The sequence below is a fragment of the Euphorbia lathyris genome, chromosome 4, assembly GCF_963576675.1.
Source record: "Euphorbia lathyris chromosome 4, ddEupLath1.1, whole genome shotgun sequence".
Classification (NCBI taxonomy): domain Eukaryota; kingdom Viridiplantae; phylum Streptophyta; class Magnoliopsida; order Malpighiales; family Euphorbiaceae; genus Euphorbia; species Euphorbia lathyris.
The window spans coordinates 67612795-67676893 of NC_088913.1; the positions used below are offsets into that span (position 1 = coordinate 67612795).

At 35.3% G+C, this 64099-nt stretch overlaps 4 protein-coding genes across 5 annotated transcripts; 1 reads left to right on the forward strand and 3 right to left on the reverse strand.

The window, feature by feature from the left end:
• Window positions 1-28910: 28910 nt before the first annotated feature.
• LOC136225511 (enoyl-CoA delta isomerase 1, peroxisomal-like) lies at window positions 28911-30207 on the reverse strand. Its single transcript, XM_066013563.1, has one exon. It carries the CDS (start codon window positions 30114-30116, stop codon window positions 29376-29378), a length of 741 nt encoding a protein of 246 aa, XP_065869635.1. The 5' UTR covers window positions 30117-30207; the 3' UTR covers window positions 28911-29375.
• A 7181-nt stretch (window positions 30208-37388) lies between these two features.
• LOC136226574 (enoyl-CoA delta isomerase 1, peroxisomal-like) lies at window positions 37389-38403 on the forward strand. Its single transcript, XM_066015141.1, has one exon. It carries the CDS (start codon window positions 37497-37499, stop codon window positions 38232-38234), a length of 738 nt encoding a protein of 245 aa, XP_065871213.1. The 5' UTR covers window positions 37389-37496; the 3' UTR covers window positions 38235-38403.
• Window positions 38404-39990: 1587 nt separating this feature from the next.
• LOC136227776 (uncharacterized) lies at window positions 39991-44447 on the reverse strand. Of its 2 annotated transcripts, XM_066016526.1 has the most exons (8): window positions 44161-44447; window positions 43957-44085; window positions 43246-43361; window positions 42675-42756; window positions 41816-41875; window positions 41624-41731; window positions 40905-40950; window positions 39991-40422 (listed from the first exon to the last, which is right to left on the reverse strand). In XM_066016526.1, the coding sequence occupies exons 1-8, from the start codon at window positions 44224-44226 to the stop codon at window positions 40190-40192; spliced, it is 840 nt and encodes a 279-aa protein (XP_065872598.1). In that variant the 5' UTR covers window positions 44227-44447; the 3' UTR covers window positions 39991-40189. The 2 variants fall into 2 exon arrangements, with proteins under 2 accessions (XP_065872598.1, XP_065872599.1); XM_066016527.1 differs by lacking the exon at window positions 44161-44447 and having other exon boundaries at window positions 43926-44065.
• Window positions 44448-49434: 4987 nt separating this feature from the next.
• Window positions 49435-52907, reverse strand: LOC136227560 (ACT domain-containing protein ACR9). Its single transcript, XM_066016261.1, has 6 exons — window positions 52595-52907; window positions 52199-52417; window positions 51991-52096; window positions 50507-50852; window positions 50077-50361; window positions 49435-49996 (listed from the first exon to the last, which is right to left on the reverse strand). Exons 1-6 carry the CDS (start codon window positions 52743-52745, stop codon window positions 49850-49852), a joined length of 1254 nt encoding a protein of 417 aa, XP_065872333.1. The 5' UTR covers window positions 52746-52907; the 3' UTR covers window positions 49435-49849.
• Between the last annotated feature and the right edge of the window lie 11192 nt (window positions 52908-64099).

Genomic DNA, 64099 nt, shown 5'->3' on the forward strand with positions numbered 1-64099 from the left:
AGTTATCAAATGGTCAATGTCCTAAAACGGACAGTGACAAGAATCGCATGGCTGTAATTCCTTACTCCAGCGCGGTTGGTTCAATCATGTATGCTATGCTTTGCACTAGACCTGATGTGGCGTTCGCATTGAGTATGACGAGCCAATATCAAGGGAATCTGGGATTTGATCACTGGATTGCTGTCAAGAACATTCTTAAGTATCTTAGAATAACTAAAGACATGTTCCTCGTATATGGACAAGGAGAATTGAAAATTGAAGGATATTCAGATGCTAGTCATCTGACTGATGAAAATGATTATAGATCCCAATCAGGATACCAGTTTATCCTGAATGGAGGTTCAGTTAGTTGGAAGAGTTCCAAGCAAGGAAGTGTTGCTTTCTCGTCAACTGAATCAGAGTACATCGCACCTGCAGAAGCGGTAAATGAGGCTGTTTGGATTAGGAAGTTCATAACAGAACTAGGAGTGGTACCTGACATTGTGAATCCTATTACTATGTACTGTGATAACAATAGAGCCATTGCACAAGCAAAGGAACCACGGTCTCATAATGCATCCAAACATTATCGCAAGCGATATCATCTCATTAGGGAGATCATAACCAGGGGAGATGTGAGAATAGAAAAAGGTACCCACTGAGGACAACGTTGCAGATCCGTTGACCAAGCCATTACCACAAAGAGCTCATGATAGACATCTTAGTTCTTCTGGTATTAGTTTCAGGAACAATTGACTTTAGTCCAAGTGGGAGAATGTTGGAGTTTAGTGTCCTAAAGACAATTGTTTTAGGATATTAATATTAATGAATAAATTGTTTATTTGATCATTTGATTAATCAGATATATATCATTAAAATGAAACTATATATAAAGGCAAGAATCTTTCATAAAGAAAGTAACCCTAAGTTTATTTAAGTAGTTATAAAGTGTTCATACAAGCATGAAGTGAGACTGTACTTTATAATAGACCAATAGACTTAAAGTAAACCCAAGTCAAGTGATATGTTATAGGGGTTGGCATATTACTGTTGAGACTTGCATGTAACAGTGTTTTCTGTCGAGATAGAAAGCTGATCTCACAAGCTTTAGATATTCGGATATCTAGACAGTTACATGGATCCGGTGAAGGAGTTCATTAGGATTGGGACCCGACTTGAGATAACAGAATGGATTGATTTATCTAATGTGTCAACTGTTCATCTCATTGGTATTAGTAGGTATAACTAATCCTCAGACTCAAACATTCGTTAATTAGTGATTCTGGATTATAGAGTCTGATACTTTGATTCTGTGCGAGCACGATCCAATAGGTGAGAGCCTAGGGTGTGTGAGAGCAGGGTTTGATATCACACAAAGTAATTGCAGAATAGTTAATGTCAAATTGAGCATTCGTCACTCCCGGTAAGTGGGAGATATATCCAAATGGCCGCTTGTGGTGAATTGACTGAAATCCTTGCAAGGTGATACAATTAAGAGTAGAAATGAACATTTCACTTAACTTATCTTTTCAGAGTGAATTCAACCTGTACAAGTAAAACCAGACTCTTCATTATATGTAACCTTGACACATTCCATGGTTATAAGGAATTGACCGACAGGATATAGTTGATGAAGGATCGTATTATACTGTACCTAATATAGAAAGGTTAACATCAGTTATCAACCTGACTTCTTAATTGCTCTAGGGGAATATCATAGGTTCTGCTAGTAATAGCTCGCGACGGTATTCCGTTATATATATGTTGGAATTAATCGTGATGAATAATTTCAAAGGATATATACGGCTAGTGGCAATAAAGAACCTAATGGGTCGCATATGGGACTTGGAATTGGAGGATGAAAACGTAATTAGCGGGACACAAACACATGGGCCGAAATTTACATATTAGTTAGGGATATTAATTTAGTTTAATAATTATAATTAGATTATGATTATGAATTAAACTAAAGAATTATCTGATAATATTAATTGGATGTTTTATGCAATTAAAACTCTAATTAATTATCCCTAACATTAATTAATTATTAATTTGATTAATAATAATAATCTAAATATAATTAGTTATTGTTTAGATAATATTAAAGTGTTTATTTAATTATCTAATTAGGAATCCTATTCAGAATAAGATTCCAATTAATTAAATTCCTAACACAACTGGGATTAGGGTTTCGGAAGTCTATAAATAGACCCATAGCCTCAGTATTTCGGCCAACACAAGAAACAAGAGGAGAAGGAATTGTTCCATCGTCGTCTCGGCTAATTTACTTTATTTCTTATTCCCTCTTTGATCTCGTATCGATTTCTATTAGAGGCAATCATTGCGATTGCTATTTATTAAAGGTTGATTACTGATTAGTTTTGTTTTGTGTTGAATCAAACGTTCGTGGTTCACGAGTTGATAATATCAAGTTGTGGGCACTTCGTTTGCAATGGTAGATAGTTCTTCGATAAAGGTATTACTTTCTATCCCTCTTTATATGAAATAACAATTAACAGATCTTGGAAAAGGGAAATAGATAAAATAGATAAAATTTTATTATTCCGCTATGCCTAGGCTTGTCTATTTTCCTACATATTATACCACTTCAATCTGTTAGTTCAATATTGTATGCATTTTACGGTCAATGACAACTATTATTATTGTCCAATGGATTGAAACTTTTATTGAGTGAATTTTTCAAGTTTTTCTTGCTTGCCTAGGAAAATAAGTTTCTTATCATATTGATTTGAGCACTTTTTCCTTCTATGATTATTCATGCTCTGTACCTTCCATTATTTCTCTTCTTATAGAAGTTTAGTTGAGTTGATTTTGAGAATTTTGATACTATCTTTTGTCGTTTTTGTTTTTTTATGCTAATGGTGAATGATTCTATTTCATTATATTGGAAACAGAGCAGTTTTCTATTTCATCGTATGTGAAGGGCTCAACTCTTCAATCAGAGGTGCTACATTTTTTGTCTAATGGTCTCGGGTTTTGGATGAGCAAGAGACCCCACTGACTCCAGTGCTTGTTTTGCTTGATTCGACTAGTCTCCCATGAGGTTCCTGGAAAAAGAGTTGCTATATACATAGACAGTGGTTCTTGCTAAAGCAATTGGAGCAGCAAAAGTAGGATCATAAGTGAGTTTTCTGATTTGAACCACTTTTTAACTTCTCTATCATCAATAATAGTAAGCAAGTTCTGGTTTTTAGGTATTTTATATATATATATATATATATATATATATATATATATATATATATATGTATATATATATGTATGTATATATATATGTATGTATATATATATATATGTATGCGTTTTGCAATTTGAACATTGAACTGCCCACTGAGTTTATACCTATAATTGATTTTCAATCCAAATTTCTTTTAATTTTGGACTTTGTTCATTTGCCTTCATCATATGTGTGGTAAAGTAGGATTTTTTATTGTATTTCTCTCAGTGAGATTGTTGTACTACTTGCTAAGAGGCCACTCAGGACTTAACTGGTGAAGTGTGCCACTAGACAGATGGTTTTCACCTTAATGTTAGATTATACGAGAACCTTCACAGCGTCTCTCATATTTTAGACAAGAGGAAGCTGACCGATGTTAGTAATTATTCATCTTGATTATAGAATATAGAAGTTTAGACTGTCAATATTTAAGGTTTATATGGCATTCACTATGGTGAAATATATGGTCCTTAATTTCAAGATTATAGGACTTTTCAATAAAGTTTAGTTTTATGGGAACTTTTATGAAAATCAAATTTGTAGTTCTGAGCAGAGTACCAAAAGTTGAAATGTCCCAAATGTTTTAGAATCTTTGAAATGTTTACAAAAATGGCGTAGTTCCGTAAGAGAACAGGACCAGTCCTATCTACAGAACGAGACCAGTTCTGTACCAGAACTAGTAACCTGTTATGCATGGGTGTACTAGTCCAGAACTGGTATACGAGTTTAGAATTGGTTAACATGCTTCCTAATCTGTCTATGTGTTCCTAGCTCAATCTACATGTGATTCTTGCATGCGCCTTAATAGTTGGCTTTATTGTACTGCTAAATGATTAGAAATCATGCTCTTCTAGAAATGGGAAAGGGTTATAAGCTCTTACAGGCTCTTCATCTAGAGATAGAAAGATGTTAAGACATAGCACAATAAACAGGGATTTTATTGGATCCAGTGTATACTTTCGCTACTTGGGAAATGACAATTGAACAGTTTGGAATATCACGGGTGCTCTGGCATCCGCGGTTCTTGAATGATTATTAATTATTTTGCTCTTCATTGATTGCATATTCATATAGTTAATCACAAAATTTGCTTGTTACTATCAACTTCCAACACCATGCCTACTTTGCCCATGACTTGATCTGATTTTGGAGAAACGTTATTGGGATCATATCTGTAAAAATTTGATGCTATCGCAGCTCCCTTCAATCCAAAATTTTATTTAATGTTTATATTTTTTTTTCAAATAATATCATTAATGAGGGTAAACATCATTATAAAAACTTGAAACACTTTAATGAGAATATTTTTAATCATTGTAAACATTTTAATGAAATAATTTTTTATTATTATAAAACATTTTAATGAGAAGATTCTAAATCATTACAAATATTTTAATGATAATATTTGCTTATCATGAAAAAAGATTTTAATATGGATAAAATTATTACCATTGTAGGTTTCTAATGAGGATAATACTTTATCCTCGTTAATACTTTTAGTAAGGGACCCCAGTAATGAAAGGCGCCATGAGAGTAATTATTATCATTAAAAACGCTTTAATGAGGATATTTGGACTTTTAATGAGAACATCTACCCTCGTTAAAAGCCGTTTTTTTTGTAGTGTTAGGAGTTGAGTATTTAATTGATTAATTAATTTGCGAAATGTAATTAATTAATTTATAAATTAATAATATTGCATTCGGTGAATAATTAATTAAACTAATACGTTAATTTATTAATTAGTGTTATTTGTTTAATTGGGGTAATCAAATTTAATCTAATTACAACTAATTGCATAAAATAAATACTATTGGTATTTATTTAAGTAATTAGATTAGAATTAGATTAGTTTTGTAATTAACCAATTAATCCTAAACTAATTAGGTTTAGGAATACACTATATATAAATTAAAACACTCCAAAACCTAATTAACACATACATATTCGGCCATCACCATAATTGAAACAAAAAATCAGATTTTCGGCAGAATCATAGTTGGTGATAAAGTGGAATTTCTTTGGCAAATATCAAAATCTCTCCAGTTCTTCTTCGTTCTTCGGCTAGCACCGGTTCTGGCTCAATAGCTGTTCGTGCACCTGACTACGGAGATCTTACTACCTTATGGATTCTTCAGCCGTCTTTAGAAAAGACAGTCCGGGTATGTTTATATCCTTAAACGAATCAAAATGTTTTATTCAATCAATGGTTAACGGACAAAGATCAAACTAAAGGGATTAGAAATAAATTTTAAACCGCAATTCTGCTTCGCTACAATTGATTAACTGTCTTTAATCCCTAACATTGGTATCAGGGCTATGGTTTAGTCCGTTTTGATTGATTGAAAAATTAATATGATTTGGTTTTATTATTTTTCCAAATTAAGTTTTTGAAATTTCCTATTAATTCCTCGTGTAGAAATTGTTCTAAGAAGTTTTCAATTTTATTTCTGTCTGTATTTTTGGTGTGTTTGGTTATGAAATTATTTTAAATAATTTAAATTTTAAAAAAATACAGTAGCGTTTTTGTTAAATAGAGAAAACAAAAAAAAATAGTTTCGGACACCGAACAGCAGTCACGGGACTGCTGTCCGCGAACAGCAGTCACGGGACTGCTGTCCGCGAACAGCAGTCACGGGACTGCTGTCCGCGAACAGCAGCCCCGCGGCTGCTGTCCGCGAACAGCAGCCCCGCGGCTGCTGTTGGACGGACAGCAGCACTGCTGCTGTCCGTCAGACAATAGCCACGGAGCTGCTGTCTCAGATCCGTTTTGGGTCTAAATTTAGTCTAAATTTAGATTGTAGGGACTGCTTTTAAGTTTTAAATTTTTTTCGGGTAATTTTAATAAAATCAGGGCCCTAATACCGACGTATTTTGAATGAAAATTAATTGGTATTAAAACGTTTTTGATTGGCATGCATATTTAATTTTAATCGAATTGATAATTTGTGTAAAATTGAACATGGTTAATTTGTGAAATTGGCCCAATAGACCGTGACACCGGTTTAAATTGGGAGGGCTAAATTTTAGATATGTGACGACCCCAAAATTTAGTGGGAGCGAAATTGTAATTTTACATACAAATGGATGTTAACCGTTTGGGCCTTTATGGGCCTTAGTCACATATGGTAAAATTGGCGATTTCACCCTAAGTAACTCGGCTTAACTTTATTAGATGATTTTGGATGCCGTGATCATGCATTATATTTATATGTCTTACCGTGCAGTAATGTGTTATAGAGTTCTATGGGCCCTAAATTAAAGTCGGTTTGTAATTTAATTTATTTTGGGAAAATATGGCATGTGTGCCATTCTTTCATTAATGTAATTTTAGAATAGGTTCTATTCATAAAATTGTAATTGGTCGTGAAGAAGCCCAGATGGTCCAAACCCATGGTGGGAGCCCAAGGAGACTTGAAGCAAGCCCGTGAAGATTAGATAGTATATCTAGTTTCACTAGGATGTATTATAAGGCCCATAGAGTCTCTATGTTTATTTTGATTATACAATTGCTTAGTATAACATGAAATATAAGTAGCAACGATCACCAGATCATCACCCGCGATAATTATATGTTAAAGCCGTATCACTTAATTAATCCGGATAATGAAATATTGAGTTGTTTAAAAGTGCTTTCCAGATTCACACCTCTTCCTCCTAGGTAGTGCTACAGTGTATGACGTGCCCTAGCAGGTATGCTGTAGTAATTAGTGGGCCGTCGAGGGTTAGGATACTTCGGTATGGCTAACGCGTGTATGGTGGTTGGACTTAAGGTGGGTAGCATTAGCTCAAAGCGGGCCCTAAGCACAGTTGGGCTAAGTGTCACAAAGCCCATCAAACCAAGAGTCCTTGTAGAGGATTGGATAGTTTATCCTACCAAATCGTCAATGGTCGATGGCGGAGCCCTAGCTCGGTCTATTGTTGATGGATTGTGGATCTTGGTCAAGACGGCCAAATAAATATCACCAATAACGAATTAAAATGGATTATTAATTTGATCTTTGGCTTAAGCCCTTTATTCTAACTCTAATGTAATTTTTCCACGTAGATTAAACTCCACATCAAAATTACACAAAAAGAAAATTAAATGGCTGCAACAAGTAACAACTCACTCAGACCACTCCTGGAAAAGGAAAAGCTTTCAGGGACTAATTTCCTTGACTGGTCTAGGAACTTGCAAATAGTTCTTAGACACGAGTCGAAGGAATATGTGATGACTGCTGCCTTACCAGCAGCTCGTCCTGCAGGTCGGGGCGTAACCGCTGATCAAATGGCGGAGTACGACCGACATGTTAAGGATGACAGAGATGTGTCATGCATTATGCTGGGTACCATGGTTCCTGATCTTCAGAAACAGTTCATGGAGCAGCATGCCTTTGAGATCATGGATCAACTCAAAAGGATGTTCCAAGATCAAGCTCGTCAGGAAATATACTTGACAACAAAGGTGCTATGCAGCACTACAATGCAAGCCGGGACTTCTGTTAGCACACATGTGCTAAAGTTGAAGGGTTTTATTGACACATTGTCAAGGCTTGGCTCACCAGTGCCTGCACAACTAACAATCGACATCATTCTTGGATCACTTCTGGCATCCTACAATCAGTTTATCATGCACTACCACATGCAGGACGTTGATAAGTCTGTAGTAGAATTGCATGGCATGTTGAAACTTGCTGAGCAATCCTGCAAGAGGACCCCAGAAGTGTTACTGGTCAACAAAGGGAATGTGCCTAAAGGAAAGGCCAAGTCCAAGTCCAAAGCGAAGGCCCAAAAGGCCAAGCCCAAGGCTAGGAAGGCGGCAGCTTCTAAAGGTAGGTTGGCCTCAACAGATGATATCTGCCATGAGTGTAATGAGAAGGGACACTGGAAAAATGTGTGTCCAAAGCTAAAGGAGAAACAAAAGGACGAAGCTTCTGGTTCAGGTATTTATGTTGTTGAAAATAATCTGGCTATTTCTACATCTTAGGTTGTAAACACTGGATGGGGTACTCACATTTGTTCAAATGTGTAGGGACAAAGAAATAGGAGATTGCTGGGATCTGGTGAAGTGGATCTTCGAGTCGACAATGGTGCTAATGTAGAGGCCTTAAAGATCGAAGATTATTCTTAGAGATACCTAGTGGATTAGTTTTAGAAATTGCTATCTTGTACCTGCAATGCACAGGAATATTATTTCAGTTTCTATGTTGGATATTTATGGTTTTAATTTTAATATTGGACGTGGTATGATTTCTATACATCGTGGCAATATTGTTTATGGAACCGCATTTCTAGAAAATGGTTTGTATATCCTTGATCTAAAACGTAGTGAATCAACCTATAACATAAAAGCTAAAAGGATTAAGACTAATGAACTGAATCCTACATATATCTGGCACTGTCGTCTTAGCCACATAAATGAGAAACGCATAACTAGGCTTCACTCTAGTGGAGCGCTAGGGTCATTTGACATGTAGTCTTATGACACGTGTGAATCTTGTTTAAGAGGGAAGATGAAAAAGGCGCCTTTCACCAAAACTGGTGTACGGGCCACGGAGCTGTTGGAGCTGATACACTCAGATGTATGCGGTCCAATGAGCACCAGTGCTAGATCTGGTTTTTTGTACTTTGTTACCTTCACAGATGACTAGCCGGTATTGGTATGTGTATCTGATGAAACATAAATCTGAAACTCTTCTGAGATTCAAAGATTTCAAAAATGAAGTAGAAAATCAGCTTGGCAAGAAAGTAAAAGTGCTCCTGTCTGATAGAGGGGGCGAATACTTGAGCCAAGTGTTTGTCTCATTCTTGAGAGAGTGTGGGATTGTATGCCAACTCACTCCTCCTGGTACACCCCAATAGAATGGAGTGTCATAAAGGAGGAATAGGACCCTGCTCGACATGGTCCGCTCAATGATGACTCAAGATTCTCTCCCTATCTCCTTTTGGGGATTTGCTTTGGAAACTGCTACTCATATAATTAACAATACACCAAGCAAGGCAGTTGAAGGAACATCATATGAATTATGAATGGGCTGAAAGCCCAACGTTTCCTTCATGAAGATTTGGGGCTTTGATGCACACGTTAAGAAATTGATAAGTGGCAAACTAGAGTCTAGATCTGTTAAATGCCAGTTCGTGGGTTACCCTAAGGAAACTAAAGGTTATTACTTCTACAACCCAGCTGAGAATAAAACATTCATGGCTAGGTTTGCAATCTTTTTGGAAAAGGAATTCCTTTCCAAAGTAGACAGTGGGAGTGATATTGATCTCGTTGAGATTCAAGACTCACAAACTCCTGCAGCTTATCCTGAGGATGCTTTGGGAACCGATATAGATCCTCAAAACATTGAGGAGGCTGAACCGGTTATACAGGTGGTGTTTCATGTAGATTCGTACAGAATTCTGATGAACCCTGTGTGTATATGAAATTCAGTGGGAGCATATCCACTTTCCCAATATTGTATGTCGATGACATACTGCTCATTGGAGGCAATATATTGACACTGCAAGATCAAGCAGTGGTTGAGTAAATGCTTCACAATGAAAGACTTAGGAGAAGCCGATCAAGATCTACAAGGTTAGATCCAACCGACTTCTAGGCTTGAGTCAAGCATCATACATAGACAAGAATCCATCATATACTCTATGTTATGTACAAGGCCAGATGTTGCGTGTTGTACCAAACATGACTAGTCGGTGCCAGTGAGATCCCGATAAGGAACACTAGAAGATAGTCAAGGCAATCCTGAAGTACCTCAACCGTACCAAGGATGTTTTTCTTAGTATTTGATGAGTAGGAGGAATGACAATATAAGGTTACATTGACCGAGGTTTTAAGAATGATAACCAGTCACATACTGGGTATGGATTTCTCCTGAATGGCGATGCCATTAGTTGGAGATCCTTAAAGTAACCAACCATTGCTGATTCTATGACGGAAGCTAAGTACATCATTGCATGCGATGATGCAGAGGGAGAAGTTTGGATTAAGAAGTTCATAACTGATTTAGGAGTAGGTCAAACTCTCCTAAGATCAGTTGATGTTTTCTGTGACAATAATGGGGCCATAGCACAAGCACTGGATCCCATGTCACACAAGAGATCCAAACGTGTACTTAGATAGTAACACCTTACCCGATGACATTACATTGTAGAGGGTTGACACTGAGAACAATGTCGCTGGTCATTTTACCAAGGCAATTGGTAGTACTAGATCTATGTGTCTAGGCAATACCCGCTTGGAACTAGTTCAAGTGGGAGACTGTTGGTGTGCCCTAGTTCATAGGCATTGGTTCTTATAAAATATATTTGTGTCACATTAATAAAGGCATTAATCTAGTTCATTTATATCTTGTGCTATAATATGAATAGAGAATCTATTGATTGATAATCGTAAAACCATATCCCAAGTCTATTCTATCATGGGAATGATTAGGACCACAGACTTGTATATTCGACGACTGTATGGTAGTAATTGATACTAGCCATAGCACTTGATAAGTCAGTTGTGAATATGGGTACATGTTGTATACATGTGACTGGATCGATCCGCCCGAGAAAACTACATGGTGGTTGTGTCATTAGTTTTCTTAAGTAGGTCTCTAAGTGTCTTCAGACTAGATTTCATTATAATATCAATGTGGGGTCCAGATCACTTTGACATACGCCTAACAGGTCTGTAACAGGATGCCAAATACGGGTATGATTGGGTGAACAGGTGAACATATTAGTATTGATAGTGAAGTGATGGAATTACCACTCACATAACAGTGAGATGATATCACAGGCCACTTAATAAGTGAGATTGATAAGTGTGTGGCCACACCCTGATAAGTAGTTTACTTATCTGATTCATTAATCTACTTAAGATCAAGAAATATCATAAACATCAGAGAGGATGACAGCCGCCATGCCTCTAGTTTATAATATCGATATCAAATGGTAAAAGACGTTAAGAGATAACTACAGGGTCTCTGCATCTTTAGACTGCTGAAACTCTGTCTTAGTTAGGGGCAGTAATGGTTTGCTAGAACCCACTTACTGTTTGTGAGCCATAAGCCCACTGCTAGCTAAGGACAGACCCATAGGATCGTGCACATCGAACATTTGAGTTAGAACTTATAGAACAGTTACATTGGAGAGATAGAATTTATTAATTGATTGACAATAAAATGTCAAGGTAATTAATTATTGGTTAATTAATAGATTAATTGATACTTTGTATCAATGTAATTAATTAATGGTTTTAGGAGTTGAGTATTTAATTGATTAATTAATTTGCGGAATGTAATTAATTAATTTGTAAATTAATAATATTGCATTCGGTGAATAATTAATTAAACTAATACGTTAATTTATTAATTAGTGTTGTTTGTTTAATTGGGGTAATCAAATTTAATCTAATTACAACTAATTGCATAAAATAAATACTATTGGTATTTATTTAAGTAATTAGATTAGTTTTGTAATTAACCAATTAACCCTAAACTAATTAGGTTTAGGAATACACTATATATAAATTAAAACACTCCAAAACCTAATTAACACATACATATTCGACCACCACCATAATTGAAACAAAAAATCAGATTTTCGGCAGAATCATAGTTGGTGATAAAGTGGAATTTCTTTGGCAAATATCAAAATCTCTCCAGTTCTTCTTCGTTCTTCGGCTAGCACCGGTTCTGGCTCAATAGTTGTTCGTGCACCTGACTACAAAGATCTTACTACATTGTGAATTCTTCAGCGTCTCTAGAAAAGACAGTCCGGGTATGTTATATCCTTAAACGGATCAAAAGTTTTTATTCAATCAATGGTTAACGGACAAAGATCAAACTAAAGGGATTAGAAATAAATTTTAAACCGCAATTCCGCTGCGCTACAGTTGATTAACTGGCTTTAATCCCTAACAATGATTGCCTTTGAAACTATTCACAGTATGAGATGTAATGTGGCTAAAAAACAGGGTGATGTGGCTCTTAAAATTGACATAAGCAAAGCCTATGACATGGTGGATTGGAATTTCTTAAAGGCAATTATGTTGAAACTGGGGTTTAATGAAACTTGGGTGCACTTAATTATGCTCTGTGTTACTTCTGTTCGGTATTCAGTAAAAGTTAATGACAAAGTGATTGGACCCTTTGTCCCAGAACGGGGAATAAGACAAGGCGACCCATTATCTCCATACCTTTTCCTTATCTGTGGTGAAGGCTTGTCTGCTTTATTAAATCGTGCTGAATCAAAAGGAAGATTACATGGTAATCGAGTTGTTAAAGGAGCTCCTTCGGTGTCTCACTTGTTATTTGCTGACGATGCCTTCCTGTTCTTTAGGGCGTCGATTGAGGAAGCCAGAGAAATAAAGAATATTCTATCCATATATGAAAAGGCTTCGGGTCAAGCAGTTAACTTCTCGAAATCCGGAATTAAGTGTAGCAATAATATGAACCCTCTTCTAGCTTATGCTATGTCACAAATAATTGGCGTTGATAATTCACTAGATTCGGGCAAATACCTCGGGCTCCCTTCCTTTGTGGGTAGGAAAAAATCCGCTATTTTTGCTCACTTCAGAGATAGGCTTTGGAATAAACTTCAAAGTTGGAGGGGTCGTAATTTGTCCAAAGCTGGCAGGGAAACTCTCATTCGGGCTGCTGGACAAGCCATTCCTATCTACTTCATGAGTGTATTTCTATTGCCGGTCTCTACCGCTACTAAACTTCAGAGAATGCTTAACTCCTTCTGGTGGGGTAATAAGCAAGATGGGTCTCGAGGTCTTAATTGGATGTCTTGGGAGTAGCTCTGTATCCCCAAGTGTCAAGGAGGGTTGAGTTTTCGTGACTTTACTGCCTTCAATGTGGCGATGTTGGGTAAGCAAGGGTGGTCTATGCTATCCTCTCCAGATTCTTTAACCAGTCGTATCTTCAAAGCTAAATATTACCGTCAAGCGGATTTCTTGAGAGCAAGACTTGGTCACTCTCCTAGTTTTATATGGAAAAGTATCTGGGGATCTCAAATTATCATTCGTGAAGGTATAAGGTGGAAAATTGGAGACGATAATTCTGTTAATGTTTGGTCGGATCCTTGGCTGAGAAAAGTTGATGGAAAAATGATTGAAACCCCGACGATTGCAGGATTGGATTATTTAAAGGTCTGTGATCTTTTTATCCCGGGAACTCACGAATGGGATGTGGAAATGTTGAACGAAATATTTATCCCCAGGGATGTGCAAGAAATCCAGAACATTCCCATGAACAGACCTGGTACTGTCGACAAAATTATATGGAATGAAACGCGAAATGGTCTCTACTCGGTAAAGAGTGCTTATCGACTGGGAACGGAAGTAGTGACTCAAAATGACCAGTGGAGGGTAGCGGGTAATTGGAGGAAAATGTGGAGTATGGAGATTCCAGCCAAAGTTCGCTACTTCTGTTGGAGAATTGCCCGAAACTATTTACCGGTACGGGCTAATCTACTGTCACGAGGTTTGTCAATTCCCTCTACTTGTGTGCACTGTAATACTGGATATGAGGACCTTTGGCATCTATTTGTTGCATGTCCATATATAAGGGAAATATGGGCTGATAGTAATCTGCTTAATCTAATTGATTCTTTGTCTTTGGATGATGATGGTTTTAACTCTTGATTCTTCGAAATCATCAATACTCAACCTAAAGATATATGCTGCAAATTCTTAATGATTTTGTGGAGTTGGTGGAAAGCTCGTAAAGATAAGCTATGGAAATGCAAAATAACTAGGAGTCGTCAGGTTATTATAAGGGGTTTGGACTGTCAGTCCAATTGGGTGGCTGCCCGTAATCTTAGGAATATTGCTATTCTGCAGGATCAGCCTGTGGTCTGCTCGAAGTGGCATCACCCTCCTCAGGGTCTGGTTTGCTGTAGCATTGATGCTGCATTTTTTGCTGCAGCAGGAAAAACTGGTTCTGCTGCTGTTCTTCGATCAGATGAGGGGCGCTTTTTGTCTGCTCGGGTTAATTCTGTAGATGGTCTTCAGCTGGTGCACGAAGGGGAAGCTACAGCTCTGTTGAATGCACTTAATTGGATTAAATCGGCTGGTTTTGAGCATGTGCTTCTCGAGTCAGATTCGTTAACTGTTGTTCAAGCAGTTAATTTGTCTTTTCCCGACGAAAGCGAGTTTGGTGATATCATTGCTCAGTGCAAATCTTTACTCAGTCTCAACAACGGTTTTTCGGTCCGTTTTGTCAAACGTTTAGCTAACGGTTTAGCTGATACTTTTGCTCGACTTTTCTGTTTTCATGATATTCCTTTTATTTATGATGTTATTCCGGATGTAATCTCTTTTAGTTTGTTGAACTTTTACCCGATTGGGGCTCATTAATCTATTCCGTTTTCAAAAACAAAAAAAACGAAATGATGTATTATCAAATAAGAATTGTTAGCAATGGTAAAATTCAGAAAATAAGTCAAAATGAGTAAAAATGACTTATAATTCAGAATTTTCCTCCTCCCTTTAAACGACATATAATTCAGGACGGATGGAGTAATTAATAATCGATTAAATGAAACATAAGTTAAATAGTCATTAATATTTTTTTGTAACCTAATTAGTAAAATTAAAATTTATGAATTGCTAATTAATTTTAATACATACTATTTTAGTAACAAAAATATTTTTTATAATTCATCTGATTTTTTTAGTTCGAGGTTTGCTAGACACTTTTTAAGTGGATCGTCTTCTAATTAAATTTTCTATATACATTAGAATTCGAACTCAAGATCTCTAACTTAAGAAACTTGAGGTCTTTTACTAAACAATTCAATATTAATTGGTATAGTAAAAAATATTTTTTAACCAAATATAGTAAAAAATAGTTAAATACTACATTATTGATTTATATATATATATATATATATATATATTTATTTATTTATTGATTTATTGAACATTATAAAACAATGGATATGTAACTTTGTCTTTTTCTTATGATTATTTATTAAAATACATTTTTTAATATATTGTTGATTATATATATGTTTTTATATTTTATCTGATTTCTTGGTTCAAGAGTTGTCCAACACCCTTTTAGGTGGATTCTCTCCCAATTACAGTTTTCTGAGTACGTTAGAACTCCAACTTGATTATATATATTTTAATGGTACATAAATTACGAAAACCGCATAAAATAAAACATTATATGAAAAATATGTTTATTATTATTCAAATTAAAATATTATATTATTATAAATTTAATTATATATTTTAATTAAAAATACATAAAACAATATTGTAATAATATTACTAATATTAATTTGTATAGTTAAATTAATATAATAAAAAAATGGTATAAAACTTAATTAAAAAATATCTTATATAACTTAGTAAATAGTAAAAGGATAAATTTGTCATTTATATAAAATTTATGGATGGAATGACTAATAGCATCTCCAAGAGCCTCTTAAGTTGCCATTTAAGTTAAAATTTGAGGAGGGGGAATGAAAAATCAGCTCCAACAGCCTTTTAGTGGCTCCTCAAATTACTAATAGCATCTTTATCCTCTCTATTAATAGAGAGTCTCTCTCCACCTCTTAGTGCCTCTTAATTCATTTTTTATTAATAATTTAGTATTGAGAAGTGTCTCTCCTCTCATTATTGGTAAATATAACAATAATTAATAATTTTAATGATAAAATAATAAATAAAGAGTGAATATAAAGTGTATTGTTGGAGATGATGTCTTAGTCACTCTTAAATCACTAATAGTCAATTATTTATATTATTTTTAGAGAGTGCTAAAAGTCTCTTAGAGATGCTCTAAGTAGTTAGTTTTGTTAAAACTTAGAGACTTTAAAATGTATTTTTAGAAATAGATGGACTCACTAGTGTAGCATGTACAAACTCGGGGACTATTAAATTATTGACCCTAATTTTAATACATATTATTCTAGTAAAATAATATATTTTTATATAATTTATTTGATTGCTCGGTTCGAGATTCGTTAGACGACTTTTAAGTGGATTCTCTTGCAGTTAAAGTTTTCTACATATAGTAGGATTCGAACTTGAGATTTATAGTTTAAGCGACTTGAGGTCCGTAACCATTTAAGTCAATGTTAATTGGTTTAGTAAAAAAATATAGTTAAATATTATATTATTGGGTTTTTAATATATTCATTTATCAAACATTATGAAATACTAAACTAAATTATTGGTAGATAGGTAAATTTATCACTTTTGTGATAACTGGTTATCTGACCTTGATTATGTGTCCAAGTCGCCTTAGTAATCCAACGTCGTTGATAACCTATAAAACGGTAGCATAGGTCAGACGAGGCCGGAGGCCGGCGAACCCACTCTGATGCCTAAGTTCGTTTATGATTTGAACCGGATTGAAGGGTATGAACTAATTATGAGATAGTAGTTAACGTACCGGATCATATGTCTATACATGTTGATATGGTACTAACTCATTTGAGCTTTTGCCAAAAAGCCCTGTTATGATCCGAAGACCTCAGATGGGCCTAAGTCAATTCAGGCCTGCTAGGATGGTTGGTCTTGGTCGAAGCTTGGCCAAATTTAGGGCTTAAGACACCTTGATTGGCCGAAGGCTCTTTTCGGAGAAGTATTTGGAAACACGTGGACCAATGAGCAAACTGGATTCCAAATATATGGTCCTCGTTTTCAGAAGTCAATGACATGGAAAGATAGGGTCCAAAGACCTATCAGGTGTTGCCACGTGTCTAGGTATACTTTATTTTATCTATAAATATCAGAGACATTCCATAATCTCATGTATCTTACTTCTATTACTCATTGCTTCACTTTTCTGATTTACATTAGTATGATATTATCTCCAATATTCAAGACTTTAGCATTGAAGAGGGTTTGCCGGAACCCCGACCCCTTTTCTAACGTATGTTGTGATTTTAGGTGACCGGAAGATTGATAGAGAAGCATTTATCAAGAATTACGATAACACCTGTTTATATGTATAATTTTTAGGTTAAACTCTTCTCTAATGAGGAATCCTTATGAGTTGAGGATATTTATGTCCCTCAAGGAATCTAAGTCCTGGGAGGAATCATTTGTCATGTAGGGTGCTAGAAGATTCCTTCGTATAAGGAGGCTAGAGCTTTGATATTTGTGTTTGGGCAAGCTCCTTATCATGTGTGTTTTAATCCAAAATGGGGTGGAGCTGACATCATCCATGTGATATCATTTTGAATGATATCAGATATCATCACTTTCTTGACTTTTAGACATTATTTGAGGATTTAATTTGTAAAGGATATTTAAATAGGTCATTTTTTTTTATAATTATCCCTTACAAATTGTGCCTAAATATGTCATAATGATTTCATCTGATTTTGGCCCGCGTGTTTGTTGATGTGTCTCTTTTATTCGATATGGGATCTTGTGCTTTTGCGGCTCATTTATGGAAAAATATTTTAATGATGAGATTCTTTTCACTTGCTCAGAGTCTCTTCATATTCCTTTTTATGCTTTATAAGTTATAGTTGCCTTTTCTTCTTCACTTTTGTTCATTCATCCTTCCCGTCCGCTTTTGGAGTTCGATTTTGGCTCTTCTGATTCCATATTGTCCGTTTATCTCTAGAAGCTTGCTTAAGTAAGTTATGTAATTTCTTTTTTTTTTGTCTATTTCCTTCTTATTTTTTCTATAGTGGTTCGTGAAATATCATCTTATGGAAAATGGAAAAAAGTCTTGAACAAGTAAGGGAAGTAAGCCTAGAAGGAAGAAATGTGAGGATGTTGAAGAATCTAAGAAACCCATAATTCCTCATATTCGAAACCTTGAACAACCTTATAACTTCGACGATCTTTCTCTAACCATGATGATGTCTAGATATCCAGAGTTTGCCCATTTAGAGGTTAGGGTTCCAACCCTTGATCATGTGATAATGAGGGTGCTCGAGGGGTGTTTGGGCTTCTATGATTTTTTTTTTTGGAAAATGGGGTTCATCTTCCCTTCTCTGATAGTATCTTGAACATTTCGTAGAAACTCGAGATATGTCTTGCACAACTTTCTCTGAACGGCTGGCTGGACCTTCTAGGTTTTGTAAAAGTATATGAAGACTTAGGTTTTGGGTTGACGGGCCCTTTGCTTCGACATATTTGGAATCCTACTTTGAGGGATAATGATGATTCATTATGGTTTTCCAAACTTCATACCAATCTGCCACCTTTCGTTAAAGATAAACCCTCTAGTAACAAAAAGTTTAACCACGCTGATTTTGGATACATCTACCATGGGATGAAAGAGGCAAAGTTTTAGAGACCTCTCTTTACCCCATTGAATTTTCCCTTTCGAAGCTCCTAGAATTGGGTTGTGATGAAGAAAGACAACTTTTACGAGTTGGTTCCTCTTACCAATGCCAAACAAAGCATGTATGATAGCATAACGGGCCTACGCTTCACCTTTACTTGGGTCATATGGTAGAAAGCAGACCGTTTGTGATAAGGATGCCGAAGACGGAGCTCATCAAGGGGGGACGACCCTATATACCCGTATATTTGCAGGTTTGGATGGAACACTTCCTTTTTTAGTTGTTTTGATTTTTGATTCCTATGTGTGTGCATTTTCTAACACGAGTAATGTGTGGCAAAAAAAATACATATCATCTCCAACATACTCCTCATATTCACTCCTTGTTTATTATTTTATGAATAATTTTTTTTAAGTATTGTTATATTTACTAATAGTGAGATGAGAGAGACTACTCAATAATAAATTATTAATAAAAAATGAAATGAGAAGGAACTAGGAGTGAAGAGAGGTTCCTCAATAATAGAGAGGATGTGAATGTTCTCAGTGATTCGAGGGGGATTTTATATTAGGAGTCGGGAGTTCCAACTAATAGACAAGACCCCATTCACCTTGTGACACTTGCATACTTCACTATTAATTAAAAAAATCAACCTAATTAAAATAAGTGATGAATTCAACGGTAACTTAGAGCTGGAGTCCCTTTCTCCAATGGTCACATTTCATATCCTCTGAAATCCCTAATTCCAAATTTCCTTTTTCCCCAAAACAACAACGCTTTATTAATGTCCAACTTAGGCCTTAAACATTGCCGAATACACCAGCTTCTAGAACCCTTTTCCATCCTTATCTTCCTCGTCACCATCATCACAATATTCTCTGTTCATGATTAATAATCATCAGCCCTCATTCTCTGCCATTATCACCTGGCCACATGGCATTACCGTTGCAACAGTTTTTGTTTTTTTCTTCCTGTTTTTCTATATAGTTGTAACATGTTTTTGTTTTCATTAAGGTGAATAAAAATCTTGTTTTTATTCTTTAAATGGCTCCCATCTTATGAATAAGTTAAAACATTTTTGCAGGAAAAAAGAAACGCAGACAGACTCGAGTTCTTCACCAATCTCCTATGTCTATATCTATGGTTGTCGTCGTTCCCCGCTTGCGTTTATCTAGCTTTATTACCAATCTTTAATTACAAAACTCAAAGAAATTATGTATGTTTTCCTTAAAATTTCATCAACAGATAGACCCTCCTTACCCAACCCAACCATTTACCATTCATAACTCTAAGCATCCCATAATATACACATAAACGAATTAAAAACACTAGCTTCCTCCATATTTCTAATTTGCAACGACCAGACTACCAAATTGCAGAAATGAAGTTTGTCAATTCTAACAAAAGACTGTCAGATTATTATAGGCTTCAAATGAGTATTTGATTCCGACAATGAAGATCGGTGAAGGCAGTGGGCAAGTGCAATAGGGATTGATAGAAATCAATGGAGATGGAGATAAATGATATTAATTGGATTTTTTAATTAAAAACGGGGTATACAAGTGTCACAAGGTGAATGAGAGTCGTTTGATTTTTAATTCTCTGTCTTCAAATTTTAAATTTTTTAACTTAAAAGTCCAACTAAGAAGTTGTTGAGAAGATTTTAGGGATAATTACTAATCTGACCCAATTAAGGACCCCAATTTATATATCTAACCCACCTTGCCTCCAAGTTACCAAATTAGACACTTTCACCCATTTTGGACAAAACTACCCTTATTCTTATATAACAACCATCTCCTCTTTCCCTTTCATTTACTTTCACATTCTCACAGCAAAATTCATCAACTCAACCCAAGATCTAAGCACATCCATACCCCATTCAAGTTCATGTAAGTATCATTTCTTCATTTTTCATACACATTACTAGAAATACACAGTTGGTATTCGAATGCATTTGCTTGAATCTTGACATTTTTCGATTCCGCCATTGTCGCCCGATGTGTCGCATTTTGGTGCTCAAATACGACACAGAGAATCAAATGCGACAAGGATTCACATATAGCTTGTCGCATTCAGAGCCATGTCGCATTTTGCGGTCGCATTTGATGTAGCATGTCACATTTAGCGGTCGCATTTTGGTATAACGTGTCGCATTTGAGTCGCATTTTGGTATAGCATGTCGCATTTGAGTCGCATTTATATATGAATTGGCTTTATTATGTTTTGATCACGTGTCCATTTTACTAAATGTAGAAGTATGTCAACTAAAGAGAGGTGTACGTGTTTTTTTGTCTTGGAACGGACTGTGGACCATAGAGGGAACTGTGATGACATACGTGGGTGGTAAAGCGAAGTTGTTGGTTTTGCCAACAGAGATTGACTTGCAAAAGTTGAAAGAGAAAGTTTATGGTGCACTTCGCATTGATTCAACCTCGTATGATCTCCAAATGTCCATGCAGGTGACATATGGTCCAAATAAACTGCGTGGTGGGATAGCACATATTGATGACGATGAAGATGTCATGGGATTCATAGAATATTGTCGAATGAATCCGACCGATTTGATTCCATTGTATGTTACTCTAAACATGTGAACAATACAAGCTTCAGCATTGCGACCTAACAAGGATGGACATGTTGGTCAAAGCAAACCAACAGAAGTAGTAAGTAATGATCCCACCATCGTACTGGATGCTCCTATACATGGTAAGGATGATAACGATGGTGGAAATGGTATCGATTATCAGAACTACAATAATGATGATTATCTGAATAATGATAATCATAATCATTATGATGAGCATTATGATAATGATTATTGTTACGATAATGGTGACAATGTGGAAAATGAAGATATCACTCAGAATGAAATTCATGTTAAAGGTGTTCATGAAACAGCTAAGCAATCTGAATGCGTCCAACGTATCCCATATGAGGATGGTGATGAAGATAGAATGAAAAGAATGACTGATCCATTTCGATGGTGTCCAAAGCCATGTGATGCGCCCGTGAATATGATTGCACCTAAGCAATCAAACGGAGGGACTACTTTGAGGGTCAATGATATATTTTCAAACAAAGTTGAATTGCAAGATTCACTTGGAAAATATGCAATTGAAAATTCGTTTGAATGGAAGGTTTACAAATCAAACAAGTCTTTGTTTGAGGTGAAATGTAAGGATGTGGACAAATGTAAATGGAGGGCTAGAGGGATCGTCATTCCAGGTTCCAATTTGTTCAGGCTTTCAAGAATGGATGGTATGGACATGCACACTTGTGGGAGAGATCAGATATGTCCGCACCATAGGCAAGTAGGGAAATGTGTTGCAGGGATACTACTCCAAAATAGGTTTGATTTGGAAAATCGGGTGCATCGACCAAAGGATATTGTTTTCGATTTTGAACGAGATTTTTCCGTTAATCTCTCTTATATGCAATCTTGGAGAGCAAGACACTGGGCATTGGAAGCTCAGAGTGGTTCGCCGGAGGAATCATTTATGTTGTTACCGGACTACTGTAAGATATTGAAGAGTATAAACCCGGGAACCGTGACACATATCGAGACAGATGATGATGATCAATTTAGATTTTTCTTTATGGCTATGGGTGCTTCATTGAGAGGTTTTAAACAACATATTCGACCTGTCTTAGCCGTTGATGGAACTTTTCTAAAAGGTAAATATCCCGACATATTATACATTGCAGTTGCCATTGATGGGAACAAAATGATCTTTCCTATTGCATTTGGAGTTGGCCCGAAAGAAAGTAATGAATCGTGGCTTTGGTTTATGAATAAATTGAAAGAGTGTCTGCACGATGTTGAAGATCTAGCCATTATATCAGATCGAAATCAGAGCATTATACATGCAATTAATTTGGTTTTTCCTAATGTTGTACATGGGGCATGCGCTCGTCATCTGCAACAAAATGTGAAGGCCAAATTTCGTGGAATTCGTAAGATAGATGAGGCGTTTTGGAAATGTGCAAAATCCTATCGGGTATCTGGTTTTGAGGAAAACTTTACGACACTTCGTTCACTACATTCTGGTGCTGCCGACTATTTACTGCAAGCTGGAAAAGAGAAATGGTCACGTGCATTCTTATGTGGTCGTCGGTATAACATTATCACCACGAATGTTGCAAAATCATTCAACGCGTTAATGGTGGAGGCTAGACGTCTACCCATCACAATGTTGGTTGAGTTCATACGTATGACACTACAGAAATGGTTTTACGAGAGACTTACAGAAGCAGGTTATAAACATGTCTTTTATTTTATTTTATTTATAATACATAACTATTTATGAGATTAATAGGTTTCTGCAGAAGAACGTGTGGGGTATTTGGCCAAGTTACCGGAAAAAAAGATGATAAAGCGTGTAGGGGCAACAATACATTGTTCGTATTTCCCTGTGGATAATCACACCTTTCAAATCAGTGATCGGGTAAAGGGGGGACTTGTTGATTTAAATGCAGGAACATGTACGTGCAGGAAATGGCAACTAGCCCAATTTCCATGTGAACACGTATGCAAAGTTGATTCCAAAGCAAGGATGGATAACGCCTATAGGTGGGCGCATCATTACTACACCAACGAGTCACTTAAGTTGGCATGGGGTGAGTCGATATATCCACTTGGTCACCAATCGGAATGGAAAGTGAACGAGAATCCTATGAAGGTGCTTCCTCCTAAGAAGGAGGGGTGATCTGCTGGTCGTCCAAAAGGTCAGAAAAGAAGGCCATCCGTGGGTGAAGATATAATTCGCACAAGGTGTAGCAGATGCGGGAGCATCGGTCATAATCGTTTGAATTGTCCCTTCATGCTTCCAAACACCACACGGCTTCCTAGTGTAATCTCAAGTTCATCAAATTGTTCTAACACTACTACCTCGAAGCATTTATGATCGAGTTGATTAATATCATTTGTCCTTAACATTGTGCTTGTTTTAAGACTTTATGATTCTAAGGGGCAACCAACTTTACAGTGTACCTTATATTCTATGATTCTATTGAAGCATTGATGGGTTGTCTTTATCGCACTTGAGTGTTGAATGCGCTCCAATGCAACAATGTTGTTTAAAAACCTTGTCGCATTTGAGCGCATTCCAGTCAAATGCGACAATGTTGTTTACAAACCTTGTCGCATTTGAGTGTTGAATGCGCTCAAATGCGGTTCAGAAAATAACGCATTGAATCAAACTTGTCGCATTGGAGCGCATTCCAGTCAAATGCGACAATGTTGTTTACAAACCTTGTCGCATTGGAGTGTTGAATGCGCTCAAATGAGGTTCAAAAAATTCATTGTTGAATCAAACTTGTCACATTTGAGCGCATTACAGCAAAATGCGACAAGGTTTTTAAACAACATTGTATAAAAACATTGTACAAGGTTTTGAAATAAGAACATAGAACACAATAGAATTACATAAATAAAACATAATATATAACAAAAAACGTACTATTACAATATCATTTGAAATCTAACAATCGTCCATGAAACAACTCAACTGCAAGGCGCAAACAGAAGAAAGTGCCATCCGTATAGTTGTATGGATATACATATGAGTCATCATGAGGGAGATCATGTAATCCACTTAAGACTTGTGCGTTTATGCAAGTCCAAATACCACAGTCATTTGAGCCGGACTGTTGTTGTGGCACCCCTGGAACTCTACTCCAAGTGATCATCCGTCTCACATTTTCACGTCCATCTATAAAATAGCCGCTCAATTCCATGACTCTAACAATGACTTCTAAGGGTGTTTTGAGGAACGCATCCAAAGGTTGCTCCGACATGTTTGAGATAAGGCTGTCATATATGTGAAGGTGCATAGACCCCAACTCTAACACTCCTAGGATCCAGTGCTCTTGCTTGTAGTTGATTGGCATAAACACTCTTTTTACTGTGTGCCAAGGGCGAACAAAATTATCTGCATCACCTTTTACCCTTTGTATGAAATAGTGTGCACTATCCCACCCTGGTTCATTGAACCCCTTCACATATATAACTTGGCCCATTAATCCAACAAAATTTGTATCAACTGTAGTCCATTCTGCATCCACCTCAGTTTTAAATAACTGTCGCCTCAGTAAATACAGCCAACCAGTGATATGCTACAACAGTGATGATGTAAACCTTTTAATACTATAGTAAAAGACAAATAATTACAAATGAAAAGGGAATATTGGATGGATTAATGTTACCTCATTGAATATATACGACCCTTGTTGCCGAAGGGTATTAAACCACACTCCATCAATCCGGTACATATCTAAACCATCCAAATATATTCCCTCAGTTGAGTCAGGGCCGTTGATCCATGCTTCTAGCTCCTCTATCAAACATGCATCTATTCGGTGGCGCTGATCATCAACATTACAAATCACTGGTCTTTCCTCAAATGCGTCAATGTATAGGCCACCATATAAGGCTAATGGATCGGTGTACTGTAATGGATCGGTGAATGGTGAATTCAAATACTTGCTCACTTTAGGAACCCGTTTACCTCATCCACGTGATCTCCCTCTACCTCTAACTGTGCCTCCACCCCGGGTTGGACCTTTATCTTCACCCTTCCTAGTCCCTCTACCTCCTCTGGTTAGACCTTTATCTTCACCTTTCCCAGTCCCTCTACCCCTTATTGTACCTTTATCTTCTTTTATGGAAACCACCTACAAAAGGAAAAACATGGTAATGAGCTTATCTCATTAAAGCTGTAATGTAATAGCCTATCGCATTGGAGGTGAATGCGCTCCAATGCGACAAGCTTTAAGGTAATAGCTTGTCGCATTGGATGTGAATGCGCTCCAATGCGACAGGCTATTACCTTAAATCTCATCGCATTGGAGGTGAATGCACTCTAATACGACAAGCTTTAAGGTAATAGCTTGTCGCATTGGAGCGCATTCCATAACAAAATGCGACCCAGAGATACGATTTCATGTATAAATGCACGATTTCTACCTTTTGGACTTCTTGGACTTGCTGCAACTTTGGTGCAACTTCTTTGACTTGTTCTTTTGGCACTTCATGGACAACCTCCCCTACTTGGGCAACTTCCTCAGGAACAGAATCATCAAGATGGACAACTTCCTCAGGCACAGAATCGTCTAATACGATAATTACACTCTAAACCTCCTCTCGATTTCCACCCATATTAACCTCATCGCCATTGGTCAAATCCTCTTGAACCATATCTACCTCCTTCTGAACATTTCCATCTTTACTTGGCTCCTCTTGAACCATAATAGCTGCCTCTTGCTCCTTTCCATCTTTACTTGGCTCCTCTTGAACCATGTCTACCTCCTCCCGAACAATACTGGTCTCAGCCTCCTCATTCTCCCGAACCTTCTCAACCTCATTCGCATTGTCTTCATCGATCTGATTAGTATTGGGTTGACTAGTCGCCTTTAAGTCTTTTATATCCCCCTCAATCAATGATACTCGTTCCTCTAGGCTGCCCAACCTACTACCGACCTTGCTAAATTCTCCCTTACACCACATATGATGCCTATCAAGCACATCCATCATAACTTTATGAAGTTGATCTATCTCGGTCGTTTATGTTCGTGATGCAATGATATATCTATCAACTTCATCATCCCCTTCCTCATTATCTTCAGCTCCCTCACCACCCTCTTCATCATCACCTCCCTCTTCAGCATGTCCCTCCTCATCACCTCCCTCCTCATCTTCTTCCACCTTCTCCTTACCTTTCCCTAATTGGGCAAATATTGCATCTATATCAGCTTCCCATCCTTCAACATGGTCCACCAAATACGTGTACCAATCGAACTCTTTCTCTTCATCCTCGACTACAAGACGCGCGTTTGGAGGATCAGCAACCTTACATTGCAAAAAAAAAATAGCAATGTATTGGTAAACAAATACAAAATAAATGGAAAACATAGAAATCTCATTGCACTTACAGTAAACGTTTCTCTAACTGTTTGGTTTGAGGGGATTATTCTCTGGGACCATCTCAACAAATGTGGAAGTGGGTTGCCACTTCTCCTGCTGTAATATGCACGAGTCACCTTCCACAACTCAAGAATCCAACTCTGCAAAGAAGAGGTATCCCTTGATAAGCACTATAACCTTGTCGCATTATACTTGAATGCGCTCGAATGCGACAAGGTTAGCAACCCAACCTTGTCGCATTCTACTTGAATGCGCTCAAATGCGACAAGGTTATATTGCTGACCTTGTCGCATTTGAGCGCATTCAACAATAAATGCGACACAGATGTAACTTTGGTGGTCGCATTCGGACGCATTCATACACCAAACATATATATACACAAATCATACGCCAAATCAATACCATATATAAAAATAAAAACCATACCTGGAATACATGTGCAAATCCAATAAGTTGATATGGAACACGTCCCCTATCTCCCGCTGCATTTGCCTTGACTAGCTTCATTCTTTTCCTAATGGCCCAGTCCAATGTCCTATATGTCTCCTCCCAAGCCAACGTACCCCATGGAAACTCATTAAACAGTTTTGGATAATCTGCAAGATCCAAAATCCAATCCCTTGCATGCCTATCGTTAGCATTGTCCAGTACATTGCCATGCACAAAGTACAGCATGCCAATCATCACAATATCTTGGTCAAATCTGTCAGTCGCATCCTTCTTCTTCCATTCTATACTTTTCAAAACTTCGAAGAAGTTAATTGTCGTTATTGTCTTATATTGCTTGAAGTACTTCTTTCGCAACCTTTGCGGCATCTCTAATTCATTCATCCTTTCCATGAATTCTCCCGTGTTTACCCCAAACCTTAAACCACTTATCAGGCCAAACTCCCAATCTCCAAACCTCATATCAACTCCCCTCACCCTGAACCACATCTCCATGTGTTTACTTTCTTTATGTGTAATCTCCCGCGATAGGACATGATGAACTATTGCAGAAGAGAAACTAGCAATCTTCATATCCAAATATTGACCAAAACATGTTTTTCTATAGATTTCTAACTGCTTTTCACTCAAGTACTTCTTTATCATGACCCTAGAATCCATATTAAACCTCACTGTTATTTGAGCATCCGAATCAGACGCCTTGGGATATTTGAAAATGGAACTATGTTTGCCCTTTTTGGCTTCCCTGGGATCATGTTGTAACAATTTTAAACATACACATATTAAATTCACTAACAAATCTGACATATTATAATTCCTTGTTTTACTTACAATCTTGTCGCATTCATCTGTGAATGCGCTCAAATACGACAAGGTTTAAAGTAATAGCTTGTCGCATTTGAGCGCATTTAGGTAACAAATGCGACAGGTTTAAGGTAATAGCTTGTCGCATTTGAGCGCATTTAGGTAACAAATGCGACAGGTTTATATACAATTAAAATGATCGCATTTGAGCGCATTCACAGACGAATGCGACAATATTTCCACGGTAGCCATTAACATCGCATTCGAGCGCATTCAAGCTTCATTAATGGCGGAAACAACAAAGAAGAAGATGATGCATGCTTACCTTATGTTTCGTCCGTCCTTCCTCTTCGTTTGCCGCCGCCGCCACCTTCCATTTTCTCGCCATCCTCGCTGCGCGCAGCAGATGAAAACAGACCCGAGGTAGGAGATGAAAATAAAATGAAAATGCAGAGGAGAACGGACCGGATTATATATAGTGATGAAAATAAAACGTAAAATGCAGTTGAAACGAACTGAAACTGAATAAGATGAACCATAATGAAGTTGAATAGGAAAGGTCATGTGAGGAAGTCGAAGTGGAAGCAGTGGGAGGTAGGAGATGAACCTTCAAACTAAAATAAGGGTAATTTTGTCCAAAATGGGTTTAAATGTCTAATTTGGTAAAATGGAAGCAAGGTGGGTTAGATATGTAAATTGGGATCCTTGATTGGGTTAGATTAGTAATTATCCCAAGTTTTTAACCACTAAAACCAAACTTAATTAGCCGCTTCTGATATAATTAAGCATTCAATCGATCATAGGACAATCAAATATGACTAGGGTTGTAAACGGGGTGAGACGGGAATTACATTAACCATCTCCGACCACTGGTCTATCGGGAATTCTCCGTCCCCGAATTATAAATAGAAAAGATTTGACTACCATCCCACCCCGCAGGGAATCTCCATCCCCATTTAAGTTTTGTACTCTTTTTTCTTGTAAAATATCAATTTGTAGTATATAATTTTTTTTAAGTCATAAAACTACTATTTCAGGGATATATAAATTCTTAAACTAATAAACATAGAAAATTAACTAAGATTCAAAACATAAAAAAAAAAAAACAAGTAAAAAATAAATTAATAATATATATATATTTTATTTTTATTTTATTTTTTATGACAGCCCTAAGTATGACACAGCAATTTATAAAAACAATTCATTTATATGATTTATATATTATCATATTAGAATATATAAAATGATTAATATGTTGTAATGGATAATCCATTTTGACATTTTGGTCAACCAATCCCTTCTCTTATTTGATTTCAGAAAATATGAAATCAAAATTTGATTTTATTTCTTTTTTTATATATAACAGTAACAGTACAAGAACAAAAGGACAGCAATTAGAAACTTAACCCGGGACTAGCCGGGAAAACATAATGCCAATAAGATCTTTTTGGATCAGGTTCGCGACCGAGGAAGGAAGGGAGTCTAAGATCAAGCAGTCCAACGGAGCATCGTGGACATTAGAGGCTAAAAGGTTGGCTACACAGTTTTGCTCTCTATATATGTTGAATTTCAACAGATTGAAAAATTTCAACAGATTGAAAATTTGTCAGCAGTTGGCGAATGTGTTTGATGATTATTTCTTTTACTTTACGAGCAAATTTGATTTTCTATATTTGGGAATTTCCAAAAAAAAAAGCCACATGATTAATGAATAAATCAAAGATGCGCCGCACCGCATAGGATTACATCTTTGATACAGTCTTATCCCCGTTTTGGCCCTCTACAGTTTCATCAAACCCAATTTTGTCCACCACCTCACCCAAAACCACCAGCCTATTCTTTGCATACACGTGTCCATCCCATTTTCTCCTCTCTAATTCCTTCCCCAGTTCAACCGCCGCATCCACCGTCGCCTCAGCGCCATCGTGGACGGAGTGGACGATGCCACTCTCAACAGCCTTCGCCGCCGTCAATTTTGCAGCCCGCAACACCACATCTCTCCTCGCGCTCGGATTTCCGATCTTGCACTTCAAGAACGCCATAAACCAAGCCGGAATCACAAGCCCTATATCAAGCTCACTCATGTAAAGAAATCCTCTATCCTTTCTCATCAACACATAATCATGAGCTAAAGCCAGTATAAATCCTCCGGCAGACGCATGTCCGGTCACGGCGGCGATAGTTGGCATTGGAAGGGAGATGAGATCGGAGATTAGAGCCCGGAATTCTGATGAGAGGAATTTGAAACGGGAGCGAGTGATGGAAGGGGAAGTAGCAGATTGGGCCCAAGCGAGATCGTAGCCGTTGGAGAAGAATTTTCCATGGGCGGTGGTGATGAGAACGGAAGAAGGAGAGGCTGGCTGGGATCGGAGATGACGGAGAGCGGATCGGAGAGAATCGAGGAGGTCGGAGCTGAGTCTGTGCTCGCCTGGGCCGGTGAGTGTGAGGATGTGGATGTTGCCTCTCTTTTCTAACGAACACATTTCTTTTTGTTATTTTCTCTTCTTGTGTTCATTGATAATTAATGCCAAATTGCCAATAGTGTAATGTAATTTATCACTTCTGAGATTCAGATTAGATTCCCGTTGGAACAAACAAATTATTCAAAATGTTTTTTTTTTATAATTTTTCTTTGGAATAATTAAATGTTTTAAAATAGGTTTAATATATCACCGCACCGGTCACGATTTTGTCTTTTTTGAGAGATCACGGATTTATTTAAAGTGATATATTAACTTTATAATGATTAACTAGTTTTCAAAACTTGTTAAAACGATAATAATTTCAATTTGTCCAAATCATTTTATACTTTTTTAAAAATGAACTAAAATTACTAGGCCGAAGCAAATTTTTTACAAAGAAAAGAAGGGGTCTATCCATCTACTCTCCCTTACAATCCATAACTAACCGAAACCGAGAGAGCAGCAATATGAGCTAATCCATTTGCTGAACGTCGAACGAACCTAATAGAGTAATTATCTAACTCGTTTAATAAAATAATACAATCTTTGACTATGGCAAAAAAAAAAAAAAAGAGAGAGAGAAGTCGTCTTTGATGCGTTGGCCATCGACTGTGTAACAATCTGAGCATCTGCCTCGAATTGGATGTGGTGCCAACCTTTACTCTTGTCCAACTCAACGCCTCTCAAACAGATAAAGCTTCAGCTACAACAGGGTCAAGGATGTCATCTGGCAGTCCGGTCTTTGCAGCAACAAACTTTCCAAGGTGATTACGAAGTACAAGGACGAACCCCGTCATCGCTACCGACTCAAATACAGGGGAGTCAATATTCATTTTATACTTAATTGATGATTAATGTGATAAATTGAAAAACTTATAAAATATTAAAATTTATATATTAAAATTTGAAAAGATTAACTGTTTACTACTATATAAATATATTTCATATCATCGAAGAAGCTTTTAGAGCACCAACCTTTATGATCCGATGGATTCACTTCTTGTTTGGTATTGTTGATGATATGTGATAATTTAATAATATAGAAGAAAAATGAAAAATTACAAGCGGCAACGAAATGGTCTAGTGGTGAACACAAGATTGGTCTATTGGGAGTAGGGCTGTAAATGAATAGAGCCGCTCATGAGCGGCTCGGTGATCGGCTCGATAAAAGCTCGGCTCGACTCGGCTCGATTTGTAAACGAGCCGCTCGTGAACACGATTTACTGGCTCGGTTCGTAAACGAGCCAAGCTTGAGCATGTCAAAATTCGGCTCGAAAGCTCGCGAGCAAGCTCGATTAGAACATTTATGAACAAATTTTAGTTTTGTAGAAAACTATATAGTTTTGTGTTAGATCACAAATATCTAAACTTAATATTATTTCATTTGCTATTAGATGAGTTCGTTCACAAACATAATAAATGAGTAATAGACGAACTATCTGTAAGCATCTTGTTTATTTATTCATGAACTTTGTTTGTGAGCTTGTTTATGTACACAATTAAAGAGTTATTTGCGAGCAAACTTCACAAATATAATTAACAATTTACTCCTAAACAATTCATGGTTAAGATAATTTTCTTAATGAACCAAGTCCAAAAGAGGATTTTGGGCTCGAAACAAGCTCGAAGCTCGGCTCAAGCTCGTTGAGCAAGCCAAAGCTCGGGTCGGGCTCGGATCGTTAATTTTATAGCAAGCTCGGCTCGGGCTCGAGCTCGTTAATTTTATAGCGAGCCGAGCTTGAACATGCCAAAGCTTGGCTCGGCTCGGCTCGATTACAGCCCTAATTGGGAGGATTGGATCCGTATGGACCCCTTCTACATTATTTTTTACGTCGACTTGAAGGCTACGGTCAATGGACATTAATATGTCTCATTCACCATTCGCGTCCCATTGGGTCCAATCCTCCTTGAAGCCTTGTCACCGATCTTTTCTACACTTGGGATGACCTTGCCCATTCCTGGGTCGATTTTGCCTTTGGTCAAACTCTCCCCCCATGACAACCAATTTTACACATGCATGAGTAATTTTTTTTTTTTTGCTAAATCGAACTTGCTCAAAAATTCCGTATACATACGTGTTATCATTTGAGTGGTCCAAAATCAATATTTACGTACCAATATAAATCTTTTCAAAATTTAGCTAGATTTAGACTATAAAAGTAAGATTGTGTCGTTTTGAATAAACTTAGAGAAATTTATCGCCAATCATAACTAAGTCGAATTTTGTAATTAAATACAAATTCAATGAGTTAATTAACCACTCTGAACCTTAGTTTGTCAAAAACAGGGGACCGAAACCATCCATAATACGGGGCAGTTCCAACGGCTAAAGGGCTATAAACCATCTGTGGTAGGAGTGATTCTGGCGGCCGGGGGAGCTTGGGGCTCTCCAGGCCCCCTGTCTCCGCCCTTGAAATAATATGTTGCGGCAGTAAGAGCACAACATATATACAATATTCTCCCTGTCAAATGTGACATCGTTTTCGTGTTTTGCTTAGGGAGAAGCAAAACACGACAATTGTCCTTCTATTGTGAGTAAAGTTGGATGGCAAATGTGTAAAAGGGTAGATTAAAATTGAATTGAAGATTGTATAGTGAACTCTCAATAGATTTTATATATAGTAAATGATTCTCTCCCTGCCGAATCCGACGTCATTTTCGTGTTTTGCCAAGGGAGAAGTAAAACACGACAATTTTCTTTCCATTACGAGTGAAAGTTGGTGGCAAATGCGTAAAATGGTGGATATATATATATATATATATATATATATATATATATATTTATAATGATTCTCCCCTGCCAAATCCGACGTCGATTTCGTGTTTTGTTGGGGGAGAAGCACAACACGACAATTGTCCTTCTATTATGAGGTAAATTTCATCAATGGTGTACAACCTTTATCCTATTTCACACTTTGGTGTACAACCTTCATTTTGTCACACTAATGTATACGACCTTATAGGTGACCTCTCACTATAGTATATATGACCTGCTATAGCATGTTAATCTTGATATGTCAATATTTTAACCTTTTTTAATATAAATTAAAGGTGCACAAAATTTGAATAGACTTATCTACCCTTTTCCTAAATTTTTTTCCCCTTTTGTGCTTCTCTTTCTCTCACTTTTTTTTTCTCTTTTACTCTTTCTCTCTTCTTCCTCCTCCTTCTTCCCCATTCTCAAGTTTTAGATCCTCGTTTAAAATTATAAGCAAAGATTGATAATATTTTTCTCTTTCTTCTCTTTCTCTCCATCACTCCTTTCTCTATCTAAAAAACTTTCATCTCTCTTCTAATTACTCTTGCAAAACTCGATATATTGGTGCTGAAACCAAATCGCTGAACTAATGTAAGCCTTAAAAGATTTCCTGTAACAAGAAATTGATTGTCGCAAGGGCGTTCTGAACACCGAAAACATGAGTTGTGGGTTCCTTTCACTTCGATTTCGCTTTAATCTATCTCTCTAGTTCTATTAATTGAATTCTATGGCTTTTTTCTCATAATCCCACCTTATGATTGATAATGGCTGTCTTATTTGCCTTTTTGTTGGATTGTGTTGATGATTTATTTTGTGATGTTAGATTTTTTTTAGGCTCTGATTCTTGCTTATGGATTCATTTACTGTACGCAAATGATGGTTTTTTGTGTGTTTTCTGTATCTGAACAGCTCTGATCCTCTCTCTCCAGATTTTCTCTTTCTATCTTTGTCCAGATTCCATGGGTGTTTATTGTATAAATTAGCCCCCAATTTCAAAAAAAAAAAAATATTGTTCTCTATCAATGCAAGGAATTGGAATTTAATCTTACTAGTGTCAAAATGGTATAGAAATCTACTGAAAAAAATTTGAAGGCACACAGAAATGGAATTTGATAATGGCGGTCGAATAAGAGAAGAAGACGTTTGAAAGTTGGGTTTAATGGTCTCAAATTGAGTTTCAGCATAATAGTTGAGATTCCAAATCCGAATGAAAAATACAGATATTTAATGACCTTCTTGATAATCTAGAGAGAGAAATAGAGAGTTAGAGAGAGGGTTCTTAGAGAGAGAAAATGAGTGTTAGAGAGAAATGGAGAGTTAGAGAGAGGGTTCTTAGAGAGAGAAAAGATGTAAAGAATAAATGGAGGAGAGGATAGGGGTATAAAAGGGATTTCATAGTATATGAGTCAATTTTTGACTTTTTGACCGGTCAAACCGCTGATGTGGCGCGTTGACCGGTCATTTTTACCTGCGGTACACTAAAGTGAGAGGTCACCTATAAGTTCGTACATATTAGTGAGACAAATTGAAGGTTATATACCAAAGTGTGAAACGGGACAAAGGTTGTACACCATGGATGAAATTTACCCTCTATTATGAGTGAAATTGGATGGCAAATGTGTAAAAGGGTGGATTGAAATTGAATTAAAGATTGTATAATGAAATTTTCAAGGGTTTTATATATATATTAAGTGATTCTCTCCTGCCAAATGTGATGATTCGTGTTTTGCTTCGGCAAAACACAACAAATGTCCTTCTATTATGAGTGAAATTGGATGGAAATTGCGTAAAATGGTGGATTGAAATTGGATTAGAAATTGTGTCGAGGGAGAAGCAAAACACAACAATTATCATTCTATTATGAGTGAAATTGGGTGGCACATCGTAAAATGGTGGACTGAAATTGAATTAGAGATTGTATAGTAAACTCTCGAATAAATTACATACGTGGTGTACAACTATTTTCATGTTTCATACTTTAATGTACAATCTTCAATTTTGTACATAAAACTGTATAACCTTTTGGTGACATCCCACTAAAGTGTATAGTCGGTAATTATGACTGGTCAACGTGAAATCAACGTGTCACGTCAGCAATTTGCTCTCCATAAAAATCAAAATTGCTGACGTGACGTGTTAAGCGGTCAACTTTTAACTTTTAAGGAGGTCAAATTGGTGACATGACGCATTGACCGGTCACAATTATGACTTGTACACTTTAGTGAGAGGTCATTAAAAGGTTGTACATTTTTATAAGTAAAATTGAAGGCTATACACCAAAATGTGAAATAAAACAAAGGTTGTATATCAGATATATAATTTACCGGAAACTCTCCATAGGTTTTATATATATTAAATAGTTCTCTTTCTTTCTACCAAATACGACGTCGTTTTCGTGTTTTGCCGAGGGAGAAGCAAAAACCACAATTATCTTTCTATTATAAGTGAAATTAGATGGCAAATACGTAGAAGGTGGATTGGAATTGAATGAGAGATTGTATAGTGTGCTCTCCACAATTTTTGTATATATATTAAATGATCACAATTACCTTGGAAATTCCGTACAACCATTAGATGAGCATTGAGTGGAAAATTCAAACTCAATTTCATGACTATTTGGATAAGTGTTTTGTGTTTTTACTTTTAAGTGGAAAATTCAGTGAGTGGAAAATTCAAACTCATTTTCACGAATTTGCTTATAATCTAGGGTAATTAATTTATTAGTCACTATATTTTGACAAAACATACTGTTTAGTCCATGTATTTTCAAAAACACATGATAAAGTTCCTAACTTTTTTCTCGATGAGCTGTTTGGTCCCTAACGTTTTTCTCGGTGAACTGTTTAGTCCCTGCTGTTAGACTCTCATGAAGATTTTATTAGTCAATTTGGATTTGCGTTCTTCTTTTCCTTTATTTTCCTTTTCTTTAAACTCTAATGCATCTGAAATCAACTTTGAGTGTTTTTCTTCTTGATTTTTTTTCTTAATCGTTCAAGTTCGTAAGCATTGGATCTGTTCTTTTTCTTGTTCTCCATATAAATAGCTTCTTCTTCTAAATTGGATTTCCTCTTCTAAAGTTTGAAGGTAAATAGTAAAGGGTAATTTAGTCATTTTCGAAGTCATAAATGGTAAAAAATCTAACAAACAGACGAAAGGACTAAACAGTTCACTGAGAAAAAGGTTAGGGACCTTACCATGTGTTTTTGAAAATACAGGGACTAAACAGTGTGTTTTGTCAAAATATAGGGACTAATAAATTAATTATCCTATAATTTATGCTACGCTGTAATCGAGTCGAGCTGAGTCTTGATATGGTCATGCTCGGTTTGTCAGAAAATTAACAAGCTCGAGTTCAATATTATGTAACGTGCTTTTGATTGCGACCAGTTCGTATGAACTTCGCTCGTGAACAACTCATTAGTTATATTGGTTTGAAATTTTTTATTATACAAACTATTCAAATATTTATATATAAAATAAAAAAAATTATTTAAAAATATATAAATGGTATTGCTGCTAAATTTTTTGCAAAACCGTTGTAAAACTGTCACAAAATCATTTAAAACCAAACCTTTGCAAAACTGTCAAAAAAACCGTCACAAAACCGCCATAAAGTAGCCGTCCCTACAGAAAAATCGTTTATAAATTAAGCCGATCACGGCCGAGTCTAATATTTGCAGCCCTATACATATGACAAGGATAGGAAAAAATAACTTATTCTGGTCAAATACATCCAAAGTCTAATATTTGCTTGTATGAAAAATAAATAAATTATATTTTTAAAAATATTTAGAATTGTTATTTTGTAAAATTATTATATATATCATGACATAATCAATATAATTATTTAATCTGCAAATTCAAATTTAAGTATACATTTCGTCTAATGCTTTCCTAGCCTTCTTAACTTATCCAAATTAGTCATTTTACCCCTTTAACTCATCGAATATCCTATTTACTTCCTTAAGTTCATAAAAGTGGTACTTATCCCTACATATAATGTCTTTAACTTGCTTATATTAATGTTTTTGTTATTTGTATCCTTTATTCGTTCATTCTGTTTTCAAATTTTTGGCTAGTTAAATTTTGATTATCTAATTATTGTATTACGGTAATAAACAAATGAAGGATCAATATAATTATCAAATTAAAACAAAATAAAAAGTTGATATTAAAAAAATATATCTTCAAACTCATTTGAATAAATCATATTAATTTTGCAGAGTGAAAGAGGTAAATATGATCAATAAGGGACGATGAATACCACTTTTATGGAGTTAATGGGATAAATATGGCATTCAATGAGTTGGTGAGGGGTAAAATGACCAATTTGAACAAGCTAAGGGGGTGAGAAATACCCTTTTTATGGAGTTAAGGGGGTAAATAAGATATTCGATGAGTTTGAGGGATAAAATGACCAATTTGGATACGTTAAGGGGGCTGGAAGAGCATTATGACTATATATTTTCTTCAAAATTGATTTTAAATTCTGATAGCTAGTTTAATATACTTGAAGACTTGAAATTAAGCAGATATATGCATCATAAAACAAAGTAACTTTTGACTAGAATTTTCTTCTCCTCCTTTCTGCTATTATAAACCTCAAAACAAACAAACAAACCACATAGCAGAGAAGAAAAAAAATGTGCACTTTAGAAAAGAAAGGCAACATTTACATCCTAACCTTAACCGGCTCCGGCCAGCACCGTCTCAACCCAACCCTAATCGACTCAATCCGATCAGCTCTCCTCATCCTCCGTTCCGATCAATCCTCATCCTCCCCTTACACAGCCCTCATAACCACATCACAAGGAAAGTTCTTCTCCAATGGCTTTGACCTTGACTGGGCAAAATCCTCACCTTCACGTCTGAAACTCATGTCATCAAAACTCCAATCACTAATCTCAGACCTAATCTCTCTTCCTATGCCAACAATAGCTGCAATCACAGGGCATGCGACGGCGGCCGGGATGATCTTAGCATTGAGCCATGACTATGTTCTGATGAGGAAAGATAGAGGGTTTTTGTACATGAGTGAGATGGATATTGGGCTTGTAATCCCCAAGTGGTTTGTGGTTTTGTTGAAGTGTAAGATTGGTGAGAGTAAAGCTAGGCGAGAGGTTATTTTGGGGGCTGCTAAATTGACTGCTGAGATGGGGTTGGAGAGGGGGATTGTGGAGTCTGTGTATGGTTCTGCTGAGGAGACTGTTGAAGCTGCTGTTAAGTTGGGGGAGGAGATGGTGGGAAGAAGATGGGTTGGGGATGTTTATGCTAAGAATAGGATGGAGGTTTTGAGAGAGGTGATGGAGAGTATTGGTTTGGTTGAAGATGTAAGTGAGGAAGATATTGATAGATTTAAGAAGATTCAGTCTAATTTGTAAATTTGTAAACTTAAGTTCACAAGGCAAGCTGAATTTGTGAGAAAAGATTCAAGACTTGATGTCTATTGAACAGGTCCGAACAAAACTTATCAGCTTGTAATAAAGAGATGTGTTATTATTTATATCGGTAAAAATAATGGTGAAAGTTATTCTCAATTATCCGATTTAAGTTTTTGGTTTAAATGATTCGTTTATTAGCAAAAATTCAATCTATAGTCAAATAAACGTGTGTTGTACACACTTTAAGGGTCATTCACGTTCACTGATATATCAAATATAATAATAAAAAGACCTAATACACAAATAACCCCTGAACTTGTCCAAATGTTGTAACTGTCCCCCTCAACTTTCAATTGTAACAACTTACCCCTTAAACTTGTCCAATTGTAAAACATAGCCCTAAATTGGGATTTTTTCCACCTCGTACTTGAAGCAACGGTAAAAACGTTTCTCCGGATTCGTATCACGCCATGAAATATTCAATAGAGTTATTTCTCCACATAAACACATTTTCACCATCATAATATCCCAAAACTTTGAATCAAGAAATCACTAAAAAAACGAATAGGAATAACAAAAAAAAGAAGAAAAAGTTGAAGAATTGAGGATTTGGTTACTTAAATACTGATTTTTTTGGTCCAACGATCTGATTATCACATTTCACGAGCGTTTGCAGCTTTTGTATTTCATGTGTTTCTTCAATTGCAGTCCGTGTCAACAATTTGGGGTTCTGTTTTATAATTGGACAAGTTTGAGGGGTTATGTTTTACAATTGGACAAGTTTAAAGGGTAAGTTGTTACAATTGAAAGTTGGAGGGGACAGTTGCAAAATTTGGACAAATTCAGTGGATTATTTATGTATTAGGCCTAATAAAAATTGTTATTGAATTTTAACTATCCATTTAAACTTTTTATTTATTTACAAAAAGGATTAATACTGATTTCTCAATTCAGCTCCTTATGTCTCGAATGTCAGGGTATATGTCAAGAGGGTGTATGTCAAGATATAGGTAAAACTGCTTTATCAATAAACTAAAACTTCTTGACAACTATCGACTTAAACTTTTAATTCAAATAATCTCTAGACAATATCATCATCAAATTTCTTTTCTGAGAATTATGTTAATTCTTAATTATTGCTAGTGAAACGTGTTCATGTATATCCTATAGATTTACCTTTTGTTGATTGGACAGTGAAAACTGACATTCGAAAAAACCGTTACTAAATTACAGTATTGAATTCGGAATCTGTAGCTAAATTACAGTATTGAATTCGGAACCTGTATATTTTGCGCCAATTGTGTTGAGTATTGTTGAAACAAATTGATGACCTTAATTTGTCTGTGCTAGTGTTCTGTCCCTTCATTGAAGGTGTACACTTGACTTGTATGTTTTAGGCTTTGCTTCTAATATTCTGTAACCAAATCTTGTTAGAAAAATGAAAGCAATCAAGCTTCCATGTATTTATATTGTCATTCCTCATTTGCAGAAGCAAAATCCAATTAACCCCCAATTTCCATCAATTGATTTGTAGCCACTGGGTGATCTAACATGTAAAAGAGGTTCTATTGTCAAACCATATTTCATGGTGCACAAAATGAGGAAACAAACGACGTCGAAATGCACAAGAACGGGGAAAGAGAAAGTCCTCTAAATGGCAAGCTTGAAAAGAGACCGGACGTGCAATTCTGAGATTATGAGCCCTTCTACGATTACGAGCAGGAGCAGGAGCAGTAATGTAGCTAAGACTCGAGCATGAGAACAAGTATTCTTTTGCACCTTCTGAATTGAGCTCTTGTGAACATCAATTTGAACTTTTAAAACACAATATATAGAAGTTTGTGAATTAAAGAGAACTGATGTAAGGTTCCACTAGGTTCTTAAGGGAAATTTATGAGAATAAGGAATTAATCCCTATCAAGTTCAATTTATGACAAATTGATAAGCATGCTGACTTAGCTTTGTGATTGAGCCTGGGAGCCACTCTCAGTAAGTAGGTGTTTCTCTTCCTCCTCAATCCTTTGCAGCCAGTTTAGTCCAAGATCACATCCTGCTTTTGCTGCAATCCGGAACTGTTCTTTCGCCATCTCTACTGGATTCATCTCCGTGCTCTCTGTACTTCTTGCCTTCCTTGCTGGCGAACCTTTCTTCAAATTGAATTTCATTATAGATTCTGGAACTTGAGCACCTGCAATGAACAGCATTCATGAAACTCCAATTTACAATGTTTTGTATTTTATTTTAAGGTAAACAACCTGTATAGATCTTCCACTTATTTAAGAAGCGGCATTTGTGTTAAATCCAAGTTAAAAAAGATATTGAGATACAAGAAGTCATATTTGCTATAACTTCAATGGCTTCTAGTTTGGTGCTCTCAGTAAGAGGTCAAATTCGTGTGGCATATCAAATTAAGACATGATTAATCTCTAGTTTCAAATGTACAATTTCTTCCTTTCCAAATTTCAGTATTTCATGTATAGTAGTATAAATATATGCATAAATCTGTTATCATATAGAAACAATTGATGAAGCATATGATTTATTTCTTACTTCACACAAATAAATAAAAAAACAACTCCAAGAAAAGTAAAATGTAGATTCCCAGATCAAATTATACATACAAGAGAACACAAAATCTTTAGACAAGAAACAGAAATTTCACCAGCTAACCTCTAAGAAGGAGAGATCCATATGCTATAGCTGCACCAGCATGCCCCTGCACGAATTGCCAATATAAGGAGAGGTACATACGAAGTTCACACTAAAACAATTAGATTCCAGATTATATTATAGTACTTGTGCATTTTTGTTCCTCACAAATAAAGGAAGGAGCATCTTTGATGAGAGCATCATAGGTAATGTTTAAATATATCATTCTTGCCATTGTGCAAATGCCTCAAAAGCACTCCGCACCCATGGTTATTCACTGTGCCATAATGCATTTAGTTAGAGCATGAGCTTCAGGATAAAGGTTATGACATGGACATCATCAGAAGTTGCTCATTGATCCATCAGTCTTCATGTCAAGGTAATTTCTTGTCTGTACCAAATCTCTAAACAAGAACCATAGATATTATTTCATTCTAAAACTTTTCATGACCTAGGAACATCATAATTACCCCAGATGTCTTCCCACATCAAATAGTTTGCTCCGTCCCAATAAGATACTTTACCAGGCTGCAGAAACTTCTTTGCAAATCCAAATCTATTATTATGAGCAGCAAAATTTCCTTCAACAGAAATTTTCCATTTGATATGGCATCTACTAAAAAAGCCAACTATGTTTACTTTCCATACGAACTAAAAAAAAAAAAAAGATTGGTCATCCCGCAAAGGTATTGACAACTAACTGTTGCAATTTTAGATAGCATAGAACACCTCTACATTACCTTCTCTGATGCCCTATGGAAGCACCACAAAGCTGAGGCAACATCTTTCTTCACACAATCCCCTGTCAAATATACCGTACCAAGAAGGTAGAGAGCGCCTGGATGCAACTAGAACACCAAAAGCTTGAATAAGGAGTTTAAGGTAATGTGCAACTGCAAGCATAAATAAGAGAAAGCTCCAGAGAAACAAACCTGGTCAACAGCCTTCTCAATAAAATAAAATGCTTGTTGATCTGATTGGACATAATCATTCTATCAAAAAAAGAAACAAAAGAAAAGACAAATAAGATCACCAAGTTATGGTAATAAAATTAAACCTATCAGCCACAGAGAAGTGTGCAATCTACAAATCTTAAACTGAAAATAAAAAATTATAAGCATCTAAGAGATCAAGCTCTGTAACTTTTCAGCGTTGATTCAAATAAATTCCATTAACAGTTCCAAATAGAGAAAATGAGAAAAAAAAGTAGGAAAACACATTTCTTTTATAAATAAAGAGTAAATTCCGATGAAGAAATGCCTAGATGCAAGTACTTAACATTCACCAAACTTTGGCAGCTTATGTCACCAAAGTTGAATAGATAATTGACTGCTAATTACTGTCTACTTATGATATAATAATACCAGCCATCATAAAACACTGTGCAGCTATAGGCTGGAAAATGCTTTTTGGAAAATATACTCTCATATGCTGTCCCCAAAAGCAGTTTGGAACTGTTCAGCTGTTTTTCTTATGAGTGGAACATCAGAAGTTTGCCCTTCAAAATAATTTTTTTATGATAATCAATAAAATCTCTCAATAGCAGCTCAAATAAAACAACAATGTCAAAGGAAGTATGTTCAATGTTAATTCTAAAACAATTCTCATTTGCTGCATTGATGCAACACAAAATTGATCAGATGGTAATAGTTTATCATTAATTTGTCCGAAGTTTTTCTACTTCATATGCTTAGCACCTGCAGATGCACATAGAAGAGGCTAACCAGAAATCTGACAATAATCTGCTAATGATTTCACATAGAACCACTCGAGAGAAAGTAATATGCCTACATCAACTCTGAGCCGGCAACCTAACTCATATTGTGCATCTGGATCACCCATATCTGCAGCTTCCACTAACAAAGCAGCTCCTCTATGTCATGACAGAAAGAGAAGAACAGATCAATATCACACTCAAGATAACAGGTAACTTGTAAGAGAGACATAAGTAGCAAGTAAAAAGTTAAACATATTAAAAAATAATCCATGAGATCAACCTCAGGATTGTTTAATAGAATTGGAGAAAAACATTTCTTACTATCATTATCAAATTATCAAAATGGACTCTAAATGAATAACTAGGCAACTTATGGTTGATACTGACTTCTTTGTACCGAAGAGTCTGAAATCCCAAGAGCTAAACTCCATATCTCAACACCTTAAAACTTTTAAGGAAAGCACTTAAAACAGATAGGGTATTATATTATCAAATCCGGAATAAAACAAACCCAAAGGAGAAACAACCAAAATTCTAAATGATCATCTAGAACTGAGACCAGATACACTAGTGCAGTGACTACGCCTACATTTCATACTGTTTTCATAGCTACATGGAAAAAGGGGAAAAAGCACTTAAACTTACATGGCTTTGGATGCCCCGGGAACATGATATTTCAAGTGCAATTTTGACAGCCAATACCTAGCGTGGGTGTTTGAGTTATCAGTCTCCAAAGCCAGTTCAAAATTCTCCTTTGCTGTCTGATATCAAGCATACAAGATGAAAAAAAATAAAGGATTTTTTAAGAGAAAAGATAGTCAGATCACATATAATCCAAGAATTCCTCCCTACTTTCAGTTCATAAATACGTTGAAGTGTAAAAAGTTTGCATGCACACTTAAATCAAACATGTATTTGATAAAAATTACTCCTTATTCTGAAAACAATAATAAAATTGAAGAGGTCAAGTAAATGAAATGTATCTAAACTTTAAATAGCTTCGTACAATACTATTACAAAAGCTCACTGATTTATATACTGATAATGCCAACCAGCGCCTAGCATCTCAATCCATTCCCTTCCTTCAAATACAGATAATTCCATATTTACCAATTACATGAAAACCCCCAAATTTCTTTGATGTGTTCATCCACCCAAAATTGATTAACCTATTGAAGTCAAACTACACGATGATCATAAAATTTCTATAAGTAATTCTAACGCAGGATTCACTTCACAACTGCTAGAACATGATCAATTTTGAGTTCTCGCATCATACTTGGAGTCATTTCAGAAAAATTAATACAAATAATTTCAACAAAAACCTCATAACTCCAAATGAGCTCCATTTAGTACCCTGAGAAGAGGGATAAGGCGTGTATCCTGGTGTTCACAGTAATCAATGACTCTATCAACTTCTTTCAAAGCGCTCCATCCCTTGGCTATAAACTCCATTGCTTTCTTATTTCTACTGTGAATCTCTCTCTGCGAAAAGAAGCACAAGGAAAATTTAAGACAAGAAGTAAGAGGGAGAATATTTGGTAAAATGAAATTACTCACAATAGGACTGTAGAAGTGAAAACTATTTAGTAGTGTTGAATTCTTCTTCATGTAATGTCTAAGCATCTTTGCTCAGTGTGCGCGACCCAAATATGTAGTTAAGTCATCAGTAGTAGCAAAGTAGGCTTGTTCTTTCTTCAACCGCCAGAGTTCTTGGAAAGCTCACCAAGAAAAAAGGATTATTGAGGCTCTTCGGCGATGGAGGTGAAGTGGACAACGCTCGATGCCAGTGACTGAATCGCGCGAATTGCGAACGGTTTCGGGTGAAGGAGGAGTTGTGAATTAGGGGTTTCTGATCGATTTTCGAAATTCGACTGCAAAATTCAGAGTAAATTACACCCATGGCCACTGAACTTTTCCAATTTTAACATTATGTCCACTGAACTTTAATTCTTAACGGTATGACCATTAAATTTTACACTTTTTAACACCATTAGCCACTCAATTTTAACTAAGTCCTCAAAATGACCGTTAACGACCTCAAAATGAAAATATTCAAGAATTAAAGTTGTTCAGAACAACATTTACCATGAAACTACATTTTTTATTTTCCAAAATCATCTTTTTTAGTGCTTTCTCTCTCTAAAAATTCACTTTCTCTCCTAACCAAACAACACCTAAATGATCTCAAAACGAAAATTTTCAAGAATTAAAATTCCTTAGAATATCATTAAATCTTCGAATTTTTTATTTTTAGACCGTCAGTGGTCGTTTTGAGGCATTGAGTGGCCACCGATATTAAAAAGTATAAAATATAGTGGTCATACTGTTAAGAATTAAAGTTCAGTGGCCATAATATTAAATGAGTAAAGATCAGTGGCAATGGATGTAATTTACCCGCAAAATTGATCATATTATTAGGAATTAAGGGCGAAAAAATCCCTAAAGTTGGATATTAAGCCTCATAGATGATAAAGAAAATAAAATATTATATTTTTGAGTAACGTTTTAACTTTTAAAGTTATTTGCATCGGAGATGTTCTTAGAAATGTAATAAAGTCGAGTCCAGTTTTGGTCTGCTCAGATTCGGTTCGTCAAAAAATTAACGAGTTCAAGTTCGAGCTCAACATTTTATTCATGAGCTGCTCACGAACTGAGAGCTTTTTAATGAGCTAGTTCATGAACTTAATTCGCGAGCAACTCGTTAATTCAGATCATGAATGACAACTCTCTTTATAGAAATATCATTATTAATATAACAATCGAACGAAACTTGATCACGAGCGTGTTCATGCACATTATAATCGAACTTATTCATTATCCTATAATTCCAAGCCAAGCTTTGCGGTGCTCCAACTTAGCTCGTTTATAAATTAAGCCGAACCCGGTCGAACTTTTATTGAGCCGAACACTGAACCCCTCATGAACGACTCGGCTCATTTACAATCTAGATATCATGATTAATTTAAGGGAAAAATACAAAAATAAACCTTGTGGTTACACCCATTTTCAAACAACACCCATGTGGTTTAAAAGTTTGCAAAGTGGTACCATGTACTTCATTCCGTTAGCAAACACATACCAAATTGACTAACGGTGTTAAAAGTCAAAGGGAAAAGAGTTAATTTAGTCCTTATATTTATTTATTTTTATAAATTGACCCCTTTATTATCTAATTATCACAAATAAACTCTAAAATAAAAAATAAAAATCAAATATACCATATTCTCCATCTATTTTTTATTTTTTATTTATTTTTTCTTATTTCTCTCTCCTCTCTATTACTTTCTCTCTCTAAAATCAATTGAATTTCCATGTTTTCAATTTAATGATACTTATTCTCTCTCTTCTTCTCTCTCTAGCCTAACCATTTTGAAGTTCCCTCATGATTTGATTGATTCTCTTCTGAATTTACCAATATCTTTGTCTCAAACACACCTTTATGAACTGAATTTTTCTCAACTCTACTCAATGACTTGCCATTTCTACATGTTTCCTGATCTGATAGTTCATCAATTTTAATACCTATATCCTTGTTTTTCTCTCTAATACTCCCAATTTCTCCAAAATTGATTACCTCAGAATCACTCAAATTTCCAATAGTTTCTTCATCCATTGGATAACGAATTCGTTTCAGTGGAGAGTATTTGAATTTTGTAACCCTGACTCCTTGGTCTTGAGTTCTCTCTCGCTATGTAAGTACGACTCATTTCTAATGTTTATGTTTGTGTTTATCGTCTCTATTGCTGCTATAATTTTTCTGTAAATATACCATTTTAAGGACGAAAAAGTGTATGGCTTTAAGCCTCGAGGAATCCAATTTGGTTCTCAATTTTGCTGTTTGCAATTCTCTCCTACTCCTTTTAGAGGCAAGTAACTGCTTTTGCGTCTGTCTTTTTCTCTTATATTATATCTAAGAGTATTTTTGTTTTGATCTATATTTATATATATATTTTTTAAGTTATGATGATTCACTGTGCAAATGCTTGAATTGATTAGGTTTTAGCTAGGGGCTTTTTATTTAGGGCTTTAAGGGGGAAATTCGCCATTCAACTTCAAAATGGTTAGGCTAGAGAGAGAAGAAGAGAGAGAGAGTATAAGTGTCATTAAATTGAAAACATGGAAATTTAATTGATTTGAGAGAGAGAAATTAACAAAGAGGAGAGAGAAATAAGAAAAAAAAATTAAAAATTAAAAAGAGATGGAGAAGATGGTATATTTGATTTTTATTTTTTATTTTAGGATTTATTTGTGATAATTAGATAATAAGAGGGTCAATTTATAAAAATAAATAAATATAAGGACCAAATTAACTCTTTTCCCTTTGACTTTTAACACCGTTAGTCAATTTGGTATATGTTTGCTAACGGAATGAAGTACATAGTACCACTTTGCAAACTTTTAAACCACATGGGTGTTGTTCGAAAATGGATGTAACCACAAGGTTTATTTTTGTACTTTCCCCTTAATTTAACTCAAATCAAATTTTAGATATTCAATCCATCTTAATAAATTTTTACAAATTAATCTAAATTCTACAATTTTTAACTGCAGAAAACAAATTTTAATCGGCTAATTTGTCAACTCAAGGACTAAAGTAATACATTCGAGTAAATTGATTTTGAAGGCTAAATTTAATTTAATTCTAATAGGTCTAATGCTTCTTTAGCCCCCTTAATTTGTTCAAATTGGTCATTTTATCCCCTTAACTTATCGAATGTCCTATTTACCTCCTTAACTCCATAAAAGTGGTATTTTTCACCCTCTCAACTTGTCCATTACCTCTTTCCAATTCATAGAATGTCATATTTACACCCTTAACTCCATAAAAGTGGTATTTCTCACCCCGTACAATCCGTCATCGAGGCCTAAATTGATACATTTTTTAAATGTTAAACCTATATTGGTGCTATTTTGTACGTGGAATCTAAATTGATACTTCCCTAAAATCATAGGTCTATTTTTTTTTAAAGAAAATCATAGGTCTATTTTGATACTTTATCCCTACATATAATGTATTTAACTTGTTTATATTAATGTTCTTGCTATTTGTATCTTTTATTCATTCTTTCTTTTTTCAACTTTTTTTTGCTATAGCATCTTTTATTCATTCTTTCTTTTTTCAACTTTTTTTTGCTAGTTAAATTTTGATTATCTAATTATTGTAATACAATATTATTATAATAAACACATGAAAGATCAATATAATTATCAAATTAAAACAAAATAAAAAGTTGATATTAAAAATATATATTTTCAAACTCATTTGAATAAGTGCTATTAATTTTGCACTATAAAGGGGTAAGAAATATCACTTTTATGGAGTTAAGAGGGTAAATAGGATCATGGGGGTGGGAAATACCGTTTTTATGTAGTTAATGGGGTAAATAGGACATTCGATGAGTTGAGGAGGGGTAAAATGACTAATTTGGACAAGTTAAGCGGGTGGGAAATACCATTTCTATGGAGTTAATGAGATAAATAGGACATTCGATGAGTTTGAGATGTAAAATGACCAATTTGAACAAGTTAAGGGATTGGAGGAGCATTAGACCATTCTAATATTAGTCATTAAATCTTGGACAAAATTACAATAATAAAAACAATTACGAGTTTGTGCTTTAACATTAGCCTTCAATATCATTTTGACCTTTAATTCCAAATTAGTCATTAAATCTTGGACAAAATTATAATAATAAAAATATTATGAGTTTGTGCCTTTGGATTGTGATTTTTTTTAATTATGATGTTTGTAATTTTTATATTAGCAAAAAAAAAAATCTAGTAGTAATGTTAAAATTTAAGGGACATCCAATCACATTTATCAATTTAGATATCCTATTTTATTATTTTTAATGAAAATCAAGACCATTTTGATCAGTATAATACACACAAGTCTAAACCTCAATGATTGTTTACTCTAAAAGTTTTAATTTTGATTTTATATGGCTGGAAATAAAATAAAATAGAAATTAAGATATTCTTAAAATAAATACTTGTGGTAGGAGCGAATACACAATGAAATTGATGAAAATGAGAGGATTTGAGAGATACATCTCCGCAGCCATAATGACAGTGAAAGAGAGAATAAAAATAGAGGCAGTCAATGAGCAAAATAGACAGCTACCCTGAATGAAATAAAATCAATTTGCCTAATGCCATCAAATATGTAACATATTTATATTTATATATAATTCACTCAGTATTATCCCTTCCATTCCTTTATATAAATCATTCTAGCAAATTAATTTTTTTTCAAATATAAATTATTCTAGTTTTCAAAAAAAAATTAGTTTAAAATTTTTTACAGGTCAGGTTTTTTGGAATTTTACTCACCTTCATATGGTGTTCACCCGCACCCTAATTGTACACCTCAATTGAACAAATTTGGTCACTTAGTTGGTAAAGGATCCGTATAAACACTATCAGTGTGTTTGTTAGATGAAATAAAGACACGGGTATAGAGATAAAAAAACTAAAATGAGTTATCAATGTTTGTTTTAGAAATAAGTTAAGAAGATAAGAGAGATATGAGTCTTATCCCTCAAATCCTCACCCAAAAAGGATGATATAAGAAGGTGAGATGAACTCGTACGATTTTAACTTATCCCTCAAATTAATGCTACGTGGTTTAAATAAAGTTAAAATAGTAAAATATATTATTTTATTTTATCACTATCTTTATCTCAGATACCAAACATTGAATAATAATTATCGATATCATATTTTTATCTCTATCCCAACCTTTATCCTTATCCCTATCCCAATAAAATAGCAAACGCCCCGTATTGGTTTGTACACGTGTAAGTATGTATCCATGTAAGAATCCCGACCTCCAAAAGAAATTGTACCCACATAATTTATAGACTGAACCAGTGCCGAAGATGTAAAATTTTGAGAAACCTCAATTCACTCTAAGGAAATGATCAACACCCTTCATAAATACATTTGATAAAACAGCAACCATAACAATTTTATACATATTCACATCTCTTTGTCGAGACTCTGGCCGCGGGTGCCGAGTTCTCTGATCTGATCTCACTGCAGAAGATGGAAGGACTGCAGCAGCAAAGCAATGGGAAGCCTGACCGCAAAGTTCAAATCACTCCGCAAGTAACATCACAGCATAGCTCAACACGGACCACCATTGGAAAATTCAGAACCCGAACCCGAGATGATCCATCTGTGGGATATGGCAACCATGGCTCTCACTAGCATTGGTCAGAATGTGGATTATAAGCATCTTACCTTACCAGCCCATCAATGTTCTTCTAACTCTCTCTACTATTTGTTTTCTAGCTTCAGTACTTGCTAATGGAACTTCACAATTTTCATCCAAGAGAAATCTGTAGACTTCCCATTGTCGATCGTCTGTCGAGTGTCTCGCGATTTCAGCCTGCAGATCAGCAATCGTGAGAATGAAACTACTTGCGTAGCAGTATGCAACCTTGAAAATGAAAAAGGTAATGTTTTTACCAAGAAGATGCATATGCCTAATCTTTTAAGAGCAGAAGTAACATCGTAGAAAACTCGGGGTCTTCCTTTCCCCGATAACTCAACAGGGTTAGCGACCAAGAGTTCAGTATCTGGACCTCGGTTGGCAATAATTACTCGGAAAGGATGAAGCATCTCTGCCTTAAGACGAGAGCACAATATCAGCTGAAGCTTAGGATCTACTACCTTCTTTCCATCTGTTTGTCGGACAAATAGATCCAGATTACGATACCCATTAATGGGTGAAGAGAATCGACCATAAGATATCTATACAGAGGAAAAAAGAAAAACATGTATTAGCAAGTTGAAAGCCTTGATTGACATAGCTAGCAAACTGCAGAGAGCATATAGGGAACTAGTCCTATTTACAGATGCATGGTTATTTTACGAGCGAACCAAAAGAAAAGGGTACCTGAACATTGCAGTCCTTCGAAGTTCTCAATATGTCATAAAACAAGCCTTTCTGATCAATACATTTTATTTGAAGTAATGTATGAGCTGGACTCATATGATTATCTACTGTAACAGTGGCCTTTTCTGTTGAATCTTTGCACGTTGCTCCGTTACAGAGCTTCTCATCCGATTGCTCATAGCTGAACAATTCCTCCGCAATTGGCAGAGGAAGAGAAGAGAAAGCCTGAAGATTGTCATATTCAGGTCCTGCCAACTCAAGTTCACAACTGATGCAATGCTCTTTGAAAACAGTAAGCAGATGTTTACACGTGTCCCCGCGCCTTTTCTCTGTGTGTAGAAGCTCCCTGAGATCACAAGATAATAATAATTATTATTGTTATTGTTATTATTATCAATTTCCAACTAACCCTAACAACCAAATATATCAACAATATTATATTCCACTACAGGGTCAACTATCTCAAAAAAATATCATCTCCTTGATCAGGTATAAAAGAGGGTATGCCATGACCTTTTCTCAGGTAGTACGAAAAGTATGGGGAGTTAATCTTTGAGTTGAATCACACTTGAAGATAAGCGATCAAAAGCATAATTTTTAAAGGCGCATGGCGCACTATGAAGCAAGGAGGTCTTGGAGTCTTGGCACAAGGTGCAAGGTTCAGGCGCGCACATGAGCGACACAAGGGGCATTAAAAGAATCAAAATATATAAAACCATAAATGATAATATTTAAAATATAAGAAATGATAAAGTTCTGAAATCAAAATGCTTCTTAACCATAAATTCTAACACGCAATAAACCACATCTTCTAAAGTTTAAGTGTTCAACTAAATAGTAAATCCTAAGTTGACTAATAGCTATTTCTCATCAAAGTCTCCGCATTCATCAATCATCACTACTCTCCTCATCTCCAACATCATCCAATTCTTCAAGGATTTTATTCTCTTCATCCTCATCATACTCATCTACAAAGCTTGTTTCCCGTTGTGTATTTTCATCTCTAAAGAGTCCCCCTTTTTTGTATTTATTTTGGCCACTAGATGTGTCAAATCCAATGTGGAGATTAAAACCCTAAAAGAACTCATGTGACATATAGGCGCGCCTCTTACAACCATGACTGCACAAAGGCGCACCTAGCCATCGCGTTGGCCACAGCGTGCCTTTGGGAGTTATAAGGCGCTTGGCCTAGTGCATTGTGCGCAGGCCTTTAACAACTATGGTCAAAGGAAACGGATACCAAACATAAAGAAGCCTAGAGGCTTAGAACAGAAGCAATCTAATTGAATGGTGAAGCAGAATGTCTTCTCCTATCTTCCTCTATGTCCACAACACAACAAGTATATGTTAAAAATAAGTAAAACGGAATCAATTTTTTAGACAAAGACCAGCCAGGAAGTGCAATCAACTAAAAAACTTGAACAATCTGAAAGAATGAACAAGGAACAGTTTACAAGAATAAGAACAAAAATGCAAAAACTCACAGGCAATCATTGATGAAGAACAGGTCCACAACTTTCCCATCAGGCGTTGTCATCACTTTCACTCTTTGAATTGTAAATTCAAGCTCAGTAAGTACTTTAGTAATATCTGCATAAACAAAGGGGAATAAACATAATTAATTAATAATCAACATATTCCACAAATTAGAATGAGATTGAAAACAAAAAAAAGACCAATCTTTTTAGTTACCATGTAACAACCCTTTCTTGTCAAGAAAACAGAACTTCAAGAGATAGAGAGAAGGCAAGGAGTTTCCATTGGACTTCTGATCAAAGAAGAATGGAATGAAAGAAGGAGGGGAAACATAAGAGAGCCTATTTTTCAAGCTATCCCAATCAAGTCTATATGAAGTAGACAGTGGTACCACCCAGAATACAATGTAACACCATCTTCCATCAGTAGAAAAGTCTGCATCCAATCATTAATTCAATTCAATAAATTGCCCCACCAATTTAAAATTCATATAATATAACCTAATAAATTTCAGAAAAGATGCAATCTTTAGGGTTAAGAACTCATAAAAAAATCCTCGAATTGGAAGGTACCCAGTATGAACATAGTCTGAAATGTTGGTAAATGGTATACCTGCGCGAGTGATGGAAAGGCCAAACTCGAGAATTATGCGGCAGAGGTCGCAGCCAAGACCGGCCTTGTCAGGGCAACTGACGGTGATGACAGTGGGGTCGCCGGGAAGTTTAGCTGGCTGGATTAAAACGACGTCGTCAGGAATGCCCATGAATTGGGAGGATAGGGAAAAGGTAAGGAGAGGAGAGAAGGGGATAGGTAATGGTGGGAATGGTGAGGCTGAGAGAGTTACAGAGATGGAAGGTGAGGGTGGTAGCACGTTTAAGGGTTGGGAGAGTGACAAAGACAAAGAGAGAGACGAAATAGGGGTTTTGAGGCTGTCGGTTGACCAGGGCCCACCACAAGAGTTGTGTCTGAGTCAGATAGTTTGTATGTATGGACATTTATTTTTGCCTTTTTCTCCAAACAGACAGCAATTATTAATTCTGCCCATTTATCATACCTTACCCACGAATTTGCTTTTATAAAAAAAAGGTTTGGTAAGAGGGATAAATGGAAATAATGTGAGGTTCTTTTATTTCAGGTTTTATCTGTGGTCTGAATTTTTATAGCTTTTTCAACTCTCATACAATATTTAATTAATTTTTAAATTTGTATAAAGTATAATTAATTACTAATAAACAGTCGGTTGTAAAAAAAATAAGCTATATGCAGAAAATGTTATTATATAATTTATGGAATAGATTAAAAATGAAGTTTTTATTTGCTCAATTGTAAAATTTATCATCTCTAATATTAGAAACGCATATTCCGATTTTGGTCGTTTTACTTTTTTAAAGATGCGTGCAATATATCTTTCACGTTTAACTTACTTTGTTTTGCAACTGAGTGATTAATTGATTACATTTAACGCAAATTTAGGGAGTTAACCGGACATTTTATGCAAGTTGAGGGGGCTATCAGGATAATTTGAAAGTTTAGGGAAGCAATCAAGCTTTTTGACAAATTCGGAGGCAAATGATGTATTAAGCTTTTAATTTATTTTTCTTTTAAAGATATGATAGAGAGATAAGAGAGAAATAATAATTTTATCCTTAAAACTTATATCCAATCGGGGCAGTATAATAGATGGAATAAGCTTCTCCTATTCTAATATGATGAAAATGTTCATCTTATTCCGATTATTAATCTCCCTACTTTAAGTAGGGATAATATAGTAAAATATATTATTTTATTTTTATTTTTATCCAACATATAAAATATGGAATAATAATTTTCAACTAGTTTATGTTTATGCATATTTCAATCTTTTATCTTTATCTCTATCATAACTTTTATCATTATTTCTATCTTAAATGTATGGATGTAAAAGAGTATGGTGGGATTACATTTTCCGTTTCCGTTTCCCGATCTAATAGAGATTTCTTATCCTCGAACCCAAAACTAAAATGGAGATAATATTCTCATTGTCCTCACTCTGGCAAAATCTTCATTTTCATTCTTATTTTCATTTCTCATTTCATTCTTCGTTTCATTACGTGTATAATTTTTTAAAATATAAAACTTGTGATCTGTTTTTTTCCTTATCTAAACCCAAATAAATAAAAACTATGACAATCTCATGACTAAAAAACACAAAATCATGCAAAAAACAAGGTGGATATGAGAGATAGAGATCACACATTAATACAATTGAATCTGTAAGGTATTGATCCGATCACTGAAGAGGATTTTATCAATATTTGAGATAAGATATAAAATGGATCAAGGCGATGCAATTGATCAACGATCCCGTTCGAATGTCTAAATTAGTAGAGCATATGATTTAAAGCACTAAATAATTGAGAGTAATTGCAATAGATATGTGCAGTACAACACATTGTGAAGTTGTATTCTATTTATAAAAAGCTCAATGGTAAAAGTGATAGTCATTGTTTGAACCTCTCTTTATAGGACAAGTGTTATCTTTTAAGTGGTAGATGTATTTTAAATAGTTAGTAATATATCTGAATTGAGATTCCTTAATCTTAAACATAATTAAAGGAAAACGGATTAAAATTTATAATATATCTAAAATAATATTTTATTAAAATTTATTTTATTTTCCGTATATATGTTATATATGTAGATAAAAATTGAATTTTAATAAGTTAAAAATATCATGTATACATTATATACACTATTTGAAATTAAAATAAACCAATTCAATTAAAATTTATGTTCATTTTTTTATATACTGATATATGTGAAGTTAAGATAAGTTTTACTTCAATAAATATGATTATGTATATTATGTACATGATTTCAAATTAAAGTAAATCTAATTCTATATCTTGAATTCTGAAATCTCCATTTAGAATCACACGGTCTTTTAGATTATATTGATAATCAAAGCAGACAAATGATAAACATATTATATTATGATAGTTCTGATTTATTGGGTGGGATAGGACGAGACTATATCTCTTCTTACACGTACCTAGAAAAATTAACTCAAAACTCTTTGCAGATCATTTTTATCTCAATACCATAAAAAATAGTCAAAATAATACAAACATCCAGTGGGAGCTAGAACTCAAACCGAGGTAGGCCTCCTAGAAGAGGTCCGTCCATATTTATACCGCATATGCAACACTAAGTCCTCTTGTGAGCGGCACGAAAACTAATTTTTGGAGAATTTAAATCTTGTGATTCGAAGGAACCAAAAGTTTTCATATTTAAATGTTTCGGTCAACTTTTAGGATCAACTGTATATGTATGTTCAGTTTTCGTGGGATAGACGTCCGCTTCTGAAGAGTCATAAAAGTCGTCACTCAATGTCTACATTAATACTAGAAATAATTGGTACAATAGATGCCACAATGAGACTACCATATCTTTCAAAGAACAGGTTCGTGGAAATTCATACTTTACCTTAATTTAGAATATCATAAATATTGTTTAATCGGTTTTTTTATGGTTTCTACTTTTCCACTTTCACCATTTGATAATCATTATGATGCTAACACGATATATAGATAAATTATTTGATAGGAGTAAATTAAGGCTTCGAAAAGTCAGGATTGTCTTTGTTCCTCAAATTTAAATAATACGATAAAATAATGTACGAATGAATGAATTTAAATAAATATGGCTAATGAATAAATGCAATATAAATAAAATGACAATGGAATTATATTTGCAAATGGAATTAAATAGCAAAATAAAGGCATATGTTGGTGTTGATTTAGAAAGTGGATTACTAAACCCAGCCATGAATTCCCACCTCTAGCCCCGTGAAAAGACCAAACTACCCTTTACCCAAAATTTGAAAAAACACAAAACCTCTCAAATACCCTACACACTCTTTGATCAAATCCGGACTAATTTGTGAACCAAAACATGGAGTGTAACAACAACCGTAAAGGGAAAGCAAAAATAATAAGATTTACCGTTTTTGTTTTTTGATTTAAGCTTAAAAATTGAATCTGTGGGTGATTTTTTAAAAACGCCAGAATCGCAGTCGGGCGTATGAACATCACGCCCGACCTACGGTTCTGGCGTATGAATATCACGCCCGACCTGTGGTTCGGGCGTGAGGCTATCACGCCCGACCTATGGTTCGGGCGTGATGTTCATACGCCCGCACCATAGGTCGGGCGTGATGTTCATACGCCCGAGGGGTTTTTGAATTTTTTTTTTAAATTATATTTACGTTTTAATTAAATTGTTAAATGTTTACATTAATTTGGGGTTTAATTTATATGTGAAATTTTAATATTAATTTGATTATAATTTATATGTTAAATTTTTAGATTAATTTAGTGTAATTTTGTAGACGGAGCGGCCTACTATCGGGGAAATCCGTCCCGTCACTTGCTCGTCGTCTAGATATGGACGAGGATGAGGATACACCACGGCATACGAGAATGCGTGATATTGATATATCAGGTCGTAGACGGAGAGGGGCTGCGGCGGAACAGGTGCGGAGGGGTCCGATTGTGGATCAGCCCGATATACGTGGAGTAGAGGCGGTGACGGATTATGATGACGGAGATCGTGATAGCGATTCTGAGGAGGACTATTTGGAGGTGGTAGCCCGAGTACTGCGAGAGTCTGCAGCTCGTGGTGATGGCGAGGGTGAGGATGACGATGAGTTTATGAGCAATTATTTATTTACTTTTTTTAATTTAGTTAAATTTAATTAATTTTTTTTTGTAATTTTTAGTTTGTTTAATTTAGTTTAATTAAATTTTTATGTTGTAAATTTTAGTTGTTGTAAATTTTATTTTATTTAATTTAGTTTAACTAAATCTTTATTTTGTTAATTTTAGTTAAATTTTTATTTTGTTAATTCAGGTATTTACGGATTAAATTCAATAGCGGACTAATTTTTTTACGGGTTTAATTCAACAGCGGACTAATTTTTTTACGTAACAGGTATTTACGGATTTAATTCAATAGCGGACTAGCTATTTTTTTTTGCTCTCCCGACATGCGGGCGTGTGGCTATCACGCCTCACCGTGTGGTCGGGCGTGATAGCCCCACGTCTCACCGTGTGGTCGGGCGTGTAGCGATCACGCCCGACCACACGGTGAGGCGTGGGGCTATCACGTCCGACCACACGGTGAGGCGTGATAGCCACACGCCCGCGTGTCGGGAGAGCAAAAAAATAGCTTTTTCCTCCCCAAACCCTATGAAAGGGTATTTTCATCCTTTCACGGGGCTAGGGGTGGGAATTTGGGGCTAGGTTTAACAACACCCTTTAGAAATCGGTTCTTTTTCTTTTTTCTTTTTTCTTTTTTTGATGAAAAATCGGTTCTTTTTCAAGTGAAAGAATAAACAAATAAAAAATAAAAGCTATTTTATTTATGGGTAAATAATTATAAGATGATTTTGTTTTTACCTAATATACTAGTCAGTATTTCTGTTTTGGCAAAAAGCATCCTAAGGTCTCTGATCTTTCATTGTTTGGTGCATTAAGCCCTCGATCTTTCATTTAGACACATTGAGCCCCTGATCTTTCATTGTTTGGTTCATTAAGCCCTCGATTTTTCATTTAAACACATTGGAGCCATTGATCTTTCATATATGAGTGTATTAGGCCCTTCCATAATCAATTCATATATGGGTGTATTAAGGGCCTGTTTGGTTCAACTGTTGATGTTGTTGGTTCATATATGGGTGTTTCTAATATGGACATGTTTTAAATTAATCTACAAATAAATTATAAAATAAAAAATATATTATACAAATTAATAAAAATAAATTATATAAAAAATAAAAAAATTATTGAACGCAACAAAACTTTGTTTTTCGATAATTTTGTTCTAGAAATGAAAATAATGTTAAAAAGGAAACACATTTTATGGAAATAAGAAGGATAATTTTGTCAATAATAACGTAGCTACACTGTCAATGAAAAGCTCTAAAAAGAGCTTTTCGTGAAAAACTCCAATATGCTGCAGTGTCCAGAGAAAATACTAAACACTGCGGTTATATAAACCTAACCAAACGCTATATTTCATGCGGTTTGGAGTGAAACGCTAATAATTAAACAACTAATAACAAACAGCTTACTACAACCGCAACAGCAACATCTATTAGCTAACAGTCGAACCAAACATACCCTTAATACACCCATATATGAATTGATTTACAAAATGACCTAATACACCCATATATAAAAGATTAAGGGTTCAATGTGTCTAAATGAAAGATCAAGTGCTTAATGCACCAAACAATGAAAGATCAGGGGCTCAATGTGTCTAAATGAAAGATCGAGAGCTTAATGCACCAAATAATAAAATATCAGGGGCTTCAGGATACCTTTTGCCTTCTGTTTTTACAAATAATTATATAATCCCCAGTTTTTATTTTCGCCAACTCTTTAGTCCTTATATTTGAGTCAATGGTCAAACTATATTAAAAAAAAAATTAAAATACCAAAATTATCCTTTAATCTCTGTTTTAATAATAAACATATTATATTTTTCCTATTTTATGTTTTTTTTTTCTCTTTTTTCTACATAATCATAATCTCTCCTATATTAAGTAATTAATTTATTAAGTTTTATATAATTATAGAACTTTAATTTAGTAACGTAAAATTTATTGACTAAAAAAATAAATGAAAAATATTTCAAAAATTATTAAAATAGAAGTAAAACTATACAAAATTATAAAAAGTAATCTTTATTTATCTCTAATTAATTTTATGAATCAACAAATAGAATCTGATTTTTTTTTTTGAAAACAGAATAGATTAATGAGCCACAATCGGGCAAAAGTTCAACAAACTAGAAGAGATTACATCCGGAATAACATCATAAATAAAAGGAATAGCATGTAAACAGGAAAGCCGAGTAAAAGCATCAGCTAAACCGTTAGCTAAACGTTTGACAAAACGGACCGAAAAACCGTTGTTGAGACTAAGTAAAGATTTGCACTGAGCAATGATATCACCAAACTCGCTTTCGTCGGGTAGAGACGAATTAACTGCTTGAACAATAGTTAACGAATCTGATTCCAGAAGCACATGCTCAAAACCAGCTGATTTAATCCAATTAAGTGCATTCAACAGAGCCGTAGCTTCCCCTTCGTGCACCAGCTGAAGACCATCTGCTGAATTAACCCGAGCAGACAAAAAGCGCCCCTCATCTGATCGAAGAACAGCAGCAAAACCAGTTTTTCCTGCTGCAGCAAAAAACGCAGCATCAACGCTGCAGCAAACCAGACCCTGAGGAGGGCGATGCCACTTCGAGCAGACCACAGGCCAATCCTGCTGAATAGCAATATTCCTAAGATTACGGGCAGCCACCCAATTGGATTGACAGCCCAAACCCCTCATAATAACCCGACGGCTCCTAGTTATTTTGCATTTCCATAGCTTATCATTACGAGCTTTCCACCAACTCCACAAAATCACTAAGAATTTGCAGCATATATCTTTAGATTGAGTATTGATGATTTCGAAGAATAAAGAGTTAAAACCATCAGCATCCAAAGACAAAGAATCAATTAGATTAAGCAGATTACTGTCATCCCATATTTCCCTTATATATGGACATGCAACAAATAGATGCCAAAGGTCCTCATATCCATTATTACAGTGCACACAAGTAGAGGGAATTGACAAACCTCGTGACAGTAGATTAGCACGTATCGGTAAACAGTTTCGGGCAATTCTCCAACAGAAGTAGCGAACTTTTGTTGGAATCTCCATACTCCACATTTTCCTCCAATTACCCGCTGCCCTCCACTGGTCATTTTGAGCCACTACTTCTGTTCCCAGTCGATATGCACTCTTAACCGAGTAGAGACCATTTCGCGTTTCATTCCATATAATTTTGTCGACAGTACCAGGTCTGTTCATGGGAATGTTCTGGATTTCTTGCACATCCCTAGGGATAAATATTTCGTTCAACATTTCCACATCCCATTCACGAGTTCCCGGGATAAAAAGATCACAGACCTTTAAATTCTCCAATCCTGCAATCGTCGGGGTTTCAATCATTTTTCCATCAACTTTTCTCAGCCACGGATCCGACCAAACATTAACAGAATTATCGTCTCCAATTTTCCACCTTATACCTTCACGAATGATAATTTGAGATCCCCAGATACTTTTCCATATAAAACTAGGAGAGTGACCAAGTCTTGCTCTCAAGAAATCCGCTTGACGATAATATTTAGCTTTGAAGATACGACTGGTTAAAGAATCTGGAGAGGATAGCATAGACCACCCACGCTTGACGATAATACTTAACCCTCCTTGACACTTGGGAATATAGAGCCACTCCCAAGACATCCAATTAAGACCTCTAGACCCATCTTGCTTATTACCCCAACAAAAGGAGTTAAGCATTCTCTGAAGTTCAGTAGCTGTAGAGACTGACAATAGAAATACACTCATGAAGTAGATAGGAATGACTTGTCCAGCTGCCCGAATGAGAGTCGCCCTGCCAGCTTTGGACAGATTACGACCCCTCCAACTCTAAAGTTTATTCCAAAGCCTATCTTTGAAGTGAGCAAAAATAGCGGATTTTTTCCTACCCACAAGGGAAGGGAGCCCAAGGTATTTGCCCGAATCTAGTGAATTATCAACCCCAATGATTTGTGACATAGCATAAGCTAGAAGAGGGTTCACATTATTGCTACACTTAATTCCGGACTTCGAGAAGTTAACCGCTTGACCCGAAGCCTTTTCATATATGGATAGAATATGCTTTATTTCTCTGGCTTCCTCAATTGACGTCCTAAAGAACAGGAAGGCATCGTCAGCAAATAACAAGTGAGACACCGAAGGAGCTCCTTTAACAACTCGGTTACCATGTAATCTTCCTTCTGATTCGGCACGATTTAATAAAGCAGACAAGCCTTCACCACAGATAAGGAAAAGGTAAGGAGATAATGGGTCGCCTTGTCTTATTCCCCGTTATGGGATGAAGGGCCCAATTACTTTGTCATTAACTTTTACTGAATATCGAATAGAAGTAACACAGAGCATAATTAAGCGCACACAAGCTTCTTTAAAGCCCAGTTTAACATAATTGCCTTTAAGAAATTCCAATCCACCCTATCATAGGCTTTGCTTATGTCAATTTTAAGAGCCACATCACCCTGTTTTTTAGCCACATTACATCTCATACTGTGAATAGTTTCAAAGGCAATCATGACATTGTCAAGAATTGAACGACCTTTGAGAAAAGCCAACTGGTTTTCAGAAATAATGTCAGAGAATACTCCTTTCAATCTATTAGCCAACACCTTTGAAACGATTTTATAAAGCACATTACACAGAGCGATAGGGCGAAGGTCTCGCATAGTAGATGGAGAGTCGCATTTAGGAATAAGAGCAATAATTGAATCATTAAGATTGGGCGGGAAAGTACCTATCTCAAGCCAATGGCATCCGACTTTAAAAATTTCAGGACCAAGGATACCCCAGAATTTTTGATAAAAACGAGGGTTGAATCCGTGATTTTTTTAGTCATCGAAAATTCATAATAATATTAATGTTAGTATTAAAATATTATATTAAAAAAAAATTAAGAGAATAAATAATATATTTTTTATGATTGGTATACACAAGTATATATCAATTTTGGTGTATATATTTCAAAAACATCATTAAAACTATTTAGATTAAATTTAAAACTAAAAGATAAGTTTTTTTTATTGTATATAACTAAGGACAATTTTCTACTTTCATCTAAAAAAACAAATGGAAGGACTAAAGAGTTGATTAAAACAAAACTTAAGAACCTTATAATAATATGATAGACTTACTGGTTTGTTATATAAAAACATGAGGATTTTATAATTATTTACCCTTTATTTATTGAGATTATCAATAGAAAGTATATGTGAATATCAATAAAAAATGCTAATTTTTACTAATAAAAAGCTCATTAAAAAGAATATTTATGATAAATATGTAAATATTCCCAAAAAAATGTTCTATAATCTTGAACATTTGTTATAATATTCTAGAAGCTTATGAAATAAAATAGAACTTTTATCAATAAAAACACTATTTTTCCTAATAAAACACTATTAAAAAGCAAAATATTATAATAAATATCTAAATATTCTAAAAAAGATTCAAGAACCATGAACATTCGTATAATGTTCCAGAAGCTCATGGAAATAAAATATTATTATCAATAAAATACTATTTTTCTAATAAAAAGCTTTTAAAAAGAAAAATATTCATGATAAATATTTAGTCTAAGAAATATTTTGGAACCTTGAATATTCGTTATAATGTTATAGAAGCTCATTGAAATTAAAAAAACCTTATGCATAATATTTTTCCAAGCTCTTTTGACATTCAATCATTTCTTCTTTTACCTCTTTTGACATTTTACTTCTAATATATGTTACTTTTACTCGATCATCTTTTTTCAGTTGTACAACTTCAACTTCTTCAATAGGTTTTGGTTTTTGCTTATTCTCAAATTCTTCAAAAATTACCACCGTTTCTCCATTCATAACATGTTTTCCTTTAATGTCAGAGAGATGGCAACTTTGAGTCTTTTCTAATCTCCTCACACTTGCCCTATGCCTTTTGTTGTAGGAAACTTCATCAGAAAGTAGTTAAGAAAGTAAAACCCTCATGTAATTAAGTAGTGGTCTTCCGAGGATCACATTATAGCCTGGAGATACGGATTTGATTACCATGAAATTTTCTATCCATGTAATGCTATAAGGTTCTTCACCCAATGTGATTGGTAGCTAAATTGACTATGATATTGAGACGACTTCCTCTGAAAAATTGAAAGGTGGAACTGGCAATTTTTTTAGTCTGTCCAAAGACAAATTCATTTTCTCAAAACAATTCAAATAAAGAAGACTCACAAAACTTCCACTATCTATCAGGACTCTCTTTATTGGGAATTTCATTATTATGGCCAAGAGGACCATTGCGTCGTCATGAGATATAACCACATTTCCTTGATCTGATGGAGTAAAAGTTATAGATTCCTTTTCCTAAACTTTCATCACATTATTAACTTCATAAGCTTGTCTTGCATAAGCTTTTCTTGACGAAGAGGATTTTTCGGCTAATATTTCTCCTCCAGAAATAAGATCAATTGTTGGGTGAGCTGGTTTGTTATCAATCATTGGAGTTTTTTTTCTATCTCCTATTGGTTTTGTGTATCCTTGAACATTCTTTTCTCTATTATTAGCGTATCGGTCTCCTTTTGAGTATTGAGGTATTTCTCCTCTATAACTTTCTGTAAAAACGAATCCTACAAGGTTACCTTATCGTACCTATGATTCTATCTCATTAATCAGTTCTCTACATCTGTTAGTAGAGTGACCGTGAGTATTATAGAATCGATAATAAGCATCAATGAATTTTTCCACCGTTCTATTGACTTTGGAAGGGAATGTAAGGATTCTAGAACCTTCTACAGCTACCAGGATGTTAGAACGAGGTTGAAGTAAAAGTGTGAAGTTTTCATATCTTAACTTTGGTGCATGCCTTGTTGCATTCCCTTTTCCATTCCTTTTTCGTCCATCATCAACTTCATCCTTTTCCTTCCTCTTTTTATCTAGATTTCCTCTTCCAGCTATATTCCTCATAACACCTTCAAAAAGGATGAATTTATTAGCTCGATTGAACGTATCTCCAAGGGTGGAAGGTTGATCATTTTTCAAAATCTCGTGATCTTGTTCTTTGAAAGACTCCTGCAACTGTCATTCTAGCCTGAAGATCATGAATCTCTAAGGTTGCAGCACGAAACCTTTCTACATAATCCCTTAAGTTTTCTCTCTCCTCTTGCTTTATGGTTAGAAGATACATTGCATCTTTATTTTTCATGGTGTTAATGATGAAAACATTTATGAATTCTTTTTTTAGTTGATCAAAGCTACATATGGGGCCTTCTTTCAAATTGTTGAACAATGTATGAGCATTTTCTATTAAAGTGAGTGAAAATGCTCGACATTTTATGGTGTCTTCTCATCCATGTAATAGCATCACAACTTTATAATTTTGCATATGGCCCTGATGATCACCTTTCCCTGAATAAGTGGCTACCATATGCATCTTGAACTTCTAAGATAGAGGTTTA

Coding starts and splice junctions, on each gene's coding strand:
- LOC136225511 (XM_066013563.1), bottom strand. CDS start 30,116: ATGTGTTCGTTAGAAAAGAGAGGCAACATCCACATCCTCACACTCACC.
- LOC136226574 (XM_066015141.1), top strand. CDS start 37,497: ATGTGCACTTTAGAAAAGAAAGGCAACATTTACATCCTAACCTTAACC.
- LOC136227776 (XM_066016526.1), bottom strand. CDS start 44,226: ATGCTTAGACATTACATGAAGAAGAATTCAACACTACTAAATAGTTTT. Junction 41,732..41,815: donor TTGAGAAGGCTGTTGACCAG/GTTTGTTTCTCT, acceptor TTGGTGTTCTAG/TTGCATCCAGGCGCTCTCTA. Junction 40,423..40,904: donor TGGATCTCTCCTTCTTAGAG/GTTAGCTGGTGA, acceptor TGTTCATTGCAG/GTGCTCAAGTTCCAGAATCT.
- LOC136227560 (XM_066016261.1), bottom strand. CDS start 52,745: ATGGGCATTCCTGACGACGTCGTTTTAATCCAGCCAGCTAAACTTCCC. Junction 52,097..52,198: donor CAAGAAAGGGTTGTTACATG/GTAACTAAAAAG, acceptor TTGTTTATGCAG/ATATTACTAAAGTACTTACT. Junction 49,997..50,076: donor TAGGCATATGCATCTTCTTG/GTAAAAACATTA, acceptor GCTGATCTGCAG/GCTGAAATCGCGAGACACTC.